The 72,089-nt window shown below is 40.0% G+C and overlaps 6 protein-coding genes and 1 non-coding gene across 7 annotated transcripts in view; 3 read left to right on the top strand and 4 right to left on the bottom strand.

Moving 5' to 3' along the window:
* ASG1 (ATP-dependent DNA helicase) overlaps positions 1-901 on the top strand; it is a 7,237-nt gene extending 6,336 nt beyond the window's left edge. The window contains exon 6 of the mRNA XM_089998609.1: positions 47-901. Coding sequence (XP_089854735.1) covers positions 47-669 — 623 coding nt within the window. The 3' untranslated portion in view covers positions 670-901. The remainder of the gene's footprint in view (positions 1-46) is intronic.
* A 20,209-nt stretch (positions 902-21,110) lies between these two features.
* Positions 21,111-22,521, bottom strand: LOC149841642 (protein transport protein SEC13 homolog B-like). Its single transcript, XM_089998611.1, has one exon. It carries the CDS (start codon positions 22,219-22,221, stop codon positions 21,292-21,294), a length of 930 nt encoding a protein of 309 aa, XP_089854737.1. The 5' UTR covers positions 22,222-22,521; the 3' UTR covers positions 21,111-21,291.
* Positions 22,522-24,140: 1,619 nt separating this feature from the next.
* LOC149841641 (putative folate-biopterin transporter 6) lies at positions 24,141-27,743 on the bottom strand. The gene is made up of 5 exons (XM_090001104.1): positions 27,227-27,743; positions 26,043-26,299; positions 25,820-25,915; positions 25,172-25,342; positions 24,141-25,071 (listed from the first exon to the last, which is right to left on the bottom strand). The coding sequence occupies exons 1-5, from the start codon at positions 27,642-27,644 to the stop codon at positions 24,475-24,477; spliced, it is 1,539 nt and encodes a 512-aa protein (XP_089857230.1). The 5' UTR covers positions 27,645-27,743; the 3' UTR covers positions 24,141-24,474.
* Positions 27,744-39,481: 11,738 nt separating this feature from the next.
* LOC149841640 (putative germin-like protein 2-1) lies at positions 39,482-40,710 on the top strand. The gene is made up of 2 exons (XM_090001103.1): positions 39,482-39,630; positions 39,975-40,710. Exons 1-2 carry the CDS (start codon positions 39,525-39,527, stop codon positions 40,526-40,528), a joined length of 660 nt encoding a protein of 219 aa, XP_089857229.1. The 5' UTR covers positions 39,482-39,524; the 3' UTR covers positions 40,529-40,710.
* Positions 40,711-43,458: 2,748 nt separating this feature from the next.
* Positions 43,459-47,852, bottom strand: LOC149841639 (uncharacterized). The gene is made up of 6 exons (XM_090001101.1): positions 47,564-47,852; positions 47,237-47,342; positions 46,265-46,963; positions 45,272-45,467; positions 44,373-44,466; positions 43,459-44,124 (listed from the first exon to the last, which is right to left on the bottom strand). The coding sequence occupies exons 1-5, from the start codon at positions 47,638-47,640 to the stop codon at positions 44,441-44,443; spliced, it is 1,104 nt and encodes a 367-aa protein (XP_089857227.1). The 5' UTR covers positions 47,641-47,852; the 3' UTR covers positions 43,459-44,124; positions 44,373-44,440.
* Positions 47,853-52,484: 4,632 nt separating this feature from the next.
* Positions 52,485-67,721, bottom strand: LOC149841637 (enhancer of rudimentary homolog). The gene is made up of 4 exons (XM_090001100.1): positions 67,582-67,721; positions 63,545-63,638; positions 52,817-52,937; positions 52,485-52,727 (listed from the first exon to the last, which is right to left on the bottom strand). The coding sequence occupies exons 1-4, from the start codon at positions 67,582-67,584 to the stop codon at positions 52,634-52,636; spliced, it is 312 nt and encodes a 103-aa protein (XP_089857226.1). The 5' UTR covers positions 67,585-67,721; the 3' UTR covers positions 52,485-52,633.
* LOC149841638 (small nucleolar RNA snoR99) lies at positions 64,582-64,686 on the top strand. Its single transcript, XR_016431268.1, has one exon. It is a non-coding gene; the product is annotated as a small nucleolar RNA snoR99 (small nucleolar RNA).
* Positions 67,722-72,089: the final 4,368 nt, after the last annotated feature.

Here is a 72,089-nt window from a genome sequence, read left to right as displayed (position 1 = left end):
ACTAGCTTCTTGTCATTCTCTAATAGAGTTCTAAATTTGGTTGTAGTGATGGATGCAAGGGCTATTGAAGAACGTGGAAGTATTGAGAAAGATGAATTAAAGGGGTCAAATCTTTGGGAACAATTCAGAAACCCCGCACTCCGTGCATCTATGTCAATGAGTGATTTGGTAAATCACATTGAGCTCTGCATTACCGAACAGATGACCTCTGGCAATCCTCTTTCATCTGGTGAAGGCCCCTGGAATAAGGACATATTGGATGAGATAACTCAGCAGCTGCTCAGTGATTCCCAGAATCCTATGGCTTCTGATGAGCAGTGTCTCATGTCAAGGGTGAACTCTCTCTACTGTCTCCTACAGAAGGATGATGTTATCGATCAAGCAACACAGGCAAACAGTGAAAACAGTGGTGATACTGAAGCAGAAACAGAAGATCAACCTGATGATGATGATGATGATGCTGTTTCCCCGTTGGGAGGCTATGGAAAAATGCCCAAATATGGAACATCTTCTAATGCAAAGCTTGAAGATGCATCTAGCAGCAAGCAGAGCTCTGCAATGTCTAGAAAGGACTCCGTTGGTGATTTTCTGCTTAACCTCCCTCGGATAGCATCACTTCCCCAGTTCTTATTCAGCATCTCAGATGATGTTGGTTACCGGGCCAGGTGATGATGCTTTTTGTTGCGCTCAAAACTCATTCTAGAAACTGTATTAAACAGGGTTCCATTGTCTGGTCTTCTATTTTATCGTCTCTGTTCAACTGGATTTAGATGTTGTAATTCTGTAATTAAAGCTCTTAGGTCTCAGGGTTCAGATAATTGCATGTAACGAATCCTGTAGTAACTGTTTTACCATTTGTACTCGTTTCTGTATGTCGATGTAAATTGATCATTTGCAACCATGCATTGCAGTCTCTCTCTCTCTCTCTCTCTCTCTCTCACACACACACACACACACACATGTGCTGAATCTTTCTTGATTACAAGTGCTCTTTGTTTATCATTCTCGATCCTTAATCGAATGATAGAAGTTCTGGAGAACCATATGAATGGGTCAACCATGTGCGTCAGTAGCTTGGATGTATTCCGCCCGCATATATCTTGGGGAGATGGCTTTGTCTTTTAAGCATGGGTCACCTTTTACAGCCCGGGCCATGTTCTACTCTGAATGCAAACAGCATGGTAATTTGAATAGGGGCCTATTTTCATTGTTCCAATATAATATATAAGATTAGCTGTAGCCAACGGACTGGTTATTTGATCGACCCATCTTAAAATTCTTGCGGGTACTAAAAGCTAAAAAAAGATAATATGGTGGATATATGAATTGCAACTAAAAGTTTGCTCTTGAAATTTACCCTTTTTATATTTAGAAGGCAAGAAACATCATGAAGCCTATGTCATATCCACACATCCAATGTTACAGGACAAAAACATGGTGTTGATGGCTACGTGGTCACCCCACCCCCACGCCCGACCACCACAGATTGGAATTTACGTGAGATGCCCAAATCATCTAACAACTCCGTTTCATGTTGGTTCTTTCCTGATTCAAGAAACCTCACGTACTTGCACTCAAAATCCCAAGTTGGTCATGAGAACTCAATTGACATGGAAATAACAGAGCTTTTCTTGTTTGTGTGAACCGATTAGGTTTATGATCCTGAATTTGACGGGGCTTCCATTCTCTTACAGCTTATGAAGTTCCTGGAACGCGTAATTGGATTCTGTCCTGGATCAGAATGTTTGGATGATGATGATGATCATAAGGGAAAGAAGAGGATGATGAAGGGAAGAGGAAGATGGATTTGATTTCTTGGGGATTGTGAGGTCTGAATAACCTTGGGATGCAGGGCACTGCTTCATACACGGTGTATCTTCCTGATTGGATGCTTCTTAAGTTGCAAAATGCCAATCTATAGCTGATATCTGTGTCACTTCCCCCAATAGAGAGGTTCTCAACCGCAGGGCCAGTGTATCTTTTTGATCTGTTATTTAAAGGTAATTCTTACCTTCGGATTGACTTTTGGTAACTTCAATAACAGAACCAACGGGGCCTCCGACCATCTGGTAGACACAGTTTGTGCAAGTCACCATGTGATGGGATGTTGCAAGTTCGAACTCCACTGGTACACGGGTGGTTGAATAACTGCCTGGTAGTTTGAACAAGCCTCTGGCCTCTCTGGGTTGGCTTAAAAGCTGTTTGTAAAAGGGAGAGGGCCCTAATTCCCCCAGCTCTGTTATGGAAAATAACTTCAATAACAGAAGAGAGAACCAATGGCAGAAACACAAGGAGAAGAGCTGACTCTAGGAATACAACACACAGACAACTAAAAATCTTGATGGGTCAACATGCAGTCAACCTCTGCAAAATGTAGCACCATGTACTGTCACGGGCCTATTTCCTTCAATGGGCCAGCGCGGTGCGACGGTCCTTCCTTACCGCCGCAAGCCTACTCGTCAGCTCGCTTGCCGGTCGCGGAAGCTTGTAATCAGAGTGCAAGAGAGCAAGAGAGAATAGAGGGAGAGAAATTGCAATCACAAGAAGCAATCACAACGAGGGTGAACAAAAGAAAGCTCAACGTATTTAATTCATTCACAATTTTGCCCGCAGGCTATTACAGTTCAAGTATACGGGCTGCCCCTTCGGGGTATTGATTCACCTGAACCGGGCAGCTTACATCAGACTCAACAAAAGCAAAACAGACTCTAAGCGCAATTGTACACTGTAAGTCGCAAGGGAACATGCTCCCCCCTTCAAATCATGCGCCGTCTTCGGCACCATCTGTTTTGTGGTAAGCCCTGACTTCAGCCGGGTAGCGGCTGTTCATTCGAAATGCAGGCTCCCACGTTGGTTCCGATGTTTCTTCCCACTGCACCAAGTATTTTTTCGCTTGCCCCAAGTAGTTGACCTTGTGGCGAAGGATCTGACTGAGGTGCTTCACGGCCCGTTGTGCTGCCGGGACCCTCTGCATGATGGGAGCGCGTTGCGGCACATTGCGTTCCGGGTCTCCATCATCTGGATGGAACTGCTTGAGGTTGCACACGTGGAACACCGGGTGCACCTTGAAGTCTGGGGGCAACTCCAGCTTGTATGCCAGCTTGCCCACCTTCTTTGTGATGGTGAAGGGTCCCTCATACTTTCTGAGTAGTCCGCGGTGCCGCCCGCGGAAGATGCCTGTGCGACCAGGATATAACTTCACCAACACTTGGTCCCCAACTTGGAACCCTGCGGGCCGACGGTGTTTGTCCGCCCACTTCTTCATTCTCTTTGCCGCTTTGTGTAAGAATGCCTTCGCTAACTCATTTTGCTCGTGCCAGTCGCGAACAAACTGATAGGCGAATGATGGCCTTCCCTTTTCCTATGTGGCAAGAGTGTGCGGGGTCAGTGGCTGCTGCCCTGTGGCTATCTCGAACGGACTGTGGCCTGAAGACTCGCTCTTCTGCAGATTATAACAAAACTGTGCCACATCAAGGAGCTTCACCCAATTTTTCTGATTGACACTAACAAAGTGCCTAAGGTACTGCTCCAGGATCCCGTTGATACGCTCTGTCTGCCCATCTGTTTGCGGATGAAAGCTAGTTGAAAACAACAACTCAGAGCCAAGTAGCTAAAATACTTCACGTCAGAACTTGCCTGTGAAGCGAGCATCACGATCACTCACAATGCTCTTTGGTATGCCCCAGTGCTTCACCACATGCTTTACGAACAACTCTGCAGTCTTCTCTGCAGGGCACTCCTTAGAAGTTGGGATGAAGGTGGCATACTTTGAGAAACGATCCACCACAACCAGAATAGAACTGAGGCCCTCTACCTTTGGCAGACTAACAATAAAGTCCATGGAGATGCTATCCCAAGGACGTTCTGGAATTGGTAGAGGCTCAAGGAGACCGGCAACCTTCTGGTTTGTCCCCTTATCCTGCTGGCAGATGAGGCATGTCCGCACATATCCCTCAACGTCGTCTCTCATCTGCGGCCAATAGTAGCCGCGCTCAAGGAGTGCTAAGGTCCGCTCCTGACCAGGATGCCCGACCCATAGTGTATCATGGCACTCCTTGAGTAGCTCTCGGCGAAGGCTTCCCCACCGTGGTACAAAGATGCGTCCCCCTTTTGTTACGAGGAGGCCATCTTGTAGCCAAAATCGCCGAGTCTTCTCTGCCTGCGCCAGAGAAACAAGGTGTTGTGCGGTCGGATCCTGCTGCGTACCCTCACGGATGCGGCACAGCAATGCACCCTCCAAATGCACTTCAGAAGACTCCGCACGCGCAGCTGCCAGTTCAGCCCTACGGCTCAGGGCATCCGCCACAACATTGGTCTTTTCAACCTTGTACTCCAAGGCAAAGTCGAACTCAGCCAAAAACATCTGCCATCGAGCTTGTTTAGGCGTCAACTTCTTTTGTGTCTGAAAATAGCTCGTGGCCACATTGTCCGTCTTGACGACGAACTCGGCACCCAAAAGGTAGTGCCGCCAGGTCCTGAGGCAATACACAATGGCGGTCATCTCACGTTCGTGCACTGTGTAACGCCTCTCTGCATCCTTCAGCTTGCGACTCTCATATGCGATCGGATGACCATCTTGCATAATAACTCCGCCAATGGCAAAGTCTGAGGCATCAGTGTGGACTTCGAAGGGTCTCGAATGATCAGGCAGTCACAGCACTGGCTCCCTCACTAAGGCTTTCTTCAAGCCATCAAAGGCATCTTGGCACGCTCCTGTCCAGAGCCATACCCGATTCTTCTTTAACAAATCCGTGAGGGGCGCAACAATGAGGGAATAACCTTCGATGAAACGCCAATAATAGTTTGTTAAACCAAGGAATGACCGCAATTCTGGCACTTTGCTTGGCGGAACCCATTCCTGGATGGCCCTTATCTTCTGCCCATCCATACGCAGCACACCACGCCCCACAACGTGGCCAAGGAAGCTGATCTCCTCCTGCCCGAAGAGACACTTCTCTCGTTTGACACAGAGGTCATTATCCTTCAGCACCTGAAACACTGTTCGCAAGTGCCCGACATGTTCCTCCATGTTGCTGCTGTAGATCACGATATCATCCAGGTAGATTACCACAAACTTGTCTAAGTAAGGGTAGAAGATCTGGTTCATTAAAGTCGTGAAAGTGGCTGGAGCATTTGTCAACCCGAATGACATTACTAAAAATTCGTAAGCACCATAGCGAGTGACGCAAGTTGTTTTCGGCTCATCACCTTCGGCAATCCTCACCTGCCAGTAACCCGATCGCAGATCTAGCTTGGAAAAGATACGGACACTGCCTAGCTGATCGAACAAGTCTGCTATCAATGGCAATGGGTACTTGTTCTTCACCGTGACCTTGTTCAAGGCCCGGTAATCCACACATAACCGTTTAGAGCCATCATGTTTCATCTGAAAAAGGACCGGGGCACCAAATGGGGCTTTTGATGGACGAACAATGCCTGCGTCCAATATCTCATCTAACTGCCTGCGCAGTTCCTTCAGCTCAGCTGGGCAGTGTCCGTATCTTTTCCAAGCTAGATCTGCGATCGGGTTACTGGCAGGTGAGGATTGCCGAAGGTGATGAGCCGAAAACAACTTGCGTCACTCGCTATGGTGCTTACTGGCCCCATACGGTATGGAACCATAGCAGGAGGCTTCGCTCCCGGGGTCAACTCAATCTTGTGGTTGACCTCGTGTCTTGGCGGAAGACGCTTTGGCAATTCCGAGGGCATCACCCCCCGAAACTCCTCCAACAGCGGGGCTAGGGTCGGTGGCACTGCTGCTTCCACCTTCCCTTCCTCTGCGCGCACTGTCACTAAGAATGTCTGCTCCCCATGCTTGACACCCTTCTTTAGTTGCATTGCCGACAACACTGAAGACTTGCCTTTCTGCGTAAGGCACTGCACTGTGTGGGACAGGTCTGACTCCATGATCGTCAGCATGTTGAATTTTGGCAACATCATAACATTCTGGCTTCGCAAAAACTTCATACCCAAAATCATCTTGAAATCGTCCAGGGGCACCACAGAGAAGTTGGCTTTACCGACCCAACTTCCCACTTGAATAGCCACATCCCTTGCTTCACCAAGGATGGGCTTGGCCTCAGAGTTTACCGTTTTAATGGTCCTCTGCTTTGGCCCATGCTTCAAGCCCAACTGCTCTGCCTCTTCCCGCGAGACAAAGTTGTGTGTGGCCCCGGAGTCTATCATTGCTGAAGTAGACTTTCCATTCATAATCACTTCAGCGTACATGAGTTCCTTACTGACCTGCATGTTTTTAGCTGCATAACTTCTGGCTGCATTAATCGATCGCATGGCGCCCATCCTCGGTTGCATGGTCTCAGTGTCGCTGCATTCAGTATCGCTGCATTCTTCCTGTGCAGCATTGGCTTGCCCGTCGTCCTTTACAAGGCGCTTTGGGCATTGCCGGGCGATATGTCTATCACCACAGAACCAACATGTCACAACCGCACCTTTGTTGTTGTTGTTATGCTTTGTGTAGTTCTGTTTCTTTTCGGATTGATGGCGTGTCGACGCCTCACCTTTATCGTTGCGCTGCATATCTTTCTTGCCTTCGTGGTCAGGCTTCTTCCCAACTTTGGTTGATGGGGTGAAAGGCTTGCGCTGAGTGTCAACTAAGCGCTCAGCCGCCACATATGCATCTTCCAAAATACGGGGGTTACTCCTTTCCACTTCAGACTGTGCCCATGGTTGAAGTCCCACAATGAACCAGTTGAGCATGTCGTCTTCTGGCATGTTAGGTATCTCCAGCATAAGTTTCTGGAACGTTCTGACATAGTCTTGCAACGAACCAGTATGTTTGAGCTCACGAACCATCCGGTAAGCCTGTCTCTGCGCATTTCTTGGCATGAAGTAGTTGTGCAACTCTACTTTGAAGTCGTCAAAGGTGTCTATCACACATTGACCCCTCTCTATGTCATTGCGTTTCCGCCTCCACCAAGCGATAGCATCACCATCAAGTAAGGCCGCTGCAGCCTTGATCCTCAGATCTTCGAGGGTCACATTCTGGATATCCAAGTAGTCTTCTACTTGGAACAAGAAGTTCTCAATGGCCTTGCTGTCGCGAGAACCATTGAATTTTGCGGGTCTAGGTACATCAATCCTTGATGGTCTCTCACCATTTCCGCCATTTAGGGTCACCGTCCGCTGCAACGTACGGTTCCTCAACTCAAGATCGGTCACTGTAGTCATCAACGAAGTGACTTGCCCCATTAGTAAGTTCACCTGATCTTGCAGGCTCGCCACCACATCATTCAATCCATTGAATGATTCACATGCGCGTGAAATCGCTTCATCATGCGAAGTCACATCTTCCACCAGCTTGTTAACAGTTGCAGCCAACTCTTCTTGGCCCCGAGGTGAACCCATCTCCTCAGTTCCGGCAACTGCCTTGCCCTTGGTGTTGCACAAGTGTTGATAAGGCGCCACGATGTCTTGCTCACAAATCGCAGCCTGTCGGCGTGTCTGCCGACACCGACTCCGGAGTCCCTTCCCCAGCACGAGAACGGGCTCTGGTACCACTTGTCACGGGCCTATTTTCTTCAATGGGCCAGCGCGGCGCGACGGTCCTTCCTTACCGCCGCAAGCCTACTCGTCAGCTCGCTTGCCGGTCGCGGAAGCTTGTAATCAGAGTGCAAGAGAGCAAGAGAGAATAGAGGGAGAGAAATTGCAATCACAAGAAGCAATCACAACGAGGGTGAACAAAAGAAAGCTCAACGCATTTAATTCATTCACAATTTTGCCCACAGGCTATTACAGTTCAAGTATACGGGCTGCCCCTTCGGGGTATTGATTCACCTGAACCGGGCAACTTACATCAGACTCAACAAAAGCAAAACAGACTCTAAACGCAACTGTACACTGTAAGTCGCAAGGGAACATGTACAATCTCTTGCTTTATTCCCTAGGCAATAAGAGTTCCTTTTTTTTCCGATGAGTGAGCTGGGTGGAAGGCCCTCTTCCATTTTTTTTTTTGAAGAGAACCCCTACCTGTTTATTGAAAAAACCAACAGGAAAACAAATGACAGGAGTCCAATATGGACTCATATCGAACCAATGACTATCAACATCCTTAGATGGCCATTCTAGCAAGAAACTGGGCCAAGCTGTTCATATCCCTATGAACAAACTGGACCTTAACATGATTGAAACAAAACAGTCGAAAAATCAACTGTCGACACCTTGGCTGGGTGGACTCCTTCCTTCCAGCCCTGTTGATGACACCCACCACATCCTTTCAAGAAGACTCAATGACTATGCTCTGGTTGTTGGAAAGACGCCCGAGCACCTTGATCCACCCCTGCCACTCTCGATGCTGGAGGGGATGACTCGATAACCCACCCTGCACTTACGTAGTGACCTTGATGATCCCGCATTGAGTACCCAACTTGCTACATACCCTTGATCAACTGAACAGATTGACCCTGACCCACTACAGCGGGGGAGGGGTCCAGTGAAGCCCCCCTTCCATTAAGGAGAAATTGTACACCCAAAGAATGCTTATACACATATCAAAATGAGTAACCAAGGTTACCAAAAAATAACAGGCCTTGAGCTTACAAGCATAGTCGGTGGCCCATATGAACAAAAGGCAAAAAGCAAGAAGGGATATACTGGCCCATTCATGTCCCTCCCCCATCTCCCAATTGAGGGGCTTGGAGTGCCAGATTCTGGGATCACCTTTCCCGAGGAAGCAACAGTAAAACAACCACATCCGCTTTTGGCTTGGAGTTCAACACAGTCTGTTCACCTATGACTGCAGCCTACGAGACATGGCATTAAGCAATAAGATCTCTTGATCCTACCTTATACTAGGATTACTCTCCTCTCATATCCTCCACCATGTAATCATGAAGCAGCCTCCTGTATCCAGTGGATGGCATCACCAGTACTGAATTTTGATGCATGGGTTCATACCTAAGAGATGGACCAGTTTGGCCTTGCTTTTCGGTGCCTTTCATTAAAATTTACCTGTTCAGAACTCCTTTGATTTGCTAGGAGGGTTTATCTTTTCTCCTTGATGCATTTGCTCTCATCTTTAAATGTGCTGCGATTGTTGCCAACTTTATCTGAGTTACATACTTTTACTTTATGTATTGCCTACTCATGAGGCTGAGAAGACTTTATATCAAAACATAACAGACTGCAGTGGCCGCATGCCACAGATTTTATAGTTGTGATGGACTATATAAATATCCTTGCTTGTGAACTACTATATTTCTCCTTTTACATCACAGTTTTATCAGGGTAGGATGTTTCTCAAACTTAACACTCAATTTCCAACCCTACTCAAATCATATTCTCGCAATACCCACTGCCAACTACACCAAGCCTGCTCGTTTTGGTTATCATGGTGCCAAAAATGCTCTACGCTTTTAGCTAAGCCAGTGATGCATGTTTCTAGGGTTAGGCTACCTTATAAATAAGCAAAAAGTTTAACCCCTAGGTACCAAGCTCTATCTTCTTACTCTCTGCATTAAACGTGTGTATCAGGTTTTACTCTTCATTCTTCAAGAATGATGTGAAGACTTCATATGGAGATCTTTCTATTGCTCAAGCAGGCATGTACTGACTTTCCAGCTCCCAAGAGAGGGCCGATGGGTTGTTCCCCTTCAGTGCAGAGCCTTGTGTGTCTGAACCTCCTCAAACCGGTCTCAGATCAAGAGGTAAAGGAAGTTGTCTTCAACAAGATGGGGATCGAGCCCCTGGGCCAGATGGTAAAGAAAGGACTGAAGCAACTTACACTGCAAGATATCAAGCAAGACTTCCCCAATCTTATTACCTCCATCTGTCAGTGACAGATGGTGGACATGCTGTGGTGACATGAAGTGGGCTTCAAACAACACCACGTTCTTGGCAGATTGCAACCTAAAACCGTGCAGAAAAATTATTCTGAAACCATGTACAAGATAAATTATCAAGCCAGTGTAATTCATCAGTCTCCCAGGTAAAGGCAGCTTTATGGCAAAGTTCATACAGACATCTCTGTATCCAACTAACGACTATAGGCACTTCTCACTCATAATGGAAGACTATTGGGAAAAAAGTTCCAACTTATAGCCCCTTCTTTCCAATTACATCCTTTTCAAATGAAGTTGCGTTAAACATCAAGCTCAGCCTCATGAAGCAAATTATCAAAATTCTAAGTTCATATGCTGTACATCCCATGACTGCAAATGATCACCAGGATACAACTGAAATGAAAAGCTAACCCAACTAACGACTACAGGCACTTCCTACTCACAATGGGAGATTACTGAGAAAAAAGTTCCAACTTATAGCCCTTTTTTTCCAATTACATCCTTTTCAAATGAAGTTACGTTAAACCTCAAGCTTAACCTCATGAAGCAAATTCTCAAAATTCTAAGTTCACATGCTCTAGATCCCATAAGTGCAAATGATCGCCAGGATACAACTGAAATGAAAAGCTACAGCATTAACTTCATAAGCACCTATATATGAACATATGAAGCCTATATATCAACATATGAAAAGTTACAACATTACCTATGTATCTGCACATGTACATATCTGGTGGACACATGGGGTTCATATTTCTTCTTGCATATGAATGCGCTGTGAGCTTGTCTGTGAAAAGATGTCATGACCAGACCCAATCTGTTTTAGTTTTTATTTAAACACATGCTCATTAATGGCATGTTATAATTTCCTCACTTTGTGTAAAGGGTGTTTCTGTACCCTAATTAAACTATACGTGTATATAGCTAATGAAGAAAACCACAGACCCTGTTTTTGGATTTTCTGCAGCCATTGACGCCTCTCTCTCCCTCTCTACTCTTCTTCCTCTTGTGATTGACAGTGGGATACCATTCCCTAACATGGTATCAGAGCATGTTTGGTCCTGATCTATTCATCAAGGTGAGTCCTAAAAAGGCTTGGCTACTTCTCTTTCTCAATCTTCCTTCTTATCTTTCTTCTTTCTTTGGTTCCTTTTTCTTGAAAAACCCTAAATCTGATCTTGTGCCTTGATTTCTCTTCTCTTCTCTATTCTGAATGTTTTTCTGCGTAGCATCTCCGTAATGCTGTGATTCTTGCTGCATATTTAATTTTCTCGTTGATACCCTATTTTTTGGTGAGCATCTCCTCTTTGTTCCTTCCTTCAAGATTTCTTTTATTAAAATCTTCTTCGTAGATTAAATTTGACTGTTGCATCTGATTTAACCCATAAAATACTCTTTTCTAAACCCACAAATCAGAATTCATGTTTGCGTGATTTCAAAGATTGAAATCACGTCAAACTCGTTCTTTATCTTTCTTCATATTGATGTCAGAACTGAATCTGACGTGAACACGTTCTCTGTACTTCCTTGATTGATTAATATCTACCTCTTCACTTTGGGATTTTCCCTTTTAGAAAGAAAATACGTTAAAGAAAACACATTATTTTCATATTAACGTGCTTTCTTATTGATTGATACTTATTTCTTTTAGAGCAGTTTATTTTTCTTTCTTACTGCATATTCTGTTTTCTGCCTTGGGTCTGCAGGTTAAAAAAAAAAAGACAACCGAGTTCTCTAAAATTCCATTATCTGTTCCAAGTTCTGTTCTAAGTTTTTATTTTGTTTGCTCTAAAGTGATTACTCTTTCGGTCTCTTAATCCGTCTCGTTTTTTCCCCATTGACTATGGATTCATTTTCTTCTTCGCAATCTGGCCTTTCTTACAACTTTCTCAGTCAGCTTGTGTCGGAGAAACTGAACAATTCCAACTTTTTAACCTCGAAGACACAAATCATTCCATTCATAAGGAGTCAGGATCTTTCTGGACATCTAGATAGCTCTGTTCCTGTTCCTCCAGAGTTCGTATCACGAGAAGGCAAGAATGGGGAGGGTGAAACTTCAATTGCCTTTGTTAGAAATCCAGAGTATGTATCCTTGATGAAGCGAGATCAGGTTTTGGTTGCATACATCACTTCCATTCTGTCACAGGAGGTGCTTGTAGCAATCCTAGATGACTGCTCAGCTATACAGTTATGACATCGTCTTGTTCAGACATATTTTCAAGTTTCTCAGGCTAGAATTTTATTTTTAAAGAAAGAGTTTCAAATGTTGAGGAAGGACTCCATAACGGTCATGAAGTACTTAAACAAAATGAAGACTATCACGGATCAATTGGCCATCGTGGGTTGCGCGGTTAGTGACAAAGATATGGTGCAACAGACTTTGAGCGGGCTGGGACCCGATTATCACATGATGGTTACTTCTTTGCTGTATTTGTCAGACTTACCTACATTTGAAGACCTTTGTGTTAAGCTCTTATAGTATGAGATGCCCTTAAGGGATTCTCCGAAGGTACTCACAACCCCATTGCAGCACATGAGGTCCTTGTCACAGGTGTTACTTATGGTCGAGGACGTGGCAGATATGAATCTCGGGAAAGGGGAGGTGAAGAGAAGAATGGACAAGGAGCCCGTGGAATTTTACCTACTCCCAATATGCCTCCTAATCTGCAAAGGCAAATGACAATACCTACCTTCTTTCTCTGCAACAAAAGGGGGCACATCAAAGCAAATTGCTGGTATAACCCGCAAAATCGAAGAAAACAATTGGAGACAAGAAAGGGAACAAATACATTGAAGAATACTGGGGAAGTCAAGGAGTTGTTGTTATCTGCCTTGGCTAAATTGAACATCAAACAGAATGATCAAGGTACTTGGTATGTTGATTCTGGTGCAACCACTCATGTTACTGGTGATGCTGGTAAGCTCCTAAATCTTGCTCCTTATGTTCGTAGAAATAGTATTGTCACTGGAGATGGGTCTCATCACCATATTTCGCACATTACAAATTCTGTAATTCCTTTGTCCAACTCTTTCCTTGCTCTTTCAAATGTCATTCATGCTCCTAATATCAAGAAAAATATTGTTTTAGTCTCTAAACTTGTTGATGACATTAATGCTTCAGTATCTTACCTTCACTCGACCTGACATTATCTATTCGGTCAATCAGGTATCTCAGTTCATGCATGAACCACATATTGGACATATGAAAGATGTTAAACGCATTCTTCGATATTTGAAAGGAACTGTTGGAAATGGTCTTCTGTATAGAAAGAGTATGCATGGTCTTCACATGCATGAACTTTTTACTTACATAGATGCAGATTGGGTAGGAGATCCAGGTGAGCGTAAATCAGCCTCAGGATACTGTGTTTTCATTGGCCTAAATCTTATCTCTTGGAGCAATAGAAAACAAAAGACCATAGCCAGGTCGAGCACAGAAGCTGAATATAGATCAATGGCAGCTGCTACAGCCGAAGTGATATGGATCAGACACATGTTAGCAGAAGTAGGAGAATCGATTTATAAAAGCATTCTCTTATGTGACAATCAAAGTGTTATCAACATGTCATTCAATCCTATTTACCACAGTCGTGCCAAGCATATTGAAATTGATCAACATTTTGTAAGACAGAAGGTCAAAGAGAAAGAAATTGAACCAGAATATGTTCGAACTGCTGATCAAGTTGCTGACTTGTTTACAAAAGGACTTATTAAGGACAAATTTTGGATGTTAAAAGGCAAGTTGTTCATGGTTCAAAACCATGTACAACTTGAGGGAGGGTGAAAGATGTCACGATTGGGTCTGGATCTCAGGATCCGGACCCAATCTGTTTTAGTTTTTATTTAAACACATGCTCATTAATGGCATGTTGTAATTTCCTCACTTTGTGTAAAGGGTGTTTTTGTACCCTAATTAAACTATACGTGTATATAGCTAATGAAGAAAACCGTAGACCTTGTTTTTGGGTTTTCAGCAGCCACCGATGCCTCTCTCTCCCTCTCTACTCCTCTTCCTCTTGTGATTGACGGTGGGATACCATTCCCTAACAGTCTGGGTGCTCACTGCATAAGCAAAAAATGTTCTTACTTTACCTTAGTGCAGTTGCAGAAGCATACGGATGTTTTGTCACAAGTACACCCTTGTAGACTAGGTGCATAAGTGGAACCATCATTCCAAAGCAAAAAAATTAACTATTAAAGACTGGACCAGTTTTTATTGGCAATTCAAAGTAGTATAACAACCATAGTTGGCAAACTCACGGATTGACGAACCCTTGACTCGTGAGTCTGCAAGTTGACTCAGTGACTCAGACAAGTTAGGACTCCATATTTTATTGTGTAAGCACATGAATAAGACATGGAAATAACCAAACTTCAAGCAGTAAAATAAATAAAATAAGCATATTATATCAACAGTTAAGCTACAGAAATATATGATTATACATGATCATTAACAAATTTCATTTAACAGTACTAAATTCTTCATAACAAGTGCCCTTGTATAAGAATTGTGCATTAAAATCATAAAATGCATGATAAAAAGATTATTATAGGCATTAGGATCAGTAACCTGAATTGATTACCCATTTGGGGTCCTATCTGAGTCAACTCAAGCGATTTTCGAGTCGACTCACCAGGGTTTGCCAACTATGATAGCCACTTCTCTAAATATAGATGGCAAAAAACGATCTAGAATTGTGGAGGAGAGGACAAAAAAGATAAAATCCAAGAAAAGATTCAGAATTTTGATGCCCCAAACATATAGTATAAGATTAGATGTGATCTCTGTTTCCATTCCCATGACAACCCAGGCCCCAGTAACGTCCCCAACTAGAGCAGACCATACTTCCACAACCAATATGTTCAATCAATTTAGGTGTTGCTATTTATATCCAAAAGCAAAATTCAATCTATGAATTTGAGACAAGACTCGGATAAGGGTTATACCCTAAGATCAATATATTGCACCACCCACCTCCCCAACACTAGACCCCAAGCATCCATTGTTATTGCAGAAAATGATTCAAAACAGATAAAAAGGAAAAATAAAAAGAGAGCTTCAACAGAGCTCTTGTTTTAGTATGCTTTTTTTTTTGAGTAACGACATTCTCAGTTACATCTACCATTGTTCGGGAACAGGAAGTAAGGTGGCAGTTATTGATTTGGATAGGAGATGGCTAATACTCCTTAGGAACTTGGGGAGGCATCTGTGGAGAAGGAGAATTAATTGAGGAACTTCCCTCCTTTTTCCAGCACCCAACATTTCCCAGCTCCAAACATGCCCTAGTCTACATTCTTGCAACAATGTAATTACATAAAAACACCTATGAAAGCATGTGTTTTACTCCTTCAAAGACTTCAAAAAGTACAAGACAAAATATACAAGAATTATAGTAGAAACATTTCATGGATTCCATATCTAGGAAAATGATACTTTTAATCTTGGAGACAGAATTTCCAAGTAGTATCCATCGTTGGAATCAAAGGTTTCCACTTCTCAGTGAGTGAAAGATTTGTCCCTCACTATGCATTGAAAACTTCTATCTTAGAACTGATTCAAGAGGTCTTATTTGAGATTTAACCACCCATTTTCAGCAGCTATAATTTTACAAGGTAATAACTAGTTATTTAGTAAGAAACTTCAGAACCAATAAACTTACCTTACCTGGTTATACATACATCAATCGAAGGGCACTCTAAAATTTCCACACAATTTGTCACTACAAAGAGGTTTCTCCAGCTACTAGCAATTAAAATTTTCACATATCAAAGAAATCCAACTTATGGCATTATTTGAAGCATCACACCACAGATTTTCAGCAGATATTACTATGCTTGCAGTAAATTATGGCAGTGAAAAGACATCCAACCATCCCCATTCCTTGCTAAGCATTCTAATTTGAGCTTATCAACATCAAGCGGCAATTTGCAACAGCTAATGAAGCAACAGCTAATGAACAACACTAAATGGGACAAAAATAAACCTGTGAAGAGGTAATCCTCTGATTTTCTGTCATACGATTAACTGTTACATGAGGTAGAAATATATAGTTTACAACAGAGTAAAAAATTACAGTAAAAATGGAAATAATCTTCATAGATAGGAATGTTATCATATCTAATCCAAAATCCCAATTGAGGCTAACCAATTCCTCGATTAGCGCCAATTGGTTGATCCTCCAATATTTTCCTTTTATCTAATTCCATAATTTTCTCTTGACACTCCCCTTCAAGTTGATGCGTGTGAAGATCTGTCACGTTTAACTTGGCTACCAAAAAACTAAATTGATCCCTTCCGAGTGCTTTTGTGAAGATATATGCGATCTGCATTTTTGTAGGCACAAAAATGGTCTTGATGACCCCTGCTTGTATCTTTTCCTGGATTAGATGACAATCAAGTTCTATGTGTTTCGTGTGTTCGTGAAACACAGAATTTGATGCAATATGAAGTGTTGCTTGGTTATCACAATGGAGATTCATGGGCTCGTCATGTGTGAAGCCAAACTCAGCTAATAAAGCCTTGAGCCAAATCAATTCACAAGTGGTTAATGCCATCACCTGTATTCTGTCTCTGCGGATGACCTTGCTATGGTATTCTGCTTTTTTGTTTTCCATGAGATTGGGTTGTCTCAGATCGTTACAAAATATCCGGAGGTGGATCTTCGGGTCATTGGACAACTGGCCCAGTCAGAATCACAATAAGCTTCTAGTTGTATTTTGCTTTTAGAAGGCAGAATGACGCCATGTCCGGGTGTGGACTTCAGATACCTTAATACTCTTATGGTTGCATGATAATGTGGTGTATGTGGTGCTTGCATGAACTGGCTTAAGAGATTAACAGAATACACTATGTCTGGTCGTGTAACTGTCAAATATATTAGTCGACCGACCAATCTCCGGTATTGTGACGGGTCATCAAATAACTCCCCTTCACCAAATGTGAGTCGGAGTTTGGAAAATCACTTGGGGCAGCTCCAAGAAGTCCTGAATCAGATAAAATATCTAAGGTATGTTTTCTTTGGCTTAAAAATATACCTTCTGGAGACTTGGCAACTTCAATACCCAGGAAATATTTTAGAGGGCCCAAATCTTTAATATGAAATTGCGCGTGCAGAAAAGACTTCAAAGAAATAATATCCGGATCATAATTCCCTGCAATAATAATATCGTCAACATATACAAGTACCATTGTGATTCGAGAATCACATTTCCGAGTGAAAAGGGTGTAGTCGGCATTAGATTGGGTAAATCCCGCAGAAAGTAAGGCATGAGTCAATTTGTTGCACCAGTTACGCGAGGACTGCTTAAGCCCGTATAAAGATTTTTTTAGAAGACATACTTGACGCTCCCCTTTGCGATGGATTCCATCTGGCAAATCCATATATATCTCTTCATCAAGGTCCCCATGAAGAAAAGCATTGCTGACATCAAGCTGGTGTAACCGCCATCGAGAAATGGAAGCGAGAGCAAGAAGACATTGCACAATAACTAATTTCACAACAGGAGCAAATGTTTCGTGAAAATCGAATCCTTCTACCTATGTATAGCCCTTAGCGACGAGACATGCTTTGTATCTTTCAATGGAACCATCTGCACGTCGTTTGATTTTGAAGACCCATTTACACCCAATTGGTCTCTTATTTGGTGGCAGCGTGACCACTTCCCATGTGTGGTTGTCCTCAAGAGCTTTAAGCTCTGCGGTCATTGCCGCTTGCCAGTTTGGATTCCGAACAACTTCACTAAAATGGCGTGGCTTTTGATCAGATAGAACTGCACTAAGGAAAGCTCGATGGGAAGTGAAAATTTTGTGAAGGTGTAAATAACTGGTGATGGGATAAAGGGAGGTAGGGGACTTACCGTTTGAGGCGGGTAGAATGCTGGCAGAATTGCACACAAAGTCGGTCAAGTAGTGAGGTCGGGTGTGAAGTTGACTTGAGCGACATAGTGGTGGAAGAGGTGATAGAGCAGGTGAGCTATCTGGGGTGGATTCAGTTGGTGGTAGACTAAGGGATTATGATGGTGAAGGGAAATCATCGGTTGTTTCATTAAGTATAGGAGAAGGGAGGACAAGGTTAGGAGGGATCGGTGAGGTTTCATAATTTCTAAAAGGAAAATCATTTTCATGAAAGATGACATCCCGGCTAGTGAAAGACTTATGAGCATCGAGATCAAAAACTTTATAGATGTGTTGACCAAACGGGTAACCGATAAATATGCAACGTTTAGCTCGTGCAGAAAATTTATCCTCGTGAGGATTTGTATCATGAGCATAACAAAGACAACAAAAAATGCATAAATGTTCATAAGATGGAGTTTTGTGAAAAAGCATTTCATATGGGTTTTTTCCATGAAGGAGTGGAGTGAGAATATGATTAATGAGGTAGGTGGCGGTGAAGATGCATTCTCCCCAAAAATGAATTGGTAAGCAAGCTTGAAAAAGCAAGGCTCGGGCAACCTCAAGGAGGTGCCGATGCTTGTGCTCAACACGCCCGTTTTGCTGAGGGGTATTGACGCAAGTGTGTTGGTGAACAATGCCATTGTCAGAAAAAAATTGTTGCGTCATGTGAGAGAGAAATTTTGTACCATTATCCGTACAAATTTTTTTTATGACCATCTGGAATTGAGTTTTGACCATTTTGCAAAATTTAACTAGGAGAGAATAAGTTTCAGATTTAAATCTCATCAAATAAAACCATGTGCTGCGGGAAAAATCATCTACTATGGTGAGGAAGTATCGTGCACCGGTGTGTGATGATGTAATGTAGACATCCCAAATGTCCACATGAATGAGGTCAAAAGGGAAATCACTCTTAAAATTATTATCAAAAAAAGGTAAACGTGATAGTTTTGCATAGTGGCATGCATCACAAATATGTAAAGGACAATTGGTTATAAAATTATGATCTCTAGCTAATTGAGCAAGTCGCTCCTTGGACGGTTGACCGAGTCGTTCATGCCAAAGAGTGTATTTATTTGGAGACGCAGCATTCATGGCTTGAGAAGGAATGGTGGGTGTGTGGAGGTGGTACAATCCGTCGTGCAAACTACCTGCTCCAATCAGCGTCTTCTTGGTTGGCTCCTGAAAAACGCAAAACGTTGGGAAGAATATGGCAATACAATTAAGAGAGTCAATAAGTTTATGGACGGAAAGAAGATTAAATTGAAAATTAGGAACATAAAGGATATTGTATAAAATAAGATTTTTAGAAATGTGAGTTGTGCCATAGTGTGTAACATGTATAGTTTGGCCATTAGGTAGTCTAACTGGTTTAGAACTAGGGAAAGTATGGACGTCACAACGCAATGATAGGTCAGATGTCATGTGATCGGATGCTCCGGTATCTATGATCCAAAGAGCAGAATAGGGATGATTACCAGCCATGTTAGTGGTTGCCGTGTTGGAATCAAGATAGATAAGCGACAACAATTGCTTTATTTGCTCCTTGGTCAACATGGATGTGGCATCGATTTGAGTATTACTTGCTGCTGTAGAGAGACATGCTTTGGGGCCGGTGACGATATCTAGAGACTTCTTTGAATCGAATGGCTTTGTATTGCTCTTTTCTTGCTGGAGATGTGGGGGATAACTGTGAAGTACATAACATTGTGCTTTGATATGGCCGAGCATGCCGCAGTGATCGCATTTAGGTCGTCCACGTCCTCGCCCTTGTCCTGCTGATCGAACTTGTGGCCGATTGACACGCACATTCAGTGCGGTGGAATCGACTTGATGAATAGCCGATTGAAATAAGCGTTGGCTTTCTTCAAGTTGGACCATTGCATAAACCTTGTTGATGCTGGGAATAGGATCGATGGCTAAGATTTGACTCCTAATGGCGTTATATGAGTCATTCAAGACAATGAGAAATTAGAATATTTTTTCCTTTTGATGATACAAACTATGTTCCCTCAATGCCCCACAAGTGCAGTTCGATATGTCCAAATAGGACTGCAATTCATCCCATAGGGTTTTTAATTCTGTGAAATACGTGGACAAGGAATTTTGTTCTTGCCGGTACTCTGATATGAGTTTTTTTAAGTGAAAAATGTAGGTTGAATTGCCTTGAGAGTATCATTCTTCAAGATCGAATCAAACTGCTCGAGCTGTGTCAGCGTATATAACGCTGCTAGTAATTTCTTTTGTGACTGAATTAACGAGCCACAAAAGAAGCATGTCATTACATCGATGCCATGCATGATAGCTTGGGGCTGACGCAGATGGTTCAAAGATGGAACCATCAAGAAATCCAAATTTATTTTTTGCATTGAGTGCCATTTAAATGGCTCGTTTCTAGGTAGTGTAATTATTGTCATTCAAGAAATTAGAAACAAGGATAGCACCTGGGTTATCGGAATGATGAAGATAAAATGGCGAACCTTCAATGTCAGAGGTTCGATCTGTTCGTGCTCCAAATGAATCGTTGGATGATCCTTCATTTGCCATGGAAAAATTGATGATTTTCCGGTTTCACATTAGTCATAATGCAGCAGCTGAGTGATAAATGAGGTTTTGAAGGAAGCAGCGGTGCAGAAGTATCTCCTCTGATACCATGTGAAGAGGTAATCCTCTGATTTTCTCTCATACGATTAACTGTTACATAAGGTAGAAATATATAGTTTACAACAGAGTAAAAAATTACAGTAAAAATGGAAATAATCTTCATAGACAGGAATGTTATCATATCTAATCCAAAATCCCAATGACGCTAACCAATTCCTGGATTAGCGTCAATTGGTTGATCCTCCAATATTTTCCTTTTATCTAATTCCATAATTTTCTCTTTACAAAACCATTTCAAAGACCACCTACAACAAGAGTAAAACTTAAGCAAACCGAATAAGCCAACCTCATGACACATTAAAATGGTGAAAAATAATCTGAACGTCTTATTCAATGCATTCCCTCACATAAGTGTATATCTATTGGTCATTTGCATGCATCCACACAAAACTGGAATGAACATGCAATTATTATCGGAAGCAGATCAGGTCATGCTGAACATGAGCGTTTTTGCTCATGCTAACATCGTGGTCGTCTGTTTGCATTTTGGATGAATGCCACGCAGTTTTGTTGACTTTTTAGCTTTTCAAAATACAAATCGGACGGCCACGATGTTGGCATGAGCAAAAACGCTCATGTTCAGCATGACCTGATCTGCTTCCACACTAAAGGAAACAGGGTATCCATGAAATGTTACGAAATGCACAAAAATTACATGAAGTGCAGCCATTTCCACTACTAAATAAAAAAAAAAATGACAGAACTGATCTATCTTTACCTAACATACTAAATGAATTCATCAAAAAACACAGAATTTCTCCACAAGGGAAATAAAAAAGATCTAGAAACAAATGAAGTCACATAACCATCATATAATTGGTTCAGATCTCTGCAAAACCTCAAGAAGATTGGCACTTAAACAGAAGAAAACAAGAATACAGAAAGGGGAGGTCGGTGTAAACAACAAGGAGAGGACAAAGAAAGGGAAGACGATCAAGCGATGGGATCGACGGTGGTGACCTGCTGCCACTCCCCATCGACGACCTCCTTCCAGAGGGTGACCTCATTCTTCCCGTCGGCGACAGCGAGGATGTTCCCGGTGAGCGACCACGACACCCTCCACACAGGCGACTTAAAGTCGTTTATCACCCTCCCCTCCCACCGATTGCCCTCCTTCCCCACTGTCCACACCACCACCGTCCCGTCCTGCGACGCGCTCGCGATCGTCGACCTGGGCAGCCCCAAATTGGGCGCCCAGGCGACGTCCCTCACCCAATCCGAGTGCATCTGCAGCGCCGGGAAGCAGTCCATCTTCCACGCCCCGTTCTGGAGCTTCCACACCTTCACCGTGTTGTCGCAGCCGCCGGAGGCGAGCTTCTGGACGGGGTCGGAGGGCGAATGGCCGACTAGGGAGCCGGGGGCGGTGGCGGGCGCCCAGGAGACGGCGGTGACGCCGACGGGGTGGGCCTGGTCGATGCGAGCGGAGTCCCAGCCGCCGTCGGGGCGGGCGGTGTGGACGGAGATGGAACCGTCTGAGGAACCGCAGGCGAGGCAGAGGCCCAGTTCGTGAGGAGCCCACGAGACGGAGTTGACGGAGGAGGAGGAGGAGTGGTCGGTGAAGACGTGGGCTTGGGTCCATTGGTTGGGGGAGGAGGGATCCTCCTTCCAGACGATGACTCGGCCGTCGTACGAGCAGGAGGCGAGGAGGGAGCCGAACTTGGGGTGTGCCCATGAGACCTGCCAGACGGGGCCCTGGTGGCCGGAGAGGGTGGCGAGGGGCTGGCCAGAGGAGGCGGAGGAGGAGACGCCGATGATCTTGATGGTGGTGTCGGAGGAGGCCGTGGCCAGCCGCTTGCCGTAGTAATCCATCGCCAGATCGTGGACGACGTCCTGGTGGCCGGATTCGATCTTCTGAGAAGGCATGGTGGTGGTGGTGGCGGTGGTTGGCCGGTGGCTTTGTGTGTACGTGTGTGTGTGTGTGTGTGTGTGTGTGTGTGTGTTATGAGATGCAGATTTTATGCGTTTCTTCTCCTCCTCCCCACGGATGCAGTTTTTGCAAAATACAATGAGAGCCTTAAATGTATCGGACCTTCCTCGGGTCCATGGGCCCAACTCTAATGGGAACGATCCGTTGGCGATTCCATTCCAGTGTGTATGCTAAATATACGGTCATATTTATTTCTGTAAAAGATTGGGATGTCTTATCAGCTGCTTAAACCTTCAAAATTTCGGTATATTTTGAGAATATTGAGGTATTATGGTTTTTCTTAGATATCATGATTTTATCATAATACCTGTGCTTTTATCGAATTATATCTCAAGAACATGGTCTTTCTTTTTTATTTTGTATAATGTTTTGAGTCTATTCATTTGTCAATAGTTTGTTGATATAATCACGAAAAAAAAAACTTCAATTTCTCACGAGAATTTAGAAGCAATTATTTTGTCATTTTAAAGTTTTGCCACTATGATCCTCGTTTTGTTTAACCCTTAATTAGAGCTCATGGACTTAGATTGAGGGCTTAAGAGTTAAGACCAATGTCACAATTCTTGTGCTTGTGAAAATCTTTTATAAGGAAAAAGGAAAATATTTCATGGGAGAAATTTTCTCTTGCTTGGAACTATAACTGAACTTTTTTCCGTAGTTGCCAGGAAACAAAATGGATACAAGAAGTGATGCATGAAGTAGAACCAATGGAGTCTTAAAATATGGTATGAAGAGGAAAGTGGGATACAGTTACGAAGAGATCATGAAGTGCATAAAAAATAAAAATAAAACATACAGACAGCAATATGAAGCACAAGCAGAAGCAATTAAAAAATAATATAAAACGGTATAAACCCAATATGCAAGCTTGTTATAAAAAAATTATAATTTTTTAATATGAAAGCAATAAGAAATGAGAGAAAGAGTGACAAGTGCAAGAAGCGGAAGAGAAACCTTAAGGAAACGAAAGGAAAATGATTTGGGAAACGAAAAGAAATCAAGTTTACCATAAAGGGAATTGAGTTTCTCATATTTTGAAAGTAGGTTTTCTAAAGCTTCCCTTCCTTTTGGGGAAGCGAGGAGCTTCCCGCTTCCTAAGCAAACTTCCTCATGTAGCAAGAAACTTTCAATGACTTTTTTTACTTCTCACTAACATTTTTACTATCATTTTCCCAATTCCAAAGGTATTGGTGTAACATGTTTAAAAGCAGAAAAGGATCTCATGGGAACAAAAAATTGTCTTAAGTTTTTTATACGAGAACTTTTCTTTATGAAAAATCTTTTCATGTTTGTGTGACATAAGAAAATCAGGATGGAAAAATGTTAATTAGGGTGTCGGCTGCCCTCAAAATTGGAAATTTTTGTTCGGTAAAATTTTCTCCATCTCTGAGATGGAGAAGATGGTAAAATTTTTCCTGTCAAAATCAGGGCAAAGTGGTTTTTTTGTTTTGGAAAAATTTTCTGTTGTCTAGCATTTCCCAGCCTCCAAATGTGCCAGTAAATCCGTAATCTTCACAGCTGACTAGATATATATATGTGAGTTTTCTCCACCCTTTGCAACGAGGAAACAAATCTCATCCACTTTTTTAGGGGTTTCTGTCCACTTTCCCACTACCAAATGTGCCATGATTTTGTGGGACATTCTAATGGCCTTGGTATACAGATATGAGACCACTACATCGGAAGACAGAAGGTGCATCATTGTTGCTGAAGATGAAATGTAGTTTGTGTGGAATAATCCTCATCACCAGCTGAAATCTTTTCTTCGGTTGATCACTGATCCTGTTTGTACCAACTTGATTTAACAAAGCCTAAACTACTTGAGATCATCACATGATCTTGAATAATCCTAAACTTGATGACAGAAAAACTTAAAAGGTTTTCTACGTGTTAAGCACATGGCAGCACGTGAAATATGACCACAGTTACATGAGCTGCATAGTTTCTACCAGTAGTACAAATGCAGGAATTCATTAATGCAATCAAGTTGTACTCTGTCTAAATTCATGGTAATTCTCGTGGTACCTGGGCTTGGCTGCCCAGCTTAGAAAGTATATACAGAAATCTCTCTCTCTCTCTCTCTCTCTCTCTCTCTCTCTCTCTCTCTCTCTCTCTCTCTCTCTCTCTCTCTCTCTCTCAAAAGAATTATACATGCATGTGAAAGCCACAAAACTAGAAAAAAAACATAACTACCCATGAGTTTGTGCCTTGTCACTCATGGACACCAACTGTAGGCCTTCTTCCTTCTCAACATCCCCATGGGCCTCCAACATTTCATTAGAGAGCACAGCGTTGGTTGGCCTTACTTTAGGCACTAGAAAAATCAAGGCCAAGGTTGAGAACCTCAAGAGATTCCTTATCAGAACAGCCAGCCACAGGTTGCTGAAATTGGTCCTGGTGACCTTCAACAGATGAAGAAGAAGACTTCCACCCCATTTGCTGCATAAATATCCAAGACTATCTATGCACATTAGCAGTGCAAAGAAGGTCCCCTCTATCCCAAGAGGACACAGCCTTGTGCTCAGTATCACCATGGGCATCCATCTGATTCGAGAAACGATGTGCGAAGACAATTCTTCCATGACAACAAACACATAGTCCGGCACACCTACTTTGAGATTGAGTCTGAGGACGAACATGAGGTCAAGCATTCCAGAAACACCATACAGCAGCTGGGCAAAGAAGAGGACTGTCCTAAATGGAAATTCCTTGAAGATTTTGTGGTACAAAATCACCCCCACAACTGATCCAACAGCACCAATGGCATATATTATTCCAACAAACTCCTGTGGATGAACATGAGAGGAAGTGTTGAATCTTTTTCAAGGTGCAGCATATGCACAATCACAAAATGAAACAACTCCATTGGTTCATTAACAAAGATACCTTCGAGAATGCTGGACCTGCTTTAGGGTCAGTATACCAGTAGAAATGGCCTTCATGAGTGCTGATGCTGAGTGCCATAGAGAGGTACATGTACAATGAAGTTTTCCATACTTGAGGGCGCTTGATTGTTTTACTCATGTTCCACAACGCTCCATTTACCAATTGAAACACCTTCACACCAAGTTAGAAGCATCAGTTCACAAGTCCAAAAAGCATAACATGTTGACAGAACAATTTCAGCGTGATTAGTCATCCCACTCAAACGATTTCTGTGTCCTAGACAATGCTTTCAGAAAATCAAGGCACAATTCAAGCATGTTAGGTGTATAACAAGACCAAGAGAAAAAAGGGTTCAGCTAAAAAAAAGAAGTGTTCAATAGTGCACCACTGAACTGGTTAAATTGGTGGGATTGACCTATTTCACTGATCTGGTTCATGGGAAATAGGAGGCTCCACACCAACAGTGTTTAGACACTTGTGTATTTTTTGCTCATATGTTCATGCATTATCTAGAGCATGACCAACTTCAAGAACCTCAATATTTCCACTGCTAGTAGAAGCATACAAGTTCATGTTTTTGTGCTATCAGTGGTACAATTTACTTCCTCATTAATCAAAGTAGATGCATCTGAGATCTTTATTTAGTACCTTTTTATCTGGCTGACTAATAGTTTTAGTCTCATTCAAGGTAAATCCTAGAGTGACAAGCATTGCAAGGGGAAAACTGAGTAAGCCCAATGCTCCCTGCATCAAACAGAAAAGAACCATTATCATTGATAGTTAAATTAAGGCCAAAACAAAATAATTGATGACAAAACTCGAAAAGGAGAATATTCCTAGTAGGCCATGTTTCTCTAGTTTGAGATCATACCTGGGCTCCCAGGATGTGAACTAGCATCCCACTAGTGGAGTACCCCAAAATGGCCCCAACAGAGGAGCAAAACCCACAAAGACTCTGCATATCCGATGCTAAGGCAGGGTGCTTGATGCTATTGCGAGCTATACAAGCGTCTATGGTGACATCTGCTATGGACATTGCAGTGCTTATGCCAATCAACGTGCTCAACGCAAACAGAACAGGAGGCTTGTTCTGCAGCAGTAGCAGTGCACATACACACCCGAGACTACCTGTCAGATACAACACAATCAATTAAGTTCTCCCTTGACAAATATTATCATGTAAAGTATTCTGATTCCTGGCCTTTCATAGATAAACTGAAGTTAATAAACAAATAATGACACTATGACCCTATAAATAATGAGCCACATTTTCTATTATCCCCTTGATTCATCTATGTTCCAACCTTGAGAGCCCAACAAGTTAAAATTGGGGTGCAAGTACAACCACCATATGATGCAAAACGTCTCATGCCACTTGCAAGATAGCTTGCTTTTCAGATGCTGCCAACATGAATATAACTAGACACATGCTTCCCTGGTACATGGATGCAACAATCAGATCAATCACCATAAGGATGCGTTTGAATGCCTCGGTCTCAAAACCTGCCTTCTCTTCCTTTATGCCCTTTAAAAGGAGGGAGAGGATTTCAAATCGGGCGTTTGACAAGAGCTCGGATTATGGCATGGGGCCCATGCCATCCCAGATTGGTGGATCTGAGATCTGAGCTATCAAACGCCACCCAAAAGTGGCTAACGACGTTGCCATTATTGGTTTGCATGAACATAACTAAACAGGAATGGGAAGAACTCACGAGCTAGACAAAAAGATGATATTTCAATTATACATCATTTATCTGGTTATGAGTTTCACGAACCTGAAATCAATGCCATTATTACTTCTAAAAAGGGGACAAACAGCCACTTCTAAAAGAGGCGATCGCCTCTGATTACTGGATCCCTGTTTCTTCCCTCAACCAGGCGTTTTACCAACTACTTGGTGTGACTGAGGGAAAAAAATCTTCCAAAGATGCAATCTGACATGCTGCATCTGCTCAAGGAAGTCATCAATTGCCAATTGCAATGCGGCAACATGTCCTGATATCTCATAACTGAGCCCAATGAAGAAGAGAACAAAAAAAGAAAGAAAGCAATCACCTGCAAGGACGAAGTATGGCCTGCGCTTGTACCCAGCAACCGGGAAGACATCGGTGAGGAGGCCCCAGATGGGTTTAAAGATCCAGGGCATGGCATAGAGGCCCTGATACAGTTGAACCGCCGATGGCTGCACCTGCTGGACGTCCTTCCAATAGTAGTCGGACACCACCTTGAAGAAATGCGCCGAGAAGCCTTGGCTGAAGCCATACACCAAAACAATTGCCAAGATGAAGCTGGTTTCGAGCTCCTCGCAGAGCATCCCCAACCAATCAAGGGCCTCACACAGCGGTCGAAGCAAGCTGCTGCGGCCATTCTTCTCCGGCCTCAAGAGACCTGATTGATGGTTTTCCGGTTTGACCACCGTACTATCTTCTACCAGAGGTTGAGTTTCTTGAGTACCCATTTCATCAGGAGTCATGGTGATGTGAATTGCGAAGAACAGTCCCTTTTTGGTGGTGGTGGCAGTCAAAACCGTGGTGAATTGCAGAATAAAAGACCGTATTAACGCCGGACACGAGCCCACTATTAGACCCAATCCGAACCGATATTGGTGGACTCATGGGTTTGGGTCGGGTTCAAAATATAAACTCGTAGTAAAAACGGGTCAAATCTTGTGTATTGTAAATGAAGACCCAAAGTCGAATGGACCTGACTCTATTCTGTACTTGAACCCAAATGTTTTAAAACTAAACCCAACCCTGATTATCTATACCGACTATATACCTAAACCAACCCATATCCTATCCATCTAAAAGTTTCTAATTGGTAAATATTATATATTCAATTAAACATATAAAGATACTGATAAACTTAGAATTAATATGTCATTATATTTTAATAATTTAAACTGTCCTTCATTTTTGCATATGCTTTCTATTGCACTTTTGTGATGGAAATTGTGTTCATTGAAATGAATCCCAAAATAATACTCGAAAACTCATTGAATTTGATACATTTTGAATGTGATATATCATTGACTTTTTTTGTTTCAACTTAAAATGTTTGGTTGGAGTGAATATATTATTTTTATATTCAGATTTTGACATTATTTAGAATATATATTAAGCTTATATTTTATTATTATATAATATTCTTAATAAAGAGTTTATTATATTAATATACATATTTTTTATTGATGGTTAGGTTTAGAATACTGATCATATCAACACCCAATTTGAAACTTGAACCCATTAACCTATATGAGTCTACTTTTTTCAGCCATACCTGACCTGAATCAAAACGAGTCTATTGAGATCCGATCTAGTTATATCTGACCCGATGTCTATCCGAACTGTTAACCACCCCAGTTCACAGTTTTTAGTTGTACCCAAACCCGAATGCGGCCTTCATTTCACTACAAGAAAAATGTGTAATGGCGACAGATGTTATACGTCGCTAATTCATCGCTAATTCATCGCTAATTCGTCGTTGTACATGTTTACGATAAATTTTGTGATGGACTAGCGACAGATATCATCTGTCGCATAACCCTAGTCGCTAAATTGCGATAGAATTTATCTGCCGCCAATCCGTCGCTATGTTAAAACGGATTAGCGATGGATCATGTACGTCACGAATTCATCGTTAAACAGAGACCGATTTGGTTAAGCGACGAAATTTAATCTGTCGCTACCATTTATCGATGGATGAATATTCGTCGCTAATTAGCGATGGAGTAGCGACGGCTTAAATTCCACCGCAAACCGACGACTACCTCAATTTGGTGACAGAGCAGCGACGGATATTATCCGTCGCTAATTTGTTATAAAAAATTTAAATATTTTTTTAAAATATTTTAAAATTCAAGAAAAATTTCTCGTACAATTCATATATCCTGCTTATAAAAAACAGTACAAATAAAAAATGCATACAAATTAAACAGAAATGCTAAGTTAAGCAAACTTTAACTACCAAGTACAGTCCTTGCGAAGTTATAATTAGTTACAAGTTTGTCAAACAAATTAAACAAAAAAATCTAATCCTCGTCAAGATTTTGGGCATCATCCTCTTCATTTTCTCGATTTGCCCCTTCCTCCATGCCTCCATCAGTTTCTCTACGTTGATCATCTCCATCATCCTATAAAAGAGAACCAAAATGTTAGTATTTATAAACAAAACATAATGAAATAAATTATATGCAATCCATCTAATCTAATGCAACAAAGTAAATGGCTGAATGACAAATAGATTAGTAATAAACTGAAGGACATTAACAAAATTATAAGAAAAAAATTGTAGCAACTCAATCATGCATACCTGACGGGTACCTGAGCTCATGTTGAATGTAGATGAAGTTTTACTTTCCTGAAAAAGTCCTCAAGACGCTGATAAACACCATCCCAAGACACAACAGGGTCAATAGGACGTTGGGAGTTGATGCTGGCGGGAGAACTCTGTGAGACCGGGCTGCATGAGGCAACGACTGGTGTGTTGTTCATGTTACTCCCAAACCCGAATACACGATTATTTTTTGGTTCACCTGTAGCAGTCACCCATGCTGCAGGATCAAAAGACGGATGCTGAGTGGAGTCATCGTCATATCGTTGTATCATGTTGCTCGTATGACTTCTACAAAATAAAAATTAGAATATGAATTAATAATTAAGAATTACAATGTTTATGATAACATAATTCAAAGTAACTTGTATATTACAATGTTTATTAATACAATAAATACATACCATTGTCGCTCTCACCTTTTCTGATACAAAATCTCCCATGCTCTTACGTTTATGTGTTTCAACAAACACATCCTTGTAAGACACAATGCTTCCTTTTTCTGTTTCCTGCAATGTGACATGATATAAAAAATTGATTAATAAGTATGTAGAAATACTCATAAATTTGACAATATATATATATATATATATTGATAACTTACCATTTTCTTCTGGTGGCTCTCAAAAGTCCTAGATCTACCTGTGTGTAGATGCGCATCGGGCATCGCTGATCGATTTTGTGCAGCCTTTGCTGAGCGTTTTAAAAAGTCATTGCTCGCCCACTTATCGCACATGCCCTCCCAATAATCTGTCCTGACAGTAGCTGACACATGGCCCTTACACTGCAGTGGATCATCTATCCCACCAGTTGCTTTTTTTGTTGCAGTCTTCATATTGTGCAGCATGTCGGCAAATCGATTGGCAGCCACCTTCTGCCACACTACCCTCGCGTCCTTTCCTCGTTTACACTCGCGAAGTGATGGGCGGCCTATAAATACTTTCAGAACGTTAGCACATATTTCAATAAAACACTGCTTGTTATGATGAATGATTGCATATCATGAATGAGGAAATTAAGTTGTCCAACACCTCTCTCGGGTACTCTTTCCATTGTGCTATCGGTCCTGGAAGATGATGCAGTAATGACTTCATAATTCCTCGTATTACTTTTTGCTGCCCAAACCTCGCACTACACATGAAAAGATGCACATTAACAATCGACCGTCAATATACATTTTTTATAAGTTAAATATTAAACAAGTGACAATGAAATACTTACGATCAACCATTGATATACACTATTTGAATTACTTGTTGTTGGTCACACGGAGAAGACCTTGCATCCGACGTACGTGGGTCATGTGTAGGCGAAACAACACCTACAGAACAATGAGTTAGAAATTCATATAATGTAAATTTCAACTAATCAAATATACAATTATTTAAATGATATACCTATCGAAGGAGCCCGTGAAGATGAAGGCTCAGACTGGCTACCACTGGGTGCTCGACGATTGTGTCCTCCACGAACCATATTCTAACAAATTAAAATGTATTGGCAATACATTCAAACATTGCAATACATTTCAATATATTCAAATCATTCTAATCATTCAGATCAAATTGAAAAAACCTTCATGCAAGACATTCAACAATTGCAACACATTTCAATATATTCAAATCAATATAATACATTTCAATACATTCAAACCATTCATATGAAATTGAAAAAAACTTCATGCAAGACATTCAAACATTGCAACACATTTCAATATATTCAAATCAATATAATACATTTTCATACATTCAAATCATTCATATGAAATTGAAAAAAACTTCATGCAAGACATTCAAACATTGCAACACATTTCAATATATTCAAATGAATACAATACATTTCAATACATTCATATCATTCTAATCATTTAGATCAAATTGAAAAAACCTTCATGCAAGACAATCAAACATTGCAATACATTTCAATATATTCAAATCATTCAGATCATTCAGATCATTCATATCAAATTGAAAACAACTTCATGCAAGACATTCAAACATTGCAATACATTTCAATATATTCAAATCATTCTAATCATTCAGATCATTCATATCAAATTGAAAAAAGCTTCATGCAAGACATTCAAACATTGCAACACATTTCAATATATTCAAATCAATACAATACATTTAAATCATTCATATGAAATTGAAAAAAACTTCATGCAAGACATTCAAACATTACAACACATTTCAATATATTCAAATCAATACAATACATTTTCATACATTCAAATCATTCTAATCATTTAGATCATTCAGATCATTCAGATCAAATTGTATTACAAGTTGTATTTCACTAGCTCGTGAATGACTCATCATCACTTGTCTGACTTTCATAGTCTTCTTCCTCCTCCTCCTCCTTCTCCTCTTCGTCATTATCTTATTCTTCTTCATTTAACGTACATCCACTTCGTATATCATTTGGATCACATTCTTACATACATGTGCCATCAGCCAATGGAGATATGACATGTATACCATGTGCGGCAGCGTGACCATAAGAGAAGTCATACATATCATCTGATTGATAGTATTCATTCTCTTCATCAATCTTGTCTTCCTGTAACTGATCATACTCGGGGTATAGTTTAGACTTCACCTTACAAACTGCCCACCATTCATTTTTATCTGACTTCCTTGTAGTCATATATGATGTATAGTACACTTGTTGAGCTTGTAAGGCTAATATGAATGGTTCATATGTTCCAAACCTTGACTTACCATTCACCTCCACAATGCCTGAGACTTTGTCGACTTTAGTTGCTGTGGGATCAAACCATTGACACTTGAATAAAGTTAACCTATTATTTGTTCCTAAGTAAGTCAACTCCATTATTTCTTCTATAACACCGTAGTAGTCATGTTCATTTTTACCATAGCTGTTATTCATCATTGACTTGTTGACTCCGTAGTCTTTTGTATGAAAACGATAATCATTTACGATGTACTCGTTGTAACATTGCACAACTTTAGACAGACTATTCTGTAAATCACATATTTCTTGATCTTTAACATCGCCATGGTAGACCTATAAGCACAAACAAGGACTATGATCATGACAAGTATCTTATTGTTGTATAAAGAGGAAAATGTATATAATCGTCCTTACTAACTCTTTCAACCATGCCACGAATTTATTTTCACGTTCTTTCTGTACTTCTGCAACAGTGAGTTGTAAAAGTTTTCTTCGCAATTCCAGATCAAATCGTCTACACTTAACATAAATGTATTTTACTGAACCATGTACACACGTGTAGAACTTAATGTTACGTATTAACTATACTTACTCAATGTATGAGTCGATTGCTGAGCAATTGAAAAGAATATATATTTGTGTTGTGTCTTACTCTCGATCTTCAAAGAGTCTTGACCAATAACTGCCAAATGCATGTCCAAGTGGTTGAAATATAGACAATTTGTCAGTTTCAGTTAATTGTTTTCCATCATCATTACGAGGTGGGCATGTATAACGTATTTGAATATGAGGTTTAAAGTACATATATGAGAAATTCGAAATCTCTTTCAAGGTGTACGTCTCACAAATATAGCTCTCTACTCTTGCTTTATTTCAAACCTTTTCTTTTTTAGGCCAAACATGCATTTGTCAACAATATGCATCTCGGATTACAATAAATTTCTCAATAGTATTGAAAAGAAAAATTTAAATAAACATATACCTTTCAAATGGCTACATCCACCGATATTGCACAAGTCCACCAACCCTAAGTTCATATGGCAAATGTATTACCACATGTTCCATAACATAAAAAAATGATGGTGAAAATATCTTCTCCAACTGACAAATAATAGTTATGACAGATTCCTCTAGTTCTTTACCTCAGATACTACAACTTCAGTTGCGCACAATGTTCTAAAAAATCTACTCAACTTGAACAGTACCCCCATATAGGTTTGTCTAACATATCATAGAATGCTAAGGGTATCAACTGTTGCATAATGACATGACAATCATGACTCTTCAACCCATATAATTGTCCATCGTCTATCTTCACAGTCCGAGCAATGTTAGAAACACAGTCGTCTGGAAATCTCAATTGTCTTAACCATTGACATACCAGCTTTACTTGATCTGTACCAAGCACATATCTTGTCTTTGGTTTCAGTACTTTGCCATTGTACTCTTTGAGTTCTAATTCTGATCTTTTACATACCACTTTTAATTCCATACATGCCTTCGGATTATCTTTCATTTTTCCTTTCACATTCATTACTATATTGAATACATTATCGAACACATTTTTCTGCACATGCATGACATCTACATTATGTCATATCAATAATGTTGGCCAATATGGTAGTTTCTAAAATATAGATTTTTTTGTTCGATTGTGAATCATTCCCAAATCCAATAAAGGACGTTGCCCTACGGGCATCTGTCAGTCCACATGGAAAGTATCACAATCTTCTTAAAATCTCTATGCTAAACAACATTGTTGGTAGACCTTCCATTTCAGTTGTGTCTGCTCGAAACACATTTTTTTATCGTCAAAACGAATGATCGCTGGGTAGAAATCGACGGTGATAATCAAACCAGCATGGCTTCCTTCCATGCGTCAATCTAAACAATTTTGTATCCTTCATGTAGTACGAACATGCTAACCTCCCATGTGTGCTCAAACCAGATAACATACCATATGCAGGGAAGTCACTAATTGTCCATAAAACAACAACCTTCATATTGAAGTTTTTTTTTTTTCCATCGTACGTCAGAACACCGTCATCCCACAATATTTTCAGTTCATCAATCAATGGCCTCAAATATACATCAAGATTTTGGTCGGAAGACGTCGGACCAAGGATCAATAGAGACAAGAAAAGATTTTGACGCTTCATACATAAGCTTGGAGAAAGGTTGTATGGGGTGACAAATACTGGCCAACACGAGTATGGGGTTGATCTACCCCCAAATGGATTAAATTCATATGTACATAAACCTAACCTAACATCTCTTACTTTCAAAGCGAAGTTCTGATGAGTATGATCAAAGTGCCTTTAAGCTTCTGCGTCAACAATAAATATGATCTTGTCTTCATCATGTCGAACGTTATTTGCATGCCATATCATTTATTTAGTTGTCCTCGAAGACATATAAAGATGTTGCAATCTAAGGGTGAGAGGAAAGTAGCGGAGTGACTTATATGACACTTCTTTTAACCTAGTGCTACCATTTCTTTTTGTCTTTGGCTTGAACCGAGGATGTCCACATGATGGACATGATCTACTTTTTTCTTGATCTTTAAAATACAACATGCAGTGATTGGGATAAGCATCTATCTTTTGATACCCCATACCTAGAGCATTGACCATAACCTTCACACGATAGATATTTTATGGCAATTTTTCATCTTTGGACAACATACTCTTCACAATAGAGCACAGACGGTCAAAACATGATTGACTCAAATTAAACTCGCACTTTAAATTCAGTAGTTGAAGAACTGCAGACAGGATAGTGTGACTCTCTCAACCATTCCACAGTGGTTCATCAACATCTCTAAGTAAGTCATAGAATGTACTCGCTGCATCGTTTGTTGCTTCTTCCTCTACCCCAGTTGGTGTATCACTATGTCCCAAAGCAGAACTCATTTTCAGTCTTATGGCATCAAATATCAGGTCCACATATGAATTACTATGCACCACATCTACCCTTGCATCATAATTATTCCAAAATTCTTCATCATGAAGCATCCAATTTTGATAACCACTAACAAAACCCTTCCTTTATAGGTGATGTCTAACACCATGAGGTTCTACAAATCGATTATTCTTACACATCGTGCAGGGGCATCTGATTTGACCGGTAGGATCCACTGTACTGACACTTGTCGTTGCGAATTCAATAAAACTGTCAACACCATCCATATATTCATGCGACACCTCATTATCAACTATTCTACAATACATTCATTCACGGTTTGCAGCCATTTTGTCCTAAAATATTATAGATATTTTCATCACTAGTTAAAAGAAAATCTTAATAATGCTATGATGGCACAAATATATTCATTTGAACAAAAAATTCATAATACAATTTCACATAGAAAGCATAATCAAATGAAAAATAACTTCATGCAAGCAAGGATACAGAAACATCAAACATTGCAATACATTCAAATCATTCATATCAAAACAATATCAAACATATACATGCAACAAACACACTCCAATATCCCGCTAACTACTACCATGCCTAGCATGAAATCCGTACTCTAAAAATAAGAACACTTCTATTCTTATACATTAAAGTCATGCTCAGCATGATCTCCAAACTCCATCAAAGCAGTCCTAAATATCTACAACTAAGTGAGTGTGTGAACAAAAAAGTGTTGCATCTAATAAATTAAATAACATGTGATGTGCTTGCATCACTTACTCACCTCGGGTATTTACCCGATTTGAATTGCTTTTCACCAGAAATCCTTTACAAGCATAGTGCTCAGAGCTCCTTATATTTACTGAAAAATAGTAAAACTTGCTGAAAATCACACCAGAAACTTAGTTGAATGCTAAAACAGATTAAAACAAAACAAAACAAAACAAAAATTGAGGCACCCCCCTACCTGTCAAAAACACACAGAGACAGAGGGCTTTGCCCCTTGCCTGTCAAAAAACCCAAGCGACAGGGGCTGAGGCCCCTGCCAGACTGTAGGAGGCAGGGCCTCACCCTCCCTGCCGAAAATCGAGGGAGGGGCAAAGCCCTTTCCTCACAAAGGAGAGGGTGGCAAAGGCAGGGGGCGAACCTCTGCCTGCCAAAAAATGAGGCGGCAGAGGCAAAGCTCCTGCCTGACCAAGAGGGAAGAGGCAGAGGGTTGTAGAAAATCCAAAGGCGGTAGGAGGCCTCACCTCTGCATGCCTAAGGAAAACAAAGACAGGGTCGAGGCCCCTACCAGAAAAATCCAGAGGCGATAAGGAGAATCTCCCCTACCAGACGAGGAAAAACATGGGTAGGGGCAGGGGCCCTGCTAGACATCCCAAGGTGGTAGGGGGCCTCACCCATGCTGGTTTGGTAAATAAGGGGGGCAGGGGCTTCGCCCCTGCCAAAAACTATGAAGGCGCCAGAGGCTTCGCCCCTGTCGAAAACTGCAAAGGCACTAGAGGCTTCGCCCCTACCGAAAACTACAAAAGCCCCAGGGGCATTGCCCCTGCCTGCAAAAAAAAATAGAGACAGGCAGGGGCTTTGCCCCTGCCTACCATAAAAATGAGAGGGGCAGGAGCATCGCCTTTGCTGGAAAATAAGGCGGCAGGGGTGAAACCTCTGCCTGATAGAGAGGAAAGAGGCAGGAGGGCTCGGCTCTGCTTGACCAAGGAGAAAGGCAGCAGGGGCATCACCCCTGCCGGTCTGCTAAAAAATGACAGGCGGCAGGGGTGATGCCCCTGCCGAAACAAGATGAAGAAGAGGAAGGGCGAGAAGGAGATGGAGAAGAAGAAGAAGACTGGGATAGGGAGTTACCTGAGAGACTGAGGGTCCATCGCCGGTAGCCAGAGAAAGGGATGGGGCGGTAGCCGGAGAGCGGTCGTCGGTAGCCGGAGAAAGGGAGGGGGCGGTAGCCAAAGAGAGGATGGAAAGTGGCGCTGGTGAGAGAGAGAGAGGCGCAGGCGAGAGTAAAAAAAAAATTTGATTTCGTGCCCTAGGGGGATTTACATCGACAATTAGCGGCGGACTAGCGATGAAATATTTTAGTCGCTAGTCTGTCGCTAATCAGGGAGCATTTTACATCAGGATTTAGCGACAAAATATTTTCGTCGCAAACTCCGTCGCTAGTTAGCAGCAGAGTTATTCCGTAGCTAAGTGCGACGGGTTTTGCGACATAAAATTTTAGTCGCTAATCCATCGCTACTTAGCGACGGAGTTGACGACGGATGTTTTTTCGTCGCTAATTTCGTAAATATTTACGAACTTAGCAACGGATGTTTTTCTCTCGCTAATACATCGCAACTTTGCGACGAAAAAATTCCATCACAAAATTCCGTCGCTATTTGGCATTTTTCTTGTAGTGTTTGTTTAGGTTGGGTTTGGATCTTACTTTTAGACTCGATCTAGAATAAGGTCTGATGAGACCCAACCCGGTTAAACCCCTACCCACTATTAAGGGTATGCATTGGGCCGGCCCAGCCCGATTCCGTTTAGAACTCGGCCCGGCTCGGAGATGGCCCAACCCGTTTACTAACATATCAGGTTTTGGTTAGGTTCTTAATGGGCTCGGGTTTGAAGAGCAGTCCATGGCCCGGTTCAATGACCCAATCGGCCAATGTGAAGCCGGCTGTGTTTTCTTGGTACCAAGGGAGGTGTGAACTGCCTAACAAGTCAGAAGGACAACAACTATCCTTTTCAGGGCTGCTATCTTTTTTAAAGTGGCAACTTTCAAACCTATCCGTTTGACATTTTCTCTTTTTCTACCATAAAGCTTTCACATCTGTTGAAGAAGAAGAAAATTTGGAACTTCTATGAGGAAGACTTTTTTGCTTGAGCCAGATTTGGAACTAAGGAAGTGTATAATAAGTATACACTTTTTTCCTTATATTCTCAAAGGTCCACGCACAGAATATGCCTTTTAGATATTCAATTTCCCTAATGTGCTTGTTCTGCTTGGTTTTTTCATTCTGCCCCATTAGGCCCCTTAAAAATGGTAGTTATTGGTATTTTTTCATACATCTAACATCATAGATGTGATCTACGGTTTTTGTTTAGTGGGAATCAGCTTTTGGTTCATCGGGTCTTTTCATGATCGAAAATCAATGGCTATGAAGGCATCAACTTTTCATGGCTTATAAAAATATATTTTTTCGTCGAAAAAACATGATCTAAGACTAGATTCTCACTACATTGCGCATGTTAAACACATCTAACGGCTCAGAACTATCATAAAATGCATCAAACTATGGAGCCTAACATGGCAGAACGACAAAAGAGGGCCTAATATGTTCAGTTATCTCTCTCTCTTTATATATATGTGTGGGTTACAACCGACGATATTCGACGGTGTTCTTTTTCTGACCGACGAGTTTTTCAGCTATCAGACTTTACATATTTGATTTTTATCATTTATTCGTGTAAAGCATATTTCTTACTAAATAAATTATAAAGAACAAATATATGAAGTTTGACCGATGAGATCCTTAAGCATTAGAGAAAGAGAGCCGTCCGATCGTCATTGGTTGTAAATTTTGGACCTTCTTTGGCTGGACGGTCCCCCTTCATATATAATATATACATTAGAAATTGTGTAAAATATGTAGGAGTCAACTTTAAGAGGTGAAAACAGCATGAAACATGCCTAACACCATCTAAATTATTTTAGTTTTGGATATTAGATTTATTTAAATCAAGTGTCTACCACCATTAGTTATGTTTGTTGAATACCACGATAGAGACACCAATATATAGTAACGAATGTTAGTAATAGAAAAATGGCAAATCTAGGTGGCTACTTTTAGGAAAAATAGCATAAAATAAACAAGATTAACTAAACAAATGCAGAGACTCGTTATCTAATCTTCAATGTGAGGTGGAGCCTTGGCTGCTAGACTGGCAGTCACGGTTCTATTCTCATTGGCGTCTTTCCTCTATTGAAGCCAATGTGTAGCATAGGCGCCGGGGCAGGGGTCCTAACCTCGGAGTTTTATGTTGTCAGCATGACGATCCTAGGTATGGCAAGCTGAGCCAGTGCAACCAGATCTTCCGGGTGCGGTTTATTCGGGTTATAAATTAAAAAAAAAACAAACAAATTATTTCTACTACTATGACTTTTGTATATAGGCCATAAAACTTTACTTGGAAATGGTATGCATGGAATGGTTTAACTATATATGCCTAATAAAAAAAAAAATGACGAACCATTGCTTGCAGCTTTGGTTAGTCAATGGCCGTGAAGGGTCACCAGGCCTCCCCTAGTTAGCACCTGACCAACTGCAAATGCCTTTAAATTCCAAACGGATTGGAGGGCTTCCAACCAAGTTCCATTTCCATATCCTCCCCGTTCTGTGGTTGGTCTCAAGAAATGAAGCTCCTTCACTTGCTTCTTGTTGCTTTCTTTTTCAGTTGTGCCTTTGCATCTGATCCCAGCCAAGTGCAAGACTTCTGTGTGGCCAACCTTGAAGGCCACGGTATCTCCAGCCACCATATTAAACATCTTTGCCCCTTAATTTACAGTAAATTTTTATTATTGCATTCATTAGTGTCTTATTGCTCAGGAGTTGTTCTTTATATTTTTTTCTTTTTTTAAAATTTTGTCCGGAATGTAAGCATAATCATCGTAACATCCAAACTTGAATGATGAAGAACGCATGTCAAAAACAGCTTATTGTGTTCCTAAGCAAACTGTTTCCAGTTTCTAACAAGTAGCACAGGGAAGTCATGTAGTTTGTGCTAATAATGCAAGATCTCTCTCTCTCTCTCTCTCTCACACACACACACACACAAGAATTAATGGATCATCCTGTCTATGCAGTGTTCGTGAATGGTGCAGCATGCAAGGACCCGAAGCTGGCCCAAGTCAACGATTTCTTCTTTGCCGGTCTCGACAAGCCCAGAAACACATCCAACATATTGGGCTCCATGGTCACCAAAGTCAATGTTCAAAAAGTACCCGGACTCAACACCTTAGGCGTATCTCTCGCACGCCTCGACCTTGCAAGGAAAGGCCTAAACCCACCTCACTCTCACCCTCGCGCGACAGAGGTACTCACGGTGTTGAAGGGCGTTCTCTATGTTGGGTTCGTCACTAGCAACCCAGACAACCGCTTGTTCAGCAAGGTCTTGCAGAAGGGAGATGTGTTTGTCTTCCCACAGGGGCTCATACACTTTCAGATGAATGTGGGTGAAGGTAATGCTGCTGCTCTTGCAGCATTCAGCAGCCAGAACCCAGGCACAATCACAGTAGGCAATGCACTGCTGGGTGCCAAGCCACCCATTGCAGATTTTGTGCTCGCCAAGGCCTTCCAGGTTGAGAGGTCCGCAATTGATCAACTCCAGAACATGACCTGGATTGATAACAGCCACTAATGAGCTGCATCAATGTGGCTTTAATTGTTGTATGGATTATAAATGAGATGGTTATCAACTCTATAACGAGTTGGGCACACTTTTAAAACCTCTTCTCATTGCTTGGTCCCAGCTTCAGGTATTAAACTGTTCAATGTTACTCGATATAGTGTCAATAATAATAAATCACGTTCTCAGGAAAATATGGGCGATAGAAACTCTTGTGATATTTGAAAAAAAATATAGTATTTCTCAGAAAAATTTCATGAAAATAACATAGAGAGCAATTTTTATGCAGCAGCACTGCATCATGCAGCGCCGCTGCCGCCACTGACAGTAGGGGTGGCAATCGGGTCGGTTTGGCGGGTTGGCGGGTTGGCGGGTCAGAATACCTCAACCCGAACCCGACCCGTTTAATAAACGGGTAACCCGACACGACCCGCCAACCCATTTAATAAATGGGTTGGGTCGGGTAAACGGGTTTTCAGGTTCGCGGGTCAGGTTGGCGGGTCGGGTTGACGGGTTGACGGGTCGGGTTGACCTACCCGCCTAACCCGTTTATTAAACGGGTCAGCCGGGTTGGCGGGTTGGCATACCCCCAACCCGAACCCGACCTGTTTAATAAACGGGTTGCGCGGGTCGACCCGTTTATTAAACGGGTTGGCTTAAGCCCAACCCGAACCCGCCTAAGAGGCGGGTTGGCGGGTCGGGTTGGCGGGTCGGGTCAGAAATTGCCACCCCTAACTGACAGCCATGCATCTCAACATTTCTCGATATGGAGGCCACACCCATCTCGAGAAATACCAAGATGGGTGGCTGTATAATATGAACACTATAAAATATATGTTAAATAAATAATATAAACATCATAGATAAATGAAACACACTGCAAAAATGGCCCACGAGAGCTCCACTCCTCTAGTATCACGAATGTAACCAAGTTGATGGGACGTCACGAGTTTGAAACCCATGGGTGTGTGTGTTTATTGCTGTAAGGCCAAAGCTGAATGTAGTCCCCGGTGGGCAAGGGAGAACTGGAGTTTCGTACCAATGGACACAGATGAGAAAGGCGGTTTTTCCCCAATTGTCCAAAAAAAAAAAAAAGATACAAAAAAGTAATGTTATTACGTTAAGATCATGATAGAAATGTGATATTTTCAAAACAAGCAATATTCTGAAAATATTGTGTTTCTTCCGATATGATATTAGTCTTTTTAAAAATATCACGATATTTTCAAACTATAGGCGATATTTATGACTATGATCTTGCCCATAACCAAATGAACCACATTTATCAAAAACATATTAGAACAAAACCATTCCAAGATTATTTAATATTAAGTCTATACCATAATGGATATTCAACCATGAGACCCACGGATAATTCAAATTGTGTGCAACAATTAAAATCTAGATTCTGGAATATAACTTGGCATAAAGCACGTACAATACACTTGGTATTTGGTAACCACATAACGCACCTACATCCGTGATCTTAAATTCCAGGTTATTTTGATGTGTTTCATAAAGAATGACTCATATTTACACAAAATTCAGCATCTACCAACTAAGAGAGCTCTAGGTCATCTAATAGAGATCATACAAGTGCATGATTTTCACCTATGTTTTCCGAGATATGTTGTCAACTTTCCATAAAAATTGAGAGATGCAAAAAGCCTGAGTTGTTGTCATTTAAATGCCAGCTTGATCCAAATGAAGTTTGATTATTAGGGGCACTAGGAATGTCTTGGACCGAGCTTTCAGAATGAGGCATGTACAGTGTGTGCGGAGCTCTACTGAGTAAAAAATGCATCGAGTGAGAGAACACATGGTGTGCATTGACTTAATCGATATGTGCGGTGGTAGCACGGCATGCGGTAGGCAACGGTATTATCGTTAGTGCATCGTTGTATGATAACATAGACATGAAACGTTGTTTAGTTAAGCAGTGCCAACGGATCAGAGGATGTTGCCTTTAAAGATTTGGTTAAAGACCGCTCGACTTGCAGGAATATGTCTCATGCATAACGGTTAGACGCACGAAAGTACGTGTAGGTTAGGACTAATTCCTTCAAAGATCACCTTAAGTGATTCCAACCGAGTATGGTGACTCGGAGCTAGGCGAGTGAATGCCTAGATGCTGGCGAATGAGTCTGAATGATTCTCTTCACTATGGTGTTCAATCATTAACTGATTTTCGGACTGAAGTCTGCAAGGTCTTATTCTTTCGATGGCAAGGTTTTACTGTAATGTGCGCATAGAGTTGCAATACGCTTCACATTACACAAGGCTAAAGCAAGTTTGTGCCCCTTTCAAAAGTGATAACTGGTATAAGATGGTTATGCACTAAGTGGCATGAACTAGATGAAATTCGCATTTTAAAATGCACTTGATTAGCTTCCGCTAAGCAACTACGCACGAGATGGTGCGCAAAACCAATAAAAATAATTCAACACATGAAAAAGTGTTGGTGCACGATCTTTGACCGTTAAGCTAGACTCGACAGTATGACACCATCACAGGTTTACGAAAAACCATAACAAAGCGATAAGAAGGCTTGCGGTGGTAAGAAAGAACCGTCGCACCACACTGGCTTATTGAAAAAATAAGCCCATGACGGAGAATGTGATGAATTTAATTATTAAGTAGCAGCACTTAATTGGTAGCCCCATAAATGCATCAAGGTGTAAATTTTAATGTCACTTCCCCCTTGAAAGTTTTCATTACACTCTTAATCGTGTGTTTGAGTTTGACATCACACTTTCCACGATTACGATTGAAGCAGCAAAACTTAATTGGATATTTAGCTCAACGATGCAAATAGAACTGAAACCAAGGTTGCTTTTATGGATATCGTCATCATCATTGACTAAAATTTGAGTTAGGCTAGCTTGTAGAAATGCTATAATCAAATCAAAATGATATCACCAAAGATGACCATCATAAGGACGGAAACCAATAACAATTTAACCATGCTCCAAGAAGATATGATATAAGCTGCTCCAATGGCATAATAAATGCAGACCTCCACATCCACGGGTTTGTGTGGTTCAGTGGCTAACATTAAAAAAAAATGTACAATCAAACCGCACTCAATTTTCAAAAGCAAAAGGTGTGAAGAACCACTGTAGATTTGAAGGCCTATATATATGCTGCTCTAAATTGCTAAGGGTGAAGCGATGGCAAGGGCCATTAGAAACCAGCAATCATCTCCTACTCTTTCCGACTTTCAAACAAATATGAACCAGCTGTGATTAGAGTGCAGTCAGCCATTAAAAAAGCCTCAATTGTATTAGAGAAGTTGGTAGGTTACCCCTCTTCAAGGTAGAGACAGGAATGGGTACTAAACATAATTTATCATTAGGTGCATAGCCTTGACCTATTTTTCATGCTAAGCATTCTACCATTTCAGCCTGCTTCCAGAATCACTGAATTACACTCCGGACGGATGAGTTAAAAAATAAAGAAAACTGCAAAACTATTGTACACGTCAAGGCACATGTTATACACTGTTGGTTATACCTTGGCAAATTTTTAAGTTACTGCTTAAGGAAGTTGGTGATAACCTCTTGGTTAGATGTCCCAAACAAACACCATCACTCTCATTTCAAGCATACCTGAAAAATTAAAATTAAAAATGCAAAACAAAAAGTTAATACGTGCCAACTTTCTCAATATCTTCTTTAATAGCACAATGTAAAGAATAATACCCAAGTGCATCTCCATACTATTGAAGAAAAAGAAGTATTGTGCATTTTTTTTTTACTCGTCAAAAAATAAAAGAAACTTTTGTTGTGTGCATCTAACAATCCAGTCCGAGAGAGCCGCAGTTAACAGTTGCATGAGTGATGTTCATAAATCATACCCATATCAGTTGTCATGATGTGAAGTCAGCACGAGCAAAAGTTTTGAGCAATTGGGTTCCTTGTCCCTTCAAACTGCACGCACCACGAACAACACTGTAGAAAAGGCCAATTGCTCAGTTATAATGCAACTTTGCATAGCTACGTCTTGATTCTGACATAATTCAACAGACTAGTCAATAAACACTGCTTGCAAGACAAACATCCGGTCATGAGGGCAATAGGTAATGCAAGGCATTTATCAGAAAGTAGAAAATTACAGGGTTAGTTTCCAAATTGTTGGCCTACTGGCCTGTGGCTTGCCAAGATATTTTGGTTAGATATCCAGGGTGAGATTGGCATGAAACATTTCATAGACCGGCCACCTTTTCTCCTACCATGTGCGGGCACCAAATAAATAATGTGTTTACAAAGGAGATGATAGCTCACAGCTGAGGTAGTTATGCTAAAGATATCCTGATGACACCTGCAGTTTTTTCTTTCGCAGTGTCATTTTTCATGACTCAGGGTTAGTCTTCCATCTTCCAGAAAATGAGCCTCAAAATTTTATTTTCCAAAGCATTTAAATACCTTATCTAACAAGATTATAGTGGCACATCCTACACTGGCACAGTATTTGGATTTCTCACTTAGCTGCTGGGTGAGTTTGAATCATCCTTTTCTTCATTGCACATTTCCAGTCCACTAGACTTGTCTTTTTCTTTATTTTTATCCCTTGCTTTTCGCAATTCCACAACCACATTTTGTCATGCATACATAATCTTTTACTTTAGATCTATGAATAAAATAGTTTCACATGTATATTACATACACGCTGTGTTGACAAGATGCATTGCTTAACACTTTAACTGTCCAACAACAAAAAAATAGCAGTGAAGCCTGTCTCATTCCGTACACTTACCAATTAAGCAAACTGCAAGTATCAACCAAAATGCTACTTGAAATTGTCGACTGTATTGAATGTGATATTGAGATCTTTGAAGTTGCCTCTGAGCTGCTCCTAGCCAGCCATAAAGTTGTTTGTCGTAAGAAATTTCAGACTCTATACTGCAAGAGTCAAGACAGTCGTTGCTTCTTTCATAGCATGCATGCATAGCCTGCTTCAAATAGCGGTCCAAACAAATGGGTTTGTTAGGTTCACGAGTTTTTGCACATTCATAAATGACTGCCTAAGAAATGATCCAAGAAAAAAGAAACAATAAACTGAGATAAATGCAAATCTAAGAAAAAGGAAGATGTGGTACAAATAAACTGAGAAACAACGAAAAGAATCGCTTCAAGGAAAACATATGAATCTGTGCATCAGTGTATATGTGATCATTCAAAGAATTTGCATCTTCAATACAAAGCCTATCCATGTTGATGAATAAGAAAAAAAAAGAAACCTCCAATGTTCATGGTATGAGAAATCTTTTGAGGATGGCCATCAGAAGATGAGCCTTACAGGTAATCTAAGCATGATCGGATGTTAACTCAGAATATCATCTCAAAGCCTGATGACACTTTGTGAGATCGAAGTATGTGTTCAACACAAACATCTCAACCAACAATAATATCAATATCTCTTCCCAAAGGTTTTCCTCAAATGAAGTTTACATGTTTTTATTCTGAAGGCACAGAAATATTTAAAGCATGCTAAAAAGTGGGATTTCCACCAAAAAATTTTAAATAAAGAAGTTGACATTGTTCAGCAATTCCACTCAGTTCTGTCGCTAAGACACTAAATCCCATATTTGAACCATGCCGTAAGGAGGATTAATTAGTTTCTTCCTCTTCTGTAACAGCTCTTTTAACTAAACTATTGGATAACAGGAAAGCAGCTTTCAAGGCAGATATTTAAAAAAAACAAGAACATAAAGAAAAAGAATAAATGCCAAAGAATCCAAAAGCTTACCCTGTTCAATGGATGAGATCGACTGGCCAACCCCTTATCAGTTTGATGACGATCTGCATGCTTGAAGCTATTTTTCGAGCACTTCAACTTGGACGAAGCCTCAATATTCTTGATAAAACCGGTTAGACTAAGAACCTTGGAAGGAGGATCCGCTAAAGGCCGTTGCACATCATCTTCATGATCAGCAATGGCAATCTTCCAACTCCCAAAATCTGCATTTGCACTAGCAGTTCTCCTGTGCCCATTCACAATCCGCTCACCCTTAATACCATTAAGCTTCCTATCATCCTTTCTACTAGTATCAGTGACGTCATGCAAAGCCAAATCTAGGACAACCGCACAATTCGAACACCTACATCCTTCATCCTTGATTGTTTGTAAAGACCCAGTTTTGTGTATCAGAGGCGCCTCCTCGGAAGTCCCAGGTTTATCATTCATACCATGAGTGCTCCCAACACACTGATTGCTGCTGCACCCGTTTCCCGCGAGAAACAGAGCAAGCTCATCTCGTTCTCCTTTATCCAATTGCACCCAAGGAAGAGAAATCTTGCCATCTTCGAGGATCGACTCCTTCAAAGAGTCCTCAATCCTAGAAACCTGGCCCCGTATTGCTACGATAAATTGCGTATGCCTAGTCACCGTATCTTTCATCTGTGAACCAGTCTCCCCAAATCCAACAGCCTTCTCGAATTCTTCCAACTACATTTATCCAACCACAAGCACAGAAAAAAAAATCACCCACATATCCAAACACAAAATTTCCTTCCGAAGTTTTTCTAGAACAAATTGGAGAAATTTCTTGATATGATTATGTTATCCATGCGTGGTACTTGCAATTTCTCATATCAAGAGTTTGAATTTGAACCAACCATAACGAGAACATGGAAAAGAGGAGAAATAATCTCAAACCCAGATCTCGAATCGTAAAAAAGATTAACAAAAGGAAAGAAGGAGAAGAGGGGGGGAGCGGACCTGCCATTTGGTGATGCCTAGTGCAGTTTGGAGCTCCCTCCGGAGCTCGTGGGAGCTCGAATCTTGCTTACGATACTGTAACCACGCCCTAAACGACGATTCCATCCTGAGAATCAAAAGCTCAAAGAAAAAAAATCAGCCCCAGAAGAGATATCCAAGGAAATGCGGATAACCAACCAAAGGAAACCCAAAAAAGAGGAGAAATTCTAGAGAGAGAGAGGAGAAGATTTCCAAGCAAACTGAGATAAAGAACCAAAGGAAACCGAGAAAAGATAAACAACCTAAAGAAAACCAAGAAAACAAGGAAAGTTGGGGTGCAACACCAACCTATCGGCAGAGTCCTGGACCTCCTCAGCGGCTGGGAAGAAGGGATCCTTCTCCCATCGATCGAAACTCGAAGCCATCGAAGAGGATGATTAAATTAAAAAAGAAAAAAACCAATAAATGATGCAGATGATAAATAATGATGAGAGAGAGAGAGAGAGATTATGGCGCGGGTGCTTTCTCCTGTAAATTTCCTGAAATGGGGAGCCAACCCCTCCGTCCGACTAACTCGCTCTCCCAAGAACCCCACGTGGTTTCATCGATCACCTCTGATTCCTCTTTCTCTGCATATGTGTAAACAGAGCCAAACCTGTTACTTTTTATATACAACGTTTTCTGGCCGTCCGATCAGATATTTTTGTCCTTAGTTCTAAGGACTAACTTCTACCATCCATGTTATTTCCTCCCATTTTTTATATGCTCACTTGACTTTTTATTGATTGAAAGTATAGTTTTTTTTTGTCAAAAAAGAAGTTTGTTCATGTTGGATCTTCTCTGTCAGTCAAACTCGGCAGACTCGAATTCTATCATCTGACAAGTGTGTTCAACGTGGACAACATTTTCTGGATCAGAGAGATTTCAATCTTAGCCTCCTTCTCATTTGTCAAACCCCTTGAGCGTCGACGCATGTGGTTGGACACTTGGACCTTACCATGTTGATCCCGTACCGTAAAGGCAACTTGGAATATTGAACACCAATGAAGGTTCGGTTTAAAGAATGATGCATATCTATCATTTACAAGACGAGTTCGAGCTCGCTAGTTCAATTAATTGTTTACGTTTTCAGGATGTAAAGTGTATTTCATTTGCCACTTTTGCAAATGCTATGACACAACGTCCTAGGCTCCTACCACCCTTTTCTTAAATGACTCGGAGCTGGAGTTCGAACTCGGCTCATATACCACCCTTTTTTTTTTTAATGGTTTTTTCCTTACTGCACTGGTCTTATCCTGATGTACTTATGTACTCGTGATCGCCGTTATAACAGTGTAAAATTCTAAAAGCACGTTTCTCAACTCAATTAAGGATGCAAATGGGTAGGATCCAAAACAGTGGAGTCAGATATGGAACAACCAAAAATTGCAAAACCTCCACCTGAATCCGATACATTTGCATCCCTGTCCTCAATCCCCAGTAACCTCCTAAACCTTGTTATGTCAAGATAAAACCTGAACGGAGATTTTTAGCATATTTTTGTTTTAAGAAAGCATCTTTCGCTACATACGAGCTCCAACATGGCCGTTCAAGCTCAACTTCTGCTACAATCTTGGGGTGGTGGATTCGCATCCTGTCCTTGCATAAAAACGGTTTCTTTAAGATCGTTACAAGTTAGTTTCGTATGTTGGACTTTGATAGAACCAATTGCTTGTAGATGGCATGTGCATGTGTGCGGAGTTGCCTCCATCCAACTTTTGGCTTTAAGGAATTGGGGTTTACTCAACAAAAATTTGGGATGGATTAATTATTTTTGCACTGGCACCATAGAATTAAGCAATTTTCTCATACTTGCACCAATGTCATCACCAAATGGGTTCCTCTCATCTCCTATGTCATCCCTATCTTCATACCCCTTCTTGAGAATTCATTGATGCTAGTTGTTTTTTATCAAAATCGGACTATGTGCCAAGTCATTCATTCAGTCAAGATCAACATTTAAATTGCCAAAATCCAACTTGTGCAGGATTTTTTGGCAACGGTTGCAGAACACAAAACTTCATGATTTAAAATTTCATTTTTTTGGCAAAAAAATACAATCTAAGGGTTGATTCTTATGAAATTGATCATGTTGAATCCATCTATAAGGTCAAATTTGATCAAAACTGCTGAGATCATAAGATTTAAGAGGGTTACGAAGATGAAGGATGACATAGGGGATGAGAAGCGGACCATGTAATCACCAGCTTAAGATTTAGAAAAAGGAGATTATAGAGTATAGACCTCCCACATATACAGTGATCTCCCTACAATACACAAGTTTCTAATAATACTGCTCAGTTCAAGGAGTTTATTTAAATGGAATACATAAAGATTAGATATTATGCAACTTGTTCAATAGATCCAATCTCCTTAAGAATACCCAATGTCTTTAAGAATACCCAATGTCTTTAAGTATAAACGGTGACTCAATTAGCTAGTAAAATTGTAATACCCCAATCTAGGATTTCGAGAGTCCAAGTTGAGTTGGTATTACTTTTCAGAGAAAAAACATACAGAGTTCGCATAGAGAAAACATGGTTAAAAAAACAATTTATTTTTTTTCGATAACTCAGTTTCTTTCATAACGTTCATCATTAATAACATAAGAAATAACAAATACATAAATGTTCAATGACAATAACATAAAAACTATCAAGTGCTCTGCTAAAAAAAAAATTAACAAATCATGTTCTGCCTATGCTAGTGTGTCTGAAACCTACAGTTGTAATTATATTGGAGGTTGAGTCTACAAACGAGTAAGGAATAATTATAAGTAAATAAACACTTTAACTTACAACTATAGTGAACTCTAAGCAACTAGTCTGAATTTAGTTTTCGATATACCATGCGAGTTTGTATGTTTTAATTATCTCTCATTAACTCTCTCAAATATTCTGTCACACCAAACTAACCCTAAGTCGGTTATACCAATCATAACAGTCTATGGGTGTAGCAACCCGCGTAGAATACCTCAATTCTACGTGTTGGCCAGACAATGAACCATACACTCCTAGTAATTTTTGGACTACCAGACATTACAGTAAAACAAAAAGAAGACCCTACCGGTAGCTAGCCATGAGGTCAGGCTCAATCTCAATATCGGCATGATTTATACTACATCCTAACCATGATGGTTCTCAACCATTCATAGTTATCTAAAGTCTCAAACATTGTGTGAGTATAACCCTAAGTTATAAATTAAGTTCATCATATTGAACCACATTCTCAAGCTCGTATTTCATTCGTTCTCTCACGAATGATAACATAAATTGATCACGACGAATCTCATTCTTCAATCTCAGAATGACATTAGGCTTCACACTTATCTTATATTAAGCACGCAACGATGTAGAGTCTCCACATCGTTAAATCACCAGCAGCTCATTCTCCATGGTGTCTACACTCTAGCCGTGAACCAGGTAGCCTTACTACAAGTCACTACTTTCGAGATTTAAGGAATTATGCACGCTAATCTTAGTATAATTATTCACATGACATAAATAGAATAAAAGAAACTCTAGTCTAATCATAATCTCATCATGATGCATGTTATTTGCAATTTATCACATAGATATGCTATCACAAAATAATTTCTTTCTAATGTGCATGATATATCACGACTAACATGTGTATGTAATTATCTCATAATTTCATGCATGATCAATTTATGCATATCATGTTCACACTCCAGAGCTATCTTTCTAATCATGCTAATTCACAACATTACAATAGCATGCAACATAAAAAGGTTTATTCACAACTACAATTACTTATAATATCCTTTACCTCGAATAAAATATTATGCTCTAATCGCAATCGAGTCTTAAAATGCACTAACAATAGGATCTAGTCATTATATAAGCATATTCGTATTAATACACATAACCTCTTATATTTGAATAAAATAACTAAAATACTTCTCTCAAATTGACTCGTCAGACCTCAATTTTTGAAATCATATTTTGACCAAAACCAAAAGACACATATTTTTCTCTTCAATACGAATCCAACGCACCAAACCTCACTCAATTTCGAGTTCGAATTACAAAGTTATGACCATTTTACCAAAACGGATTTTGGGTACACACAAGGGTACTTTGATCATTTCGATAATTATTCTCAGAATTCAAAATTTAATCACAAACTAAATCCAGATTCATTTCTGATCTGAATCTGAAACTATCTGACTTGATCCAAACCCATTTCTGATATGGATAAAAAACTGGTACATCTAGTTATGAGTTGGATCTAGATCCCACTATGATCTAGATCCAGAAATATTAGACTGAATTCAAACCCAATTCTGATCTGAATTCAAAATTAATCTATTTAATTAGACCCAGATCCAATTCTGATCTAGATCCAATACTGATCTAAACTAGATCCAGAACAGTGAAACCAAATCCAGACCTAGATCTTTTTTTATCCAATTTTATTTGGATCGATCCAAACTGACTGAATCCATAATCGGTTTGATCCGGATCTAAACTGAGAACCGAGACCCAGTCAAACCAAACTCAGCCTGGTTCACACCTAGACCGGTTCGGTTTGAACCATGTAAAAAAAAATTGAAAGCGAAAGGCACTCTACCCCTTTCGTCTCCTCAGGTCTCTCTCTCTCCGTCGCAATCCCTTTTTTTCTCTACAACTAGCTGACAACAATGGTTGCCGACCCTCTTTTCGATTGAAAAAAATAGGAAAGAGAAGAATCTTACCTCGTCGTCGGCTGGATTTACGATATGTCTCCTCTACAATTCTTTTTTTCTTTCCTTCCACACCTTTCTCTCTCCCTTTACCGCTCGCTTGATGCGTGGTGGAGGGGGCTGCATGAGAGCTTTTAGGGGAATGAGGATAAACCTCACCCCCTCCTACGGATCGTGGGGGGGTGAGGTTTATTCTCATCCCCCTGGAAGCGGCTCCCCCCGCGCACCCCCCCCCCCCCCCTTTTTTAATTCTATCCCCTCCGACGATTTCGTCGGGGGGGGGGGGGGGAGTGTTTACAAAAACACAAGCAAGAGATACCTCACAAAGAAACCAGTCACTTTTCATTTTAAGCAGATGGAACTTAGAAGGCACTGGGAGCATGTTGTGCACACGCACCTGCTCACCATGCAACATAACTTCGTTGATCAACAAGAAAGTGTCTGAATATAAGTGCAACCACCCACCAATGCAGATGATGTTCAGACTCCAGGAAAACCTCTCAGCTGGACAGAAGTTGACTACAAAGTTCAGAACACTTTCACTACATTCTTAAATATGAAGCCATGAATGCCTTGACAACAGTATCATCTTTCAGTTTTGAGCGACCAACTCACAGACATTAACGAAAGATGCTTGTGCAGCTGCCATAGTTTATAACAAATATATTCTGTATTCAACGAGTTGTCATGCTCCTAAGGTGCTGAAATAGGCGCTGCTTTATCCATTGCCGCTCATTTGGTAGGTAAGCTTGAATATTGTGGTCGTACCTGTGATCAATTCATCACTTATGAGAAAGTAAATGGCAAGGAAACAGGAAGGCAGTCATTGATGAATGGTTCAGAACAAAGATACCTACACCAAAGCACTTAGGTCTGCAAGGCCATCAATGAAATTGTATAAATCTGCAATGTCATACGTGAGGTTACGGACGGTAGGGTTTAACTCGTTCAGCTTCCTTTCATATAGTTCACAAATACCTGAGTCCAAATAGCGAAGCTTAATTTGGATGACCAAAAATCAAAGAAACAGAATAGGTTGCCATAAAAACAATAAACCATCACAGAACCATGAATGAACATGGCCAAAACCAAAATATTGAATCATGACTAAGGGGATGATGCTAACGATTAGCGGAACAGACAAACAGAACTGATGGCTTTGAGGAGCTTGGGGACTCAAACATGTCATCAACATCAATAAACCTTCTTGAACTTGTATCTTCAGCAAGGGCTCTTTTCTGACTCTCGAAACACTTGACCTATCTGTACATGCTAGGAAGCATGGCTGGCCTCATTATGACCTCAAATTGGTTGGAGGAATAACACCGCAGAATATACAGGAAACATATATTTGCATATGGTACGGAATGTTGGGCTGCCAAGAGACATCATATTCAAAAAATGAGTGTAGCTGAGATGCGTATGCTTAGATGGATGTGTGGAAATACAATAAAAGATAGGATTCGAAACGAGGAGATACGTAAGAAGGTAGGCGTTGCATCCATTGAAAATAAGATGAGAGAGAATCGTTTACGGTGGTTTGGACATATTCGGCGAAGGCCTAATGATGCTCCAGTTAGAAGGATGGAGAAATGGGAAAATATATTAGTTAAAAGAGGTCGGGGTAGGCCTAAGAAAACTTGGATGGAGATGATAGGAAAGGATATGAATGCTTTGAACCTCACCGAGGACATGGCATTGGATAGAAACGATTGGAGGATAAGGATTCATGTGGAAGACCCAGAATGATTTTCTTTTTTGGTTCATATCGCCAACCCCAATTGTTTTGGGATGAAGGCGTAGTTGTTGTTGTTGTTGTTTGTTGTATATATTTGCATATGTTCAGACACAGAAGGCACCCCTGTGGAGTTTAGGCATGTGCGGCTGTGTTTGCAGGTTTATCAACATCCAGTTTCAAATATTTTCATCTTCCATAAGGGGTTAATATTTGCTACCCATGTGGTTAAGGAACAACTAGCTAAAAAATGTAATATCTTTATTTTTTTAGTTTTTTTACACATAAGACCCTCCAGATGTGATCTACAAATTAAGTTGGTAGAAATCAGCCTTTGGATCATGTTTTTCCGATGTACGTGTCAGATTTTATGAAGGTTGAAAAATCAACAGCCTACAATGTAACAAATTTTCAAACCTCATAAAAACATATTTTTACTTCAAAAAACCATGATCCAAGGGTTGATTCTTACTATTTTGACCATGATGAACAAATCCATGAGGTCAGATTTGGTCAAAACAACCTCCCCATATGAGTTACAACTAGGGGGTTCCTTACCCATGAGGGTAGAAAATACTATCCCTTCAATAAGCATGTATAATACAATGTTATGCATGAAGAACCAAGTCTGTAAGAGCAGGACTGCACATATTTAAGCATAAATGGAGGGAAGAATCACTGACAACAAGCAACAAATAAACTATCAATCAGTAAAACACCTTAAGCGTATGAGACAACAATAAGGAGGTGGGTTTGTGGTTTAGGCAATTAGAGAAAAAGAAAGAAGGGTTGTGAAAATGGAGAATCTACAAAAGTACCCTACCGAGGACTAAAACACCATGGAACAAGACATAACTGTAAGGCTTTGTTTGTGGGAGACCTTTGGGGAGAACAAAAAAGAAGTGTCTCAAAAATGAAAACACTAATATCTCCTCTTTTGGAGAGATTTAAGGACTTTCTTTCTCACAAAACGATAGATAAAAACCCTGCTGAAAGTTGTCCTCAATTCCCAAAGCACCCTTAAATGCCCTGCTCACAAACAAGATGGAGAGATTTTTTTTATGCAAAGCTCTGCTTGATGCTCCAAATCTCTGATTCCCTTCTCCCAAAGAGAGCCTAAATGTATAAAAGATGAAAATATCCACACAAACATGCATATAAAGTACGTTCCTCAATGTTAATGCCCACATAATTGTATCGCATTGATCCTTGACAGATGAGAATTGGATCAATGAAGATCCCTATGTGATCACGGGACCAATTTCCTGTGGCCTATAATTATTCAAAAATGGGTTGATTCATTTAACAAGGTCAGACAATTCCCCCTTTTTAAATAGTTTATTATTCCTAATTTTATTATTAATTCTTTTTATTAGGTAAAACAGGCAGATTATATCTAATCAATTGGATCAACATGGAGTAATTTGGAAACTAACCATGCTTCAACAGTGGATTGAGCACTGTATTATTGACTTTTACTTTGTGAGAAGAGCAAGAAATCCACAGGAAAGATGCATAAAGTCATCAATCAACCTCCAACCAGATGCAGAACTGACATATTTGTGGTTACAAGAAGTTAAAGCGTAGAGAAGTAGGACAAATGCATACTTTTAAGTAATATTTACACAAGGCGCCAAAAGATGACAGTCACAGACAGATTATGAATGCCATTAAAAAAAATGTTGATGAATACAACTTTGTACACAAGACACGTAAATTTAGTAAAATCTGAAAATTCTCCATCAGTTTAATGCCAAACCCAGTTTCAGCTCCCGTGTCTCATCAATAAGCAACAAATAAAGCAATATAAGCAGGAAGATGCCTCTGAGGTGATTGTGAAACTTTCAAAACTAAGAAAAATATAGCGGAAGCCCCAAAACCTTCATCTTAGATAAGTTCAGTTAACCATGTGTTATTTCAACCCCCGAGGTTATATGCATAATTGATTTATGGAATATCATCAACATCCAAGAAGAAGACAATGGTCTTGCCATGAGCTACTGTGTAAATTAACATATGAGACTTCACATAATTCTCCCAAAACACATGTGACTGAGTCACTGAGGCGTTGTCCTTTCAAGTGTATAACTATATCCACATCACTTCAAGAAAAACTTTCTTTGGCCTGTGTACTCACAGACCTACCAAATCAGGTTTTGCCTTACACAGTCCACCACCTTGGCTTCTATAGAGAAACCAAATTTATATCAACTGATAATTGGGTGGGAAGCATGTTCATTTATTGAAGAAGCGAAGCTCAAGAGTGAGTTGAAGCTCTTCCAGAGCTTGATAAGCTTGTTTAATTGAAAAAAAATGGACAAGGAATATTTGGCACTTTATGAGTCCTTCAGCATTCCACACGCCTACCTTGGTTGGCACTTACTTTTTTAGACCCTCCAAAGCTGGGAGAAGGGCATAATCAACAAACATAGGCCCAAAGTTTAAATAGGCTTTTAGCTATTTAGAATCTAGTTGACACTACAGGAGCATGTTTGCTGCTTAATTGCAGCTTGCAAAAGTCCAATGAGATTACCACGGATTCATGCAAGTTATCAATATCAACCATCCCTAAAGCATCAATACTTTCTGACACAGTGATAGGATTATTTAAGAGCTTCTGCCCCTCCATTTGATAGGACACTGGTAGGTTCTAAGGTACCAGAAGCGACATAATGGACGAAAGGAAATGGAGCTTTACGATTGGGTGTGGAAAAATATATATTGCCTAGATCATGGAGGTTGAAGACTAATGAGACATACAAGAGGCCAAGATGCATGGTGGTCCCAAACAAAGGAACAAGTGCGCCACAAGAGATGGAGAAAAGTATGGCTTCTGAAAAACTAGGACCTAAGACCTATAATTATCCCATGCCATTGAAGTGGAGATTGGGTTATAATGGTTTGGAACAATAAGGATCATATATTGAGTAATTGAAAACGAATCTAAATACTGACTAAAAGAGGGAGGCAACAGCTAAGAGGTTTTCATGTCTGAACTTTAACACCCTGTTTGGAAACTAGGCGTCGGACGTAGCCGGAATAGGAAGTGGGGAATACCCAGTGCCAAAGTCGTTTGGGATGGATGCAGTCGTAGGAAATGATGGAACTGGGTTGGTATTTGACACCTCCAGTTCCACATTTCACTTCCCACCTAGATGAGGCGGTAATTGCCAAATACTACACCAGTTCCCACACCGGTGCCTACTATGATGACCTTCCCAATGCTCTTCCAGTATTAATTTCAGCTTTTCAACTGCATTCCAAGCAACCGCACAAGTGGAAGTGGTAAATCCTCAGCTGAACCATTCCACTTATCCCAAACAACCATGTGGATTTGCTAAAACCACAAATTTTGGGGATTCCGTAACTGCATCCTTAGCTACCACCGACTGGAAATTTCCAAACATGGCCTAATATGCCTGTTAAAAAAACTTAGCCCTAAAATTAATTAATGTTTCCACAACAGCGATTTAGAATTCACAAACCAATTTAGACAGAAAAAAGTATATACTTATCAGGATCACATTGATGCTAGAAGAATGATCCTTTTATTTGAAACAAGAAAGAAAAAGCATTCATGGTTGTTATTATGGTTCAAGAGAAAAAACTTGGAAGTGCAGAACATTATATTTTACAGAAAATAACATACAGTTTAAAAGAAATCTTCAAAATATACAGTGGTTGGCAAATTTAATTACTGTTGCATCTTAAAGGTTATTTTTTCCCCAATGGCCATTGTACCTTAAAGGTTACCACTCAGAAACATGCATATATCTTTTCCAGAAAAGATTCCATATATAGTGACCATATCAAAAAAACATAAACATTGTGGGTAAACTTAAATAGTGCCCCATCTTAAAAGTTACTACTGAAAAACATGCATCAGAAATCTTGAAGGACTCATCAATAGTCACCCCTCAAGAAGAAGCCAATCTCAATATTTTTCAAGGCATTAGAATATGGAGGAGGAATCATAACTCTGTTAAATTATGTAATCAAACTTGTAATTTCGTATATATATTTTATATATATAAGGTAATACATATACATATATATAATATATGTATATGTATTTACCAATTATATATATAAAATATATATAGTCATAGTAAGGGTAGTTTAGGAATTTTACACATATTCTTTTTCAAGAATATGTTTTTTTTGTATTTTCTTTTTTCTTTTTCTTTTTGTATTTTTGTTTTTGCATTTAATGCATTGTACATGCATTGGGAGGGGCCCAACCCACTAGTCGTTGGACCCCTCCAACGACTATGTGGAGCCCCTCCCAAGGCCTCCTCCAAGCCCTATTTATATGGGCAGCTCCTCTTGTATTTCTCTAAGGGATTTGGGATTATAGCCCAACCTCTTTAGTGTTTATGAAACTTATGGGCGCAAGTGCACATTTGTGATTCGGTGTGTTGTGTTTGTTGTGCACAAGTGTTCTTGGGTGTGTATGTTCACACATTTATTCTTAAGGTTGTGTTATCGACTAAAGTATCTTGTTGAAGATACTTTTACATGGTATCAGAGCCTCGTTAAGAAGAAGAATTGCGACTCGCCTTCTTTTGCATTCCTCGGGAAGCGTGCCTTCAAGTTTTTTTAAATCAAAGAGGATCATCTTCTTCGAGCAATATTTTAGGAGCTTCTTTTGTCAAGAAAGACGCAAAAAGTAATTAAGGTACATACTATCTCTTGCATTCTTTCCTCTCTAATGGGCGAAAAAGACTCCCATTTCTCTCTTGGGTTTAAGCTTAATGGCTCAAACTATCATGTTTGGGCCGGTAATATGGAAGCCCATATTAAAGGAAAGGGGCTTTGGGGTTACGTTTATGGATCCATACCGGAACCGGAACCCAAAATTACCATTGTTGAAGGAGGTGATATTAAGATTCTTGAAGGGGATGAAAGACAAAAGGCCCTTGAAGAGTATTCTAAGAAACATGATGATTGGGAAATGAAGAACTTCAAGATATTATCTTGGATTTTCTTATCCGTCGAGACCAAGATAAATGCCAACATCATCAAATTTAAAAGGGCTTCCGAAGCTTGGGTATATCTTGAGAAAATGTACACCTCAAGAGATCTATCCCACAAGTACTTTCTTCAAAAGAGGGCTTTGACTCTCCAACAAAATGACATGACCATTCGGGAGTACTTTGCCGAATTATCCTCTATTTGGGACGAGCTCGCAATCCTTGAACCTAAATGGAGTGGTGAGGCTATCGAATTAAGGCACAAACAACTTGAAGAAGACGGTTCTTCAATTTTTTAAATGGCCTTAGACCCGAATTTGAACAAGTTCGGTCCTCTCTTCTCTCCGCCTTCACATCCCCCTCACTCGAAGATGTTATCACCAAGCTAAGTGGTGAAGAAACCCGTATGAGGATTGGCAAAAATAACCCTAGCATTCTTGTTACTTCTTCTACTCAAGAAGATGGTGAAATGGCTAATGCCGTGTCAAGACCGGGAAATAACATGAGGACCTATAGACCTCCTCATTTCAAGAATCAAGGTCAAGGAGGAAATGATCGGTATGGCAAAAGAGACTATAGCAAAGTAACTTGCTATCATTGTAAAGAACCCGGACATATCAAACCCTTGTGTCCTAAATGGAAGAAATTGATTGCAACGGCTATGGCATCTCAAGTTGAAGAACGACCCCCTTTATCAAGTGAGTCTCTTTCTCTTCAACAAATCGTGGAAGCCCTACAACCTCTTCTCAAGGGAGGTACTTCCGGAGCCGCTATGTCATCCTCTTCCCCCGGTAAGACATCTTGGCTTTTAGATTCCGAGGCATCCTTTCACATGACCCCTAGTTATTGCACTCTTTCAAATTTTTCTAAAAGTGTTTTTCCATCCTTTGTATCAACCGCGGACGGTACATCTCTTGAGATTAAAGGAATAGGTAATTTTGAAAAACAAGACTTCTTTGTTCCAAAAATTCGTTTTATCCCAAACCTTAACCTAAATCTTCTTTCCGTTTCCCAACTCTCGGACCATGGTTGCGATATAAAATTTTCTTCTAATAAATGTTGGATACAGGATCGCCAGTCCGGGAGATTGATTGGGGAAGGCTCTAGAAGAGGAGACCTCTACTACGTAGATTTTCTTCAAGTTCCCAAGAGTCAATTTTGCAACGTCGTCCAAAACAAAGACATTCATGTATGGCATAAGAGATTGGGTCATCCCAATATTGTTAAAATCTCGTACTTGCCTTTTGTTAAACATCTTTGTAAAAGTGACTTTTTGTGTAATGAATGCATTCTTGGGAAAATGAAATGTTTGCCCTTTCCTCGAAGATCCATGTTTACGACAAAACCATTTGAAATTGTCCATTCCGATGTATGGGGACCGGCTCCGGTAATGTCTAAAGGAGGTTTTTCATATTATGTAATCTTTGTGGATGACTATACTAGGTTTTGTTGGATCTATTTCCTTAAACATAAACATGAAGTTTTTTCAACCTTTAAAAATTTTCACATGATGATTTCAAATCAATTCAATGGATGTTTAAAAATTTTTAGGTCTGACTCTGGAGGAGAATACCTCTCAAATGAATTTAAGGGTTATCTTGAAAATTTTGGAATTCTTCACCAAAAATCATGTCCAAAAACCCCTCAACAAAATGGGTTAGCCGAACGAAAACACAGGCACATCATTGAAACAACTAGGACTTTGCTCATTTCTCAAAACATTCCAAAAAATCTTTGGGCTGAGGCAGCTCTTACCTCTGTCTATCTCATAAACCGACTTCCATCGAAAAATTTAAACAAAATTTCTCCCTTTGAAAAACTGTATGATAAGGAACCTGATTATAGCAGGTTAAGGGTCTTTGGGTGTAAGTGTTTTGTTCTTACTGATAAGAATGACAAACTTTCTCCAAAGGCCATTCCTTGTGCCTTTCTTGGCTATTCTGAAACCCAAAAGGGGTTTCGTTGTTATGATATCAAAAGTGATAAGTTGTATGTTTCCAGAAACGTGAGTTTTTTGGAAAATGTTAGTGGATTTGAAAGTTGTGACCCCCATAATGAAAATATGGATTACTCTTTTTTATTTGATTTACTGAATAAGGACGATGATACTAGTGATAATGAGTCAGATCAAAATAACCCAAATGAACTTGAAACCAACGAAAACATCTCCTTGTCTCCTTCGTCACATCAACCTATTGAATTACCTAGAGACCCTATCACCTACTCTCATAGAGATCAAAACAACTTTAGGAGTGCTCTTGACAGATATAATGATGCCAGTTCCAGTGCCTCTCAGAATGAAGTGATCCCTCGTAGAACTGAGAGAAGTAGAAGGCCTCCTTCTAGGTTCATTTCCTATGACTCTTTCTCACCAAGATATAGAGCCTGCCTTAGTGCCATCCACTCTTATATAGAACCTAGAAATTTTGAAGAAGCACGTAAATGCCCTGAATGGATTAATGCCATGGACAATGAACTTGAGGCTCTGAGAAGAGCCAAAACCTGGGAATTCCAAAATCTTCCTAAAGGCAAGAAAACAACAGGGTGCAGATGGGTTTTCAAAGTAAAAACTAAAAGTGATGGATCCCTTGAAAGGTATAAAGCTCGCTTAGTTGCAAAAGGATATAGTCAAGAATATGGTATTGACTATGAAGAAACTTTTGCTCCTGTAGCTCGTATGGTCACTGTTCGATGTCTTATAACCGTTGCCTCTATCAACAAATGGAACATCTATCAAATGGATGTGAAAAATGCCTTTTTAAATGGCGATTTAAGCGAAGAAGTCTACATGGATGCTCCTCCTGGAATGGAGACTCCTAAGGGAAAGGTGCTTCGTCTTCAGAAAGCACTCTATGGCCTAAAACAAGCTCCCAAGGCTTGGTATGATAGATTTAACTCTGTTATGATTGAGAATGGTTTTTCCTCTTGTTTTACTGACACTGCTCTATTTGTTAGAAAATCCAATGCAGGGATTGTTATTTTACTTCTGTATGTTGATGACATGCCCATCACTGGGAGTGATTCTAACGGGGTTAAAAGTATAAAATCTATCTTAAAAGATAAATTTGAAATGTCTGACTTGGGTTTTTTAACTTATTTTTTGGGAATTGAAGTGGCATACTCTCTTCGAGGATATTTCTTATCTCAAACTAAGCTTGCTTCTGAAATCATTGACAGGTCAGGTATTACAGATGAGAAGCTGTGTGAAACTCCTGCGGTAGTAGGAGCAAAGATGAAAATTGATGATGGAGTTCCCCTATTGGACCCTACACCTTACAGACAGCTTGTAGGGTCCCTGATGTATCTGAGTATTACCAGACCAGATATATCCCATGCAGTCCATACTGCAAGTCAATTTCAGCATGCGCCTACATCCGTTCACATGAGTGCCATCTTACGGGTCGTAAGATACATAAAGGGTACTCTAAATAAGGGAGTTTTTCTGTCCTCTTCCTCTGATTTAAAATTGATTGCTTATACTGACTCAGATTGGGGAGGTGACCCAAATAACCGTCACTCCACCACTGGTTTTTGTGTGTTCTTAGGAGACTCACTAATTTCGTGGAGATGCAAGAAGCAACAAAAGGTGTCGCTCTCCTCAACTGAAGCTGAATATCGTGCCATGGCCACTACTACCATGGAGATTGTTTGGATTCACCAACTGCTAGAAGACATGGGGATCAAAATTGAAGGACCCACCAAGCTATGCTGCGACAACAAAAGTGCAATCTATATTGCAAAGAACCACACCTTTCATGAGCGGACAAAACACATCGAAATGGACTGTCACTATGTTCGTGAAGCATATCTCTGAGGCGTTATCGACCTTCCTTATGTCACGTCTGAATATCAGTTGGCCGATTTCTTTACTAAAGCCCTATGCGCTCCGCGGTTCAACTTTCTTCTTGGCAAACTATCGGTCATCTTGCCCTAAGTTTGAGGGGGGGTGTTAAATTATGTAATCAAACTTGTAATTTCGTATATATATTTTATATATATAAGGTAATACATATACATATATATAATATATGTATATGTATTTACCAATTATATATATAAAATATATATAGTCATAGTAAGGGTAGTTTAGGAAATTTACACATATTCTTTTTCAAGAATATGTTTTTTTTGTATTTTTTTTTTTTCTTTTTCTTTTTGTATTTTTGTTTTTGCATTTAATGCATTGTACATGCATTGGGAGGGGCCCAACCCACTAGTCGTTGGACCCCTCCAACGGTCACATTTGTGACCGTTGGAGGGGCTCCAACGACTATGTGGAGCCCCTCCCAAGGCCTCCTCCAAGCCCTATTTATATGGGCAGCTCCTCTTGTATTTCTCTAAGGGATTTGGGATTATAGCCCAACCTCTTTAGTGTTTATGAAACTTATGGGTGCAAGTGCACATTTGTGATTCGGTGTGTTGTGTTTGTTGTGCACAAGTGTTCTTGGGTGTGTATGTTCACACATTTATTCTTAAGGTTGTTGTGTTATCGACTAAAGTATCTTGTTGAAGATACTTTTACAAACTCCAGACAATGTTTTTGTTTAGAACAACATAATGTCCAAACTATGTACAGTAAAACGACTATTTGAGAGTAGAGCTACTTTGATACAGCAAACATATAACACATGGAACATCCAAGTAGAAGCCATGCCAACAAATATGCAATTACCATAATAGAGTATGAATAAAATACAAAAATATGGACATTTAACAGCCACAAACAGACAAACTTTGGACACGATGCTCAGGAAACAAGCTCTAGCTGAAGATATCAAAAATGTTTATAACACTCTTTTTTATGCTTTCCAAAACATCATGAATTGTAACCCATCCCATAGGAGCCAGCACAAGTGCATAAAGGTTGTAAAACATACCATCCATAGCTTGACTTATGGAAGCATAATCCATAAATGTCCGGGTTGCTCTAATCTGAGATGTTTGCATAAGTATTATGGTATGCCGATTGGCCTGCAAATAGGCACACAAGCAAGCATGCAGCAAAATTTTTCTATTAGATTTAGCAAGCCATCTCTGAAAAATGCCTTAAAACCACATCACATGAATGCAAAGTTATGTCACCTGGGTACGGGGTACGGAGGGTACAACACGGCAATTCCAAAAAATGTGGGTACAGGGACATGGCTAAATATATATTATATATCTAAAATATATATTATATATTGAAATTATAATATATAATATAATATAGGACACAGCAAATGCCTTGTCCAGGTACCAGTACCCATGCTAAGTGCTGTGTCGCGGTAACATAAATGCAAAGAAATCGTATCCGGGTACTTATGGTTGCGATTTAATCATGACCATAGCTAAGCAAGCTTTATTGATTATATATCAACTCACTGTTGACAAATCATTCAATGACATTTATAAACTTTAAAAACTAATTCCGAAACTCATGGCGAACACACACACACACACAGACAAAGAAATTGGTAAGTTTTGACACACACACACAAAGAAATTGGTAAGTTCTGATCCCATGTACAGTGGGGTCGAGAACATCTCTCTCGCTCAATCTAACCCTATGGATGTGTTAAGCATAGTTTGCTAGGAATCATTCCTTTTATCGTGGTTTTTTAAATAAAATCATCATTTTCTTAAGTCATGAAATTTTGGTACATTGTGCGGCTGTTGATTTTTAATGCCCTTGAAGATCCTTATTACACATCACAATGATATGATCCAAGACATATTTTTACTAAACAAACCATTTAGATCACATCTGCAGTTTTTTTTGACAAAAGGTGGGGGCACAGGAGGGCACATCAAGACTTGGGTTTGCACCTATCGACTTCTCTACACATACACATGCCTGTGCACACATATGCTGTGGTCGACTGCATGTACAATAAACTGGGGGACTGGACGTCCGCCCCTTTGGCTCACATGAATACCTCAAGGATGAGCCGATCCCTGATATTGACCCTCCATTTATTCACTTTGTCAGCTATCTAACTTTTGCGGTTTTAGCTGATCATGCAGGGATGGAACATCACTTCCTTGATCCAAAAAAAGACTGCATGCACAATCAACCATAAATTTTTATTTTTACATTTTCCAATTTTTTGACATATCTAACCCTATAGACGCAATCTACATGGTTTATTTAGTAGGAACTAGGTGTTGGATCATGTTTATATATACAGCGCATTACCAAACAAACATATAAACGGCTCCACTCATTGGGCTGACAATCAACCTGCATTCTTTAAGCATGGATCCGAAAGCTGTTGGATATCCATATGAAGAAAATCTAACCCCGACTTAACCTTGCAAATAGAAACCTTGACAAGACTCCCCACCCTCATCCCAAATTTAGGGTTCTTTTGTCTTCAATAGCCCAAAAAGAAAGACAGGCAACTCTGCATACAACACAATCAAGACCATCTATCATCAACCAGCAAAACTTTACTTGAATGTGGCTTCATTAACTTCTGGTAGTTGTTGCATTGAACCAGTGTTGTGAAAAGCGTTGAGGAGTAGCGAGGTGAGGCGTAAGCCTCGAATTTTTTTTTTTTGAAAACTTTAAAAAAATTATTAAAAAATATATAAAAATACAAATAAATAAAGAAATGCTTTATTGATGAAATAACAACCAATAAGAAATAGAAAATCTCAAATAAGTACTGAAAAATATGAGATTGACATATAAAAGTAACTAAAAACTGATTACATAACTAGAAAATATATGAGATTAACCAACAAAAGTTAAAATATACTAAGAAACTGATTACATAACTGAAATAACTGGAAAATATATGAGATTAACCTACAAAAGTTAAAATATATGAGATTATTCTAAAAAATATGAGATTAACATATAAAAGTAAGTTACTTTTATATGTTACTTTGAGTAACATATAAAAACTGATTACATAACTGGAAAATATATGAGATTAACCAACAAAAGTTAAAATATACTAAGAAACTGATTACATAACTGAAATAACTGGAAAATATATGAGATTATTCTAAAAAATATGAGATTAACATATAAAAGTAAGTTACTTTTATATGTTACTTTAAGTAACATATAAAAACTAATTACAAAACTGGAAAATATATGAGATTAACCAACAAAAGTTAAAATATACCAAGAAACTGATTACATAACTGAAATAACTGGAAAATATATGAGATTAACCTACAAAAATCATGTTGATTATGTCTTAGAAATCTTTAAAATAAAATTTTTTTTTTGCACCTTGAGGCACAGAGGGCCACGCCTCAAGGCGCATTTTTTATAACACTGCATTGAACTTTTCATGCATATTATAGTGAAAATGCTTTGACCAAAAAATTTGGATTACCCATTCTTCCATAAACTTGCTCGCACAAAAACCTATTCAGATTCAAGTTGAATATTTCATGGTGGAAGCTGAAAGTTTCAGTGCTTGAACATGTTACTTACCGCGTAGATTGGATTTATGGCTTCAGTGTCGAACTGGTTCAACTAGCTAGTCCAGTTTGGTTTTGGAAACAATCAGTGTGAGCTTAGTTTTAGGCACACACCTCGCATGGCATGAGGCATACATACTCTTTAAGAGTACATTCTTTTTAAATTTCCCTTTTTTAGTATTTTCAGGCATGTTGCCTTTTATGTCACATGGATACAGACATTTTGATGAAGTGTTCCAACACAACTAGTATATGATAAATCCATGTGGCACAAGTTGCTCCTCCTCACCTTGAAGCGCATGACTCATGCATAGATACATGTTTTAAATTCATGGCCATGAAAACATAAACAGCCAGGTGTCCACACAGACAGTTCAAGTCCATGCTTAGCAGAATTATGAAGGAAAGTATAACACACATGATTATACACAGCACCAGTTATGTTCAACGATACTAGAACGCTCCTTATTTCAGCAATGGAAGTATCAAACACTTAACCACAAGCTGTACCCTATCTGTATTTAGTTAACCACCAGTAACCTAAATCCTCCATATTAGTCTTTGACAAGGCAGTCCAATTGACTCTCAATAAATTCAGAAGAATTCATCACGCACTGTTGCATGATTAGACTGTGAAAATTCCTCGGACAGGTGATCATACTTCTAAGTCCCGATAGGCACGTTAAGCCCTAAAGTGAATAAGATGAGAGTGTGAGGCTGCCATATTATCAATTCTCTACGTGCCACTCACAGAGTTTTTTACTCTACCAAGTACGCAAGCCCATGTGTTTACACAAACCGATAAGGAATGGCCCATGGCCCCTTAAAATAGTTCTGCAGGGAATGAACCAATTCCAATATTAGGAGAATTCTGGATTACAGAGGTTCTCATTAACAGCTCACCATGACCCGCAAACCGATGATCATTAAGCCGCCCTAGTGCTGATCGCAAATTGATATCTACCAACTGGAAAAAATTTGAGCCAATTCTTGCATGCATTGAAGAAGTGATAAAACCAGCCATTACATCATCAAACAGCCAACCGTTTCCATTTTTGTTACACCATCCATGGCGGAACCAAGTAGGACGTCCCATGGAGGGCAGCGAATAAGCGGCTCAATCGCGTTTCAGGAAGTGGAAGGAGGCCATGCAACAGGCCGCCACACCCAAGAGGGTCAAGAGTCATGGTTAAGAAGTGGGTAGTCATGAAGAGCGCATTGATTATCACCAATAAGACAACACCAAAAGAACCAAATAACTAAACAGACTCTTCCTCAGGCATATAACGCAACAGATACAGAATTCGCTAGGCAATCAGAAAACCGTTACCGAAAATCAATCCCCAATTACCAATACTCCCCAACATCCCCAAAGGATTGAAAACCCAAATGGAGAATCAGCCAAGAAACGATCCAAACCATGAGAAGCAAAAAGAAAAAGAAAAACGAGAAAAAAACTAAGGGGTACAATCATACATCAGCAGAGACATACCATGTTGGAGTTGCAGCAAATGTTATTGATTGTCGAAAAGAGGGGAGAATAAGATTCAGAGGAGTTGCAGAGTGTGATTCAGCAACAACACATTCATGTTTCCCCCTTTTTGGGCCTTGTGGAGAGAGTGTAAATTAATTATCTTTTCCAGACATAACCATGGGGTTTTGTGGAGGGCTTTTCACGTTCATTTGACTCTTATCTCTCTCTTATACATGACCCACAAACAATCAATCCAACGTTCAGGTAAGGGGGCAAATGGGTCGGTTTGGTAAAATTTCTTATCCAGATTCAATACATTATTTGCAAGCATGGATCTCAAAAATCTAATCAATGTGTTTTGAGATTAGGTTCTAACTTATTTGTAAGATCCATAATTTTTTTAACACAAATTCTAAATAAATTAATGAGGTATTTTATGTAAAAATAATATATAATCCAAAATACAAAACAAATAAATTTCAACAAACCAATTATCCTTATAACGTACGTAAGTCAGGGAGTCATAACTTCCTCCTTGAGTGAAATTTCAACGAGCCAACTTTTTTAGTTTCGTCGATACAAAGAAAATAATATACTTACATTTTTTTTGTGAAAAAATATCTGTGAAGCCCTGAAAATCTATGGGACCCATAAAAATATCTTGTAGGCCCTACATAAATATCACATGAAATTAATTAGGTAGGCCCCATAGGTATATAAAAGTTATTTTACTATTTTATGTTTAAGTTTAAGTCTTGAATCAACTAAAAGGTTTGGGTTGAATTCAGATTACATATGATGTAGATTCAAGACCCATTTGAAAAACTATAAATAGGGGTGATCCCCTTTAGAAAAATCGTCCCCCTCCCTTTTCTCTTCTCTTTCTCACTCTAGCCTCTTTCTCCTCTCTCCACTCTCTTGGTTCTAGCATAGACCTATCCCACTTGCAGTGAGCTTGGACCTACTTAGCCCAGGTTGAGTAGGTTGAGCCCAATTGGTCAAGACCTACTTGACCTACTAGGTTAGATTTTCTCTCTCCTCTTTTATTTTGGTATTAGCCTAGGTCAAACCCACTTGACTTATACTTAGCCTAGTTAGGGTGGGCTTGAACCCACTTAACCCAGTTCGAACCCAATTGAGATATGACCACTTGATTTTGACGGCTTGATCTTCTTTACCCTTTCCTTGCCTAAACCCAACCCATTAGACTAAACCTAATCTGGTTGAGGTAGATTCGAACCTAGTTGGACCTAAGCTAGGTCCAAACTGATTCTTAGTTTAAACTCCGTCGGATCGTCATTTCGTTGAAAGTTGCAAGAGACACTCTTAGTTGTAATCGTACTAAACGTAAAGGATGTGCCGACCACAACTTTGGAGTGCCTCAACCACCTCGTTGGAGCGCCGCCGTATATCTTGATAGGTTTGTGCACTAATCAGTGCCAAGGTTATACTTTTCTTGATATATATGTATATGCTTTTCACATACTACGTATATATGTATTTGCTTATACTTTTAAGATTGTCGTCATATCAAACGATGCTAAGACTCTTATTTTCTGCAATTTACTTATGCATTTAAGATTGTTGTTGCATCGAACAATGCCAAGGCTCCTACTTTTTGCAAATATATATGTATTTGCTTTCTACAAGTTATTTAGTTTGGTTTTCCCCAAAAAACATTACATATACTTTCATTTACGCCACCGTGCTTAGGGATGGCACTGGACCGGGGCGGGGGACAAGGTCTCCACCCCCGCCCCGTCTCAAAAACTTAACCTTCATCCCCGGTCCATCCCCGTGGCAGGGGGGACTTTGGACCTCCACCCCCGCCCTGTCTCAACATAATTATCCCCGTCCCCACCCCAGCCCCAGCCCCGGCCCGTCCCCGCCCCACCCCCGCCAAAACACCATCCCATACAGAAATCAAAACCCTAAAATCCCCTCAAAATAACCTGATTTCTCTCAAAACCTCATTCCATACACCAAATCAGAAATTCACAAAACAAATAACCAAAAAATATAATAACAATCACAAAAAGAAGAAAAAGAAAAATCGTATAAAAGAAGTCCAAAACCTAGCTCGATCGGTTATCGTCGACGATGAAAACTCCACAAAGAAAAAAGGAGGAAACTCCATTAAACAAGTTACTTTCTATAAGTAGAAAGGGTCATCACGCTTCCTCCATTAAACAGAGGAAGTGATGCTGAATGTTTGGCAAAATACTTGCTTGAACTAGTTTGAATGACACGATGATGCCCATGTTGTTGGAACCCTACCGGAATAGCTCATTCCACCTTCGCCTGTAAGGGCACTCTACTCGTAAGGGTTGGTGCACTTGAGTAGTTATTGCACCTTGACTAGGCCAAATGCTCATTGCGGCTATATACGTCGAGCAGTCGATCCAATGTAATCATGGTACATGCATGCTCATGTGAAATATAGTTGTACAATTAGACTCGTAAGGGCCAGAGTGTCGGAGTTCGTTGTCCACCTGAAAGAGTTGAAGTTCTCGTGAAGGTCGTAGATGCCGAGAGTAGAGTTATACATGTATATGAATAAAACTTAATGATAGTTCCTAGATCACACAGTTGAAATGTGCTTTAGAATACTGAATGGGGTTGGGGTATATATTTCCTTAGTGCAGAACACACTGGTTGCCCGAGTGGCATTCGAATGTCTTATAAAAAACAGTTATGCCAAAGAACCCCTTCAAGACTTATGCTAATTGTGGTAGATGATGATGGTACAGTCGTAAGTGACACGTATTTATTACGAACCAAAGAGTTTAAGGGACCTTCCGTCACTCAAGAGGTTTGGAGGTCGGGTTATCCTTAAGATCTGAGGATTGAACTTCACTACTACAATAGAGGATGCATCTGAAACGACCTGGTGGGGTTATCCCGATATGAGTTCTATTGTCCCATTATGGACAAGGTCATCAGGCCTCGGGGGTATCTAAAATACATGGAATAATAAACATTCAGATGACTTTGTTTGATGTCGAAGATAAGTTCTCTTACGTACCAGGGGGTGAACGAGTTAATATCGAAACAATGCATTAGTTCTAGGTTCAACGATGTATGAATGTATGAATGAATGAACGTTGTTCTGATAATTTTTGCATAACACTTTAGAAGATATTGAGATCAGTATACTACTGGACCGATAGGCTAAAGACCCGTGTTGTATCTGCACGACTAAACTAAGCTCGTAGAGCTCTTGCTTGAATTTGTGGGATACAAATGTGTCAAGTCTTGAAGACTTGAGCTTATTGTTCTAGTTGAGGCCCTGAAAAAGCTCACGTGATATATGTTAAGTCTTGGAGACTTGAGCGTAATGTTCTAATCGTAGCCCTGATGAGGCTTTCGCGATATACGTTAAGTCGTGGAGACTTGAGCGTCGTTATTGGAAACTGTGACCCTAAGTGGTATGTGTATTTTTACGAGTTTATACTTGATTTGATTTGAATGCTTTCCTATCAGATCAGCGATAGTTCTGACCCTGTTTAATGTGGAATACAAGTACTAAACCTGCAATGCGATATGCAGAGCAAGGCGGCATCGAGTTTCAGGGTTTCTCCAGACAGTGTTATACCGCTTCCTTTATAAAAAAATCAGTTTCATATAATACTATTTTTTTAAGCAGTGATGTTTCTAATAAACAAATCATTTTTATAAATGAAACACTTTGGTGGACAATGAGTGCTTGGCCACATACCTGTGACTTGCCCGGTGCTTTTTAAAACCGATGACTCGTTATTGTTTATTTCCGCTGATAAAAATATTTTCTAAGTTTTGTTGAAAAAAAAATTATAAAATTTTGACCAAGTAATGTTTTGAAAATTCAAGACATTACATTATTTGACAGGACTTAGCCGAATTCAGAATAATATTTGTGTTAACATAGTCACTTCACATAATAGTATAAATGAGTTGCAGCGTGTGGCTAATCTAAATCAAGTTGGGGGATGTGCTTCCAGATTCAATTAAATCCAATAGTCTGGAGTTGTTTGGATTCTATATTTTTATTAGGATTTTTGGTTGTTTGTTTCAGGTTTGGAATCCTTGGATTGTTTAAAACAAGGTAAGGTGATTGGTGGTTTTGAATGTCTCATTAGAAAACAAGAGCTGTGGAAGGCAACCTTTGGCTGAGTAATGATTTTTTTTATACTATTGAATTTTATGAAATATAGATTTGTCCTTTCTAGTGTTAATTCATGTTATGAGGTTAAGGCCTCTCTAGAGTCTAAACTATTCAGATGGACCCTCTTAAGAATCATTCAGGTGGACGCTGCTCGTGTCATATTTGGATTATGATTCAAGTATGTTGGATACATATAAATTTGGTACCAACTAGGGCTCTGCTTTGTTGGTAGGAGCTGTCAGTGCACGTCTCCTTGTATTGGAACATTGCAGTTTCAAAACCCAGTGGTACATTGAATAATAACTAGGGGTGTCTGCCTAACCCCATCTTGCCTTTCAAAAGAAAAAGATATAAATTTGTTAGCCACAGAGTGACAATCAGT

The sequence above is a fragment of the Nuphar pumila genome, chromosome 3 (genome assembly GCF_984573655.1).
Source record: "Nuphar pumila chromosome 3, dmNupPumi1.hap1.1, whole genome shotgun sequence".
Taxonomy (NCBI): domain Eukaryota; kingdom Viridiplantae; phylum Streptophyta; class Magnoliopsida; order Nymphaeales; family Nymphaeaceae; genus Nuphar; species Nuphar pumila.
Note: the sequence above shows the minus strand (reverse complement) of the source record. Positions and strands in the feature narration are given on the sequence as shown.

Coding starts and splice junctions, on each gene's coding strand:
- LOC149841641 (XM_090001104.1), bottom strand. CDS start 27,644: ATGACTCCTGATGAAATGGGTACTCAAGAAACTCAACCTCTGGTAGAA. Junction 26,300..27,226: donor GCCATACTTCGTCCTTGCAG/GTGATTGCTTTC, acceptor TGTATCTGACAG/GTAGTCTCGGGTGTGTATGT. Junction 25,343..25,819: donor TTAGTCAGCCAGATAAAAAG/GTACTAAATAAA, acceptor CTTGGTGTGAAG/GTGTTTCAATTGGTAAATGG.
- LOC149841639 (XM_090001101.1), bottom strand. CDS start 47,640: ATGGCTTCGAGTTTCGATCGATGGGAGAAGGATCCCTTCTTCCCAGCC. Junction 47,343..47,563: donor GTCCAGGACTCTGCCGATAG/GTTGGTGTTGCA, acceptor TTTGATTCTCAG/GATGGAATCGTCGTTTAGGG. Junction 46,964..47,236: donor TAGGCATCACCAAATGGCAG/GTCCGCTCCCCC, acceptor GGATAAATGTAG/TTGGAAGAATTCGAGAAGGC.
- LOC149841642 (XM_089998611.1), bottom strand. CDS start 22,221: ATGCCTTCTCAGAAGATCGAATCCGGCCACCAGGACGTCGTCCACGAT.
- LOC149841637 (XM_090001100.1), bottom strand. Junction 52,938..63,544: donor CATAAGTCAAGCTATGGATG/GTATGTTTTACA, acceptor ATTTGGACTCAG/GTATTTGTGAACTATATGAA. Junction 52,728..52,816: donor GCAGACCTAAGTGCTTTGGT/GTAGGTATCTTT, acceptor AATTGATCACAG/GTACGACCACAATATTCAAG.
- LOC149841640 (XM_090001103.1), top strand. CDS start 39,525: ATGAAGCTCCTTCACTTGCTTCTTGTTGCTTTCTTTTTCAGTTGTGCC. Junction 39,631..39,974: donor GGCCAACCTTGAAGGCCACG/GTATCTCCAGCC, acceptor CTGTCTATGCAG/TGTTCGTGAATGGTGCAGCA.